The sequence below is a fragment of the Pinus tabuliformis genome, chromosome 8 (genome assembly GCF_031772625.1).
Source record: "Pinus tabuliformis cultivar Carrire ecotype Pingquan chromosome 8, CPIR1, whole genome shotgun sequence".
Lineage (NCBI taxonomy): Eukaryota > Viridiplantae > Streptophyta > Pinopsida > Pinales > Pinaceae > Pinus > Pinus tabuliformis.
Window position 1 is genome coordinate 1,214,431,356 of NC_142294.1, and position 72,089 is coordinate 1,214,503,444.

General features: G+C 34.2%; 2 pseudogenes; one reads left to right on the forward strand and one right to left on the reverse strand.

Moving 5' to 3' along the window:
• Positions 1–15,602: 15,602 nt before the first annotated feature.
• Positions 15,603–46,012, reverse strand: LOC149239752 (putative peroxygenase 3; annotated as a pseudogene).
• A 1,690-nt stretch (positions 46,013–47,702) lies between these two features.
• LOC149239753 (succinate dehydrogenase subunit 5, mitochondrial pseudogene) lies at positions 47,703–48,758 on the forward strand (annotated as a pseudogene).
• Positions 48,759–72,089: the final 23,331 nt, after the last annotated feature.

The following is a 72,089-nucleotide window of genomic DNA, read 5'->3' on the forward strand; positions in this document are numbered from 1 at the left end:
TGAAGGATTGCCATTTGATTCCTGTAGGACACGATTATTGCATTTGATCCTGTAGACTAAGGTGTTACTGCTTGTTAGACTTAATTGTTGTTACAGTTCCCTGTTTGCTGTTCCATTTCAGGTTTGTTGTTCCATTTCTTATTTGTTGTCCTATTTCTTATCTGTCGTTCCATTTCCTGTCATTTGCGTTATTGTGTGGTGTGAAGAGTGATCTAAGGCTGTAGTGAGCATTGACATTTACTGTCTGGCTCCCAGGTCAATGATCTGTTCCCTGATTTCCTTTAGTTCCATCAATTTACAAAGGGATGAGTTACTGCTACTGAACCCTTGAGTAATAAATTGCTTAGTTTTCTGAATGTTTGGTTTAGTCTTTAAAAGTAGTTTGTTGTAAACAAGCATCCGTTTACTCTTGTATTTTTTGAGCACTGTACTACTAGCATTACTCTGGCAAATGATAGCCTCAGACTGAGACACTCTTTGAAATAACAAAACGTTCCTAGATTGACAAACTAATGTGAGCTAATTAGAGGTGAAAGAGACCCTTTTTATAGCTCGACACAAATCATGTTTATTTTAGTATTTACAATATTTATATTAGGGTTTATACACCTTAGGTTTATAATATTAATCCCTTTGGTTTAATAATATTCCCTTGGAGTTTTAGTATTAATTCCTTGGGTTTATAATAATAATCTCTTGGATTTATAATATCAGTCATGGTCAAACACGGTCAATCATAGCCAACGATCATCAATCATGGGAAACCATGTTTATTTTAGTGTTTACAATATTTATCTTAGGGTTTATATACCTTGGGTTTATAATATTAGTCCCTTGAGTTTAATATTATTCACTTGGGTTCATAATCGCTTGGGTTTTTAGTATTAATCCCTTGGCTAATTATTCCCTTTGGTTTATAATATCTATCATGGTCAACCATGGACCATCATAGCCAACCATGGTCAACCATCGCCATCATTAAATGTCGCATTTCAACAAATATTGTCTCAATACGAAAATCAACCATGGTCAACCATGGTCACATTGTGTCAAAGATTTTCGCATGGTCCAACGTCACATTGTGACAACCATTGTCAATGTTGGTCCAACGTCGCATTCTAACACAGATTGTCTCAATAGGAAAATCAACCACCATGAATCATCGTCAATCATGGTCAATCATGGTCAACCACGGTCCAATGTCTCATTGTGAGAAAGATTCTCTTGATTTGAAAATAAATCATGGTAAAGCTTGGTCCAACATCACATTGTGACAAGGATTGTCTCAATATGAAAATAAACCATGGTAAACCATGTTTATTTTAGTGTTTATAATATTTATCTTGGTTTACATACCTTGGATTTATAATATTATTCCCTTTGGCTTAATATTATTCAATGAAGGTCAACCATGTTTTATGAAATCAATTTTGGTCAACCATGCTTAATGAGGGCCAACCATTAGCCAACGCTACATTGTGACAATTATTGTTTCAATATGAAAATCAATAATTGTCTCAACCATGTTCCAGCGTCGCATTATGAAAAAGGTTGTCTCAATATGATAATCATGGTCAACGATGGCCAATCATGGTCAACCTTGCTCAAGCATGGTTAAACATGTTTTATAAATTCAAACATGGTCATCCATTGTCAATCATGTTCAACCATGGTCAAGCATTGCATTGTGAAAAAAATTGTCTTGATATGAAAATCAACCATGGTTAAGCATGGTCAACCATGGTCCAACATCACATTGTCACAAGCATTGTCTCTATATGAAAATCAACCATGGCCAACCATGTTTCTTTTAGTATTTCCAATATTTATCTTAGGGTTTATATACCTTGGGTTTATAATATTATATCCTTGGGTTGATAATCCATTGGGGTTTTAGTATTAATCTGTTGGTTTTATTATTCCCTTTAGTTTATAATAGCAATCCCTTGGGCTTATAACATCAATCATGGTCAACCATGTTTCTTTTAGTGTTTATAATATTTATCTTAGGGTTTATATACCTTGGGTTTATAATGTTAGTCTCTATGGTCGAACATCACATTGTGACAACCATGGTCAACCTTGGTCCAACGTCGAATTCTCACACATATTGTCTCAATATGAAAATAAACCATCGTGAACCATCGTCAATCATGGTCAACCATGGTCCATATTCCAAGGGTTTATTGATATAAGGGTTCATATATGTTTATTATTAATCATGGTCAACTATGGTAAACCATAGTCAACCATGGTTAATCATGGTCAATCATAATCAACCATGGCCAACCATTGTCTACCACGTTTTATAAATTCAATCATGGTAAACCATGGTCCAATGTCTCACTGTGACAAATATTGTCTCAATATGAGTATCAAACATGGTCAACCTTGGTCTAATGTCGCACTATGCCAAAGATTCTTTTGATTTGAAAATAAATCATGGTCAACCATGGTCCAAAGTCACATTGTGAAAAGTATTGTCTCAATATGAAAATCAACCATGGTCAACCATGTTTATTTTAGGGTTTATAATATTTATCCCAGGGTTTATATGCCTTAGCATTATAATATTAGTCCCTTTGGTTTAATATTATTCAACGAAGGTCAACCATGTTTACAAAATTAATTGTGTTCAACTATGGTTAATCAGGGTTAACTGTTGGCCAATGTCGCATTGTGATAATGATCGTTTCAATATCAAAATCAATCATTGTCTCAACCATGTTCCAATGTCACATTATGACAATGATTGTCTCAATATGATATCATGGTCAATGATGATCAATCATGGTCAACCATGTTTTATAAAGTCAAACATGGTCATCCACAATCATGCTCAACCATGATAGAACGTCACATTGTGACAAAAAATGTCTTGATATGAAAATCAACTATGGTTAAGCATGTCAATCATGGTGTAGCATCGTATTGTGACAATGACTGTCTCTAAATGAAAATAAACCATGGTTTTCCTTTTTATTTTAGTGTTTACAATATATATCTTAGGGTCTATATACCTTGGGTTTATAAGATTAGTCTCTTGGGTTTAATGATATTCCCTTGCGTTCATAATCCCTTAGGGTTTTAGTGTTAGTCCCTTTAGTTAATTATTCCCTTGGGTTTGTAATAACAATCCCTTAGGTTTATAATATCAATCATGGTCAATCATAGACATCCATTATCAATCATGGGAAACCACGTTTATTTTAGTGTTTACAATATTTATCTTAGGGTTCATATATATTGGGTTTATAATATTAGTCCCTTGGGTTTAATATTATTCACTTGGGTTCATAATCCCTTGGGTTGATTATTCCCTTTGGTTTATAATATCAATCCCGTGGGTTTATTACTCCCTTTGGTTTATAATATCTATCATGGTCAACCATTGTCAATCATAGCCAACCATGCTCAACCATGGTCAAATGTCACATTTCGACAAAGATTGTCTCAATATGAAAATCAACCATGATCATGCATGGTCAATAACCATGGTCACATTGTGTCAAAGATTGTCTCATTCTCCAATGTCACATTGTGACAAAAATGGTCAACCTTGGTCCAACATCACATTCTGACACATATTGTCTCATTATGAAAATCAACCATCATGAACCATCGTCAATCATGGTCAACTAGGGTCCAATGTTGCATTGTGAGAAATATTCTCTCAATTTTAAAATAAATCGTGGTCAACCATGGTACAACGTCACATTGTGACAAGGATTGTCTCAATATGAAAATCAACCATGGTCAACCATGTTTATTTTAATTTTTGATAATATTTATCTTAGGGTTTATATACCTTGCCTTTATAATATTAGTCCAGTTGGTTTAATATTATTCAATGAAGGTCAACCATGTTTTATACATGTTGGGAAAATATTTAGAAGGGGGGTGAATGAGTATTTTAAAAACTCACAGTAATAATTTCCTTTTCTGAAATATGTGTGTGACTTTACTAAACACAACTCGCGTATGTACGTGACTTTTGTAAAAGAAGCTAGTGGGTGCTTAGTAAACTTGTAAAACAGCTAATTCTTTATATGTTAAAATTAAACTAGAATGTAAGAGATTTATCAAACATTTGATTAGTAAGAACAAAATAAAATATCACACATAAGAAATGCACATGAACACCAGGATTTAAGGTGGAAACCCAATGTGGGAGAAAACCATCGTTGTTGTCATCGCAGTCTTCAAACTTATTAATATCAAAAGCTTCTTTTATTCTTGTATTGGTGCATACTCATGCCAGTATGCAGGGACACACCTATTAAAGGCTACAACCTTCACTCGTTCTCCAACGCCTACTATAAGGGAGCTCCAACCCCCTGATATGATTACCAGATACTACTAACAGGAAGCTTTGACTTCCTCATTGAATGCTCCAACCCTCAGCAACATCCGTGGACCATGTTTCGTAAATTTTCGCAATGGATCCACCTGCTTTAATACATCACAACTTGTAGATCAACTGAAGCAAACGCCAACTTAATTCAAACAGAACAATGAGATCACTGTAAGTAAAACACATAACTAAACTCAGAATATTGCATCAACATACAGAATCAACTGCAACCCTGGTCATTCATATGCCAACATGTATACGCTACTTCACTTAAGGCAACGCACATGTATACACTCTTTTCTATAGAGAAACCTGCGTACATATCTCAATATACTAAAAACTTGTAATTCTGAATCAGACACAGAGTTGACCAGAGTTATTTTGAAATATTCTATTAGCTTACAGAACCCTCATACAGTTAGTAGCATCAATAATCTTTTCAACCAATCAACATGTAACCAAATTCAACTTCATCATTCAATCAATTCTACTTCAGACATTATCACTCAACCCAGATCAACATGAGGACATCATTGACAGACAATAGAGATACAACAGCACTGATCAGGTTGATTAGTCATTTATGAATAAAAAAAATTCCTTTATGTACACTACTTTGAAGAAGCTAACCCATGTGTAAACGTGACTTAACCGAGACCAACCTGCATACACATTTGCAAATTTTGACCTAAACTTGTGCATCTTTTCAGAACTTTGGAAAGATCCAAATCATAATATTCAGAGATAAAAACATGTGTCAATACTTAGATCTAGTCAATCCATGAGCATATCATACAATGGAAAGTCATTTTAGGTCTCACGATCCTTATCCATCATTGTATTCATCGGTGCATAATTATTTTAGATCTATGTTTCATCTATGGTCCTTACAATGCAAATATACTTTAGATTGATGTATTTAGCAAAAACCCTTTCACATGCACACTTAGCACTTTGATCTTCACCTCCTTAGAGCCTTAACCAATACCATGAGTCAAAACTACACTAGTGGCGGTGGTAATATTTGACAGGATCAAATAATCGTTAATGCACTCAATGTTGTGGGCTAATAACATGGTAAGGACCCTTGGTATTATTAAATTAGTGTGCTAGAATGTACATGACTTTGCTTCTTTTTACTTTTGTTTATACGCGACTTGGCCTTGATGAACTCGCGTACAGATCTTCAAATATTCACCTTTATCAAACTTCTGATTCTGATATGTAAACCTTTGTCCCATCATTCTGTTATTCTATTTTGTCACTCTGTCACCTCTGAACAAACCTGTGGATTCATCTAGTTACCATATACTTGTTCTGTTACAAGTGAGTTGCCATCAAGGACAACATATGCATCATAATGCCAACAATACAATCAATTTTGGTCAACCATGGTTAATAAGGGTCAACCATTAGTGAACCTCACATTGTGACAATCATTGTTTCAATATGAAAATCAATCATTGTCTCAACCATGGTCCACCATCTCATTATCACAAAGATTGCCTCAATATGATAATCATGGTCAACGATGGTCAATCATAATCAACATTGGTCAAGCACGGTGAACCATCTTTTATAAAGTCAAAAATGGTCATCCACGGTCAATCATGCTCAACCATGGCTGAACGTTACATTGTGACAAAAATTTTCTTGATATGAAAATTGACCATGGTTAAGCATGGTAAACCATGATCTAACGTCACATTGTGATAAGGATTGTCTCTATGTGAAAATAAACCATGGTCAACCATGTTTATTTTAGTGTTTACAATATTTATCTTAGAGTTTATATACCTTGGGTTTATAATATTAGTCCCTTGGGTTTAATAACATTCCCTTGGGTTCATAATCCCTTGGCATTTTAGTATTAATTCCTTGGTTTTGTTATGAAACCAGCTCATGGAAAGATAGAAAAGATAGATAAACGCCTTCAAAATAAGCCTCTTCGAGGGGAAACCTCCTTTACATTACACAAATGAACAATTATTGGATGATACAAATGACAAGACCTCATTTCTATATATAGGAGTCTAAGGAGTCATAATATAATCAGAGACGACATAACAATAATAATGTAAGGGTACAATAATAACAATAGTGGGCTTCTATGGGGCACAATAATAACAATATGGGGACTACATGGGCATAACAATATAATAAGGGAGTTGTACTAATAACAATAAGGGGTTACACTAGTAGTATAGGGACCTAACATGCCCCTCTCCTTCAAAAAGTGTTGTTCTCAACACTTGAGTAGTTCTTGATGCTTCTGTATAAAATTATTGTCCTCCCATGTGGAATCTTTAGCGGGTAAGTTCTTCCACTTGATGAGATACTCTAAAATTGATCGATTTCGTAGCTGTCGGGCTCTTGTTTCTATGACTGCTCCTGGTTCCAATATGATTTTTCCTTCCTCGTCAAGTTCTGGAAATATTGTTTGAACTAGGACCTTCTGCAACTTTTGAATGAGTGGCCACACTTCATCCTTCTTCCATTCACCCTTGCTTCGTTTATCCAATGTAGTTGGATAATATAAATAACACAAAACAATGCTTCCACATCCTCATCCTTTCTTAAGAGTGCATCTGCAACAACATTTGGCTTCCTTTTTTTGTAGATAATTTCAAATTCATAACCCAACATATTTGTGACGCATTTTTTATGTCCTTCTAAAGATAACCTTTGTTCTAAAAAGTATTTAAGACTATCATGATCCACTTTTACCTTGAAGTGTCTTCCCATTAGGTAAGGTCGCCATTTCTTAAGTGCATGTAGTATTGCCAACATTTCCTTCTCATAAATATCTTTCTTGAGATGTAGCCGTAAAAATAATCTATCGCCTACATCAAAACTTCTTTCACTACGATGTTGATATGTCTGTTGTTTCATTCAATTCTGCACCAAAATGGTGTTATCCCTTAAAAGTTGGAGAACATTTTGTTGATTCTCGATTTGATCTTTCACTCCTTGAATCTTTTTATTCTTGATATGTCCTTCTATCTTGAGAGTTTGAGGAGTGGTAATTTCTTCCAATGCATTACAGATATGGTCGGATTCATTTCTTGATGCTCAATGTGATCTTTCACTTCTTGAACATTTTTCTTCTTGATATGTCCGTCTATCTTTATAGTTTGAGGAGTGGTAATTCCGGCCAATGAATTACAAGATATGGTTGGATTCATTTCTTCTTTCTCGATGTGATCTTTCACTTCTTGGACCTTTTTCTTCTTGATATGTCCTTCTATCTTTAAAGTTTGAGAAGTGGCAATTCTTGCCAATTCTTTACAAGATATGGTCGGATTCATTTCTTCTTTCTTTGGGGATGGTTTTTGGTGTATATCCTCTTTTTTTTATTTTTCTTGATCATTTTCTTCCTCCTCTTCAAAATCTATATAAAATAATTTCTTCTCAACACACTTATGACCTTTAGTGTATTTTCTATCACAATTGTAACAAAGCCCTTTTTCTCTTTTTTCTTCCAATTGTTGTGGTGTAAAACTTGTAGGTTGTGGAAGGCTAGAAGAAAAAACACTTCCATAATTATAGTCATGAGTGGTGGGATTCTTTGTTTCCGTAATTTATCTTTCAATTTTTCTTGCCAACCTGAATGCCTTCTCCAATGATTCAGGTTTCCAAAGACGAACCTCATGTTTAATGTTATCCTTTAAAGTCCCTATGAAGACATCAATCCTTTGCTTCTCTAGAATATCATTTACCCTTATATTCAATTTTTGAAAGTCCTCAATGTGCTCTGCCACTGAACCCTTTTGTTTGAGATTTATCAATTGGCTAAAGAAGGTGTTTCTCTTTGTATCCTCATAATGTGCTATCATTTCCTCCGTGACAATTGACCACGTAACAAATGGTTTACAAGAACAAAGCCCTTTATACCATAAAAATTGATCTGGTTCTAAATATGAAGATGCAATATGTACCTTTTGTAACAGTTGCACCTCATGTAGATCAAAATATTGCTCCATCTGTAGTATCCAATTTAATGGATCCTTGCCATCAAACTTCCTCATATTGCCTTTTCTTGATTTTAGGAGCTCAATCTTGAAACGATTGTAACTTTGTAATTTCAGATCTAGAAAAAACATTATAGCGAAAATTCCACGATGACCTGTTTGGAGCAGAGAAACCCTAGAATTCAAAGCTCTAATACCAAATGTTATGAAACCTGCTCACAAAAAGATAGAAAAGATAGATAAACACCTTCAAAATAAGCCCCTTTGAGGGGGGAACCTCCTTTACATTACACAAATTAACAATTCTTGGATGATACAAATGACAACACCTCATTTCTATATATAGGAGTCTAATGGGTCATAATATAATCAAATCCGATATAAAAATAATAATTCAAGGGCACAATAATAACAATAGTGGGCTTCTATCGGGCACAATAATAACAATATGGGGACTACATGGGCACAACAATATAATAAGCGGGTTGTACTAATAAAAATAAGGGGTTACACTAGTAGTATAGGGACTTAACAATTTTATTATTCCCTTGGATTTAAAATAACAATCCCTTGGGTTTATAGTATGAATCATGGTCAACCATGGTCAATTATAGCCAATCATGGTGAATCATGGTGAACCATGTTTATTTTAGTGTTTACAATATTTATCTTAGGGTTTATATACCTTGGGTTTATAATATTAGTCCCTATGGTCAAACGTCATATTGTAAGAACCATGCTCAACCTTGGTCCAAAGTCGCATTGTGACACGGATTGTCTCAATATGAAAATCAACCATCTTGAACAATTGTCAATCATGGTCAGCAATGATCAACTAGGGTCCAATGTCGTATTGTAACAAAGATTCTCTTGATTTGAAAATCAATCATGGTCAACCATAGTCCAATGTCACATTGTGATAAGTATTATCTCAATATGAAAATCAAACATGGTCAACCATGGTCAGCCATGTTTATTTTAGTGTTTATAATAATTATCTTAAGGTTTATATATCTTAGCTTTATAATATTAGTCCCTTTGGTTTAATATTTTTCAACGAAGGTCAACCATGTTTCATAAAATCAATTGTGGTCAACCATTAGCTAATGTCACATTGTGACAAATATTGTTTCAATATGAAAATCAATTATTGTCTCAACCCTGGTCCAATGTTGCATTATGACAAAGATTGTCTCAATATGATAATCATGGTCAATCATGGTCAACCTTGGTCAAGCACGGTCAACCATGTTTTATAAAGTCAAACATGGTCATCCATGGTCAATCATGATCAACCATGGTTGAACGTCACATTGTGACAAAAATTGTCTTGATATGGAAATCAACCATTGTTAAGCATGGTCAACCATGGTCCAACATCGCATTGTCACAAGGATTGTCTCTATATGAAGATCAAACATGTTTTTTTTAGTGTTTACAATATTTATCTTATGGTTTATATACCTTGGGTTTATAATATTAGTCCTTTGGGTTTAATAATATTCCCTTCGGTTCATAATCCCTTGGGGTTTTAATATTAATTCCTTGGGTTTATTATTCCCTTGGGTTCATAATAACAATCCCTTGGATTTGTAATATCAATCATATTCAACCATGGTAAATCATATTCAACCATGGTGAATCATGGTCAACCATGTTTATTTTAGCGTTTACAATATTTATCTTAGGGTTTATATACCTTGGGTTTATAATATTAGTCCCTTGGGTTTAATCTTATTCAATTAGGTTGATAATCCTGTGGGGTTTTAATATTAATCCCTTTGGTTTATAATATCAATTTCTTGGGTTTATTATTCCCTTTGGTTTATAATATCTACCATGGTCAATCATAGCCAACCATGGTCAACCATGGTCAAACATGGTCAAATTTTGCATTTCGACAGAGATTGTCTCAATATGAAAATCAACCATGGTCACATTGCGTCAAAGATTGTCTCATGGTCCAACATCACATCGTGACAACCATGGTCAAACTTGGTCCAATGTCACATTTTGACACAAATTGTCTCAATATGAAAATCAACCATTGTGAACCATCGCCCATCATGGTCAACCATGGTCAACTAGGGTCAAATCCCTTGGGTTTATAATAACAATCTCTTGGGTTTATAATATCAACCATGGTCAATCATGGTCAACCGTGCTTATTTTAGCATTTAATTTTGAATTATTTATTAATAATTAATGAGTTATTTATTAGTAATTAATGGATTATTTATTTATATTTAATTATTAATAATGAATGAATTAACTATTTAATAATAAAATGAATTATTTATTATTTAAATAAGTAACAATATTATATTAACAAATATAATTAACAATATTAGATATATTAATTTAATATTAATATATTAATTTAGGATATTAAATTTATAATATAGCATATATTAAATTGATGCCTACTATCTATATCAACCACATTTATTAATGTGGTTGTGTTAGTAAAATATGTCTTTATCAAATTCCGATCCCACAAAAGAAACCAGGCCGACTTGTTGATAGTATTGTAAATTACATGAATACTACTATTGCAAGCGTGATTGTAATTCAAGTGAAATAGGTCCCTTTACATTGATCAAACTTCGACAATGAGTACTCCTCCAAAAAAAAACACTTTTTTTTAATAGATAGAGACATTTGATTTTCACAAAAATATCTTTGAAGAAAAACATTTTAATATATTTTTCAAAATTATATGCGGAAAGAATCAATAATGATTTCATTAAAATTAAATCGTGTGTTAAAAGCGCAAAAGAAACCAGAGATCTTTTCTATAATATAATAAATTGTAATATTAATATTATTTTTTATTAAAACAAATTATTATAATTATTATATATATAGATAAATAAAAGTTGTAATATTAATATTGCTTTTTATTAAAACAAATTTTATATATATATATATATTACATATTGTTTTTAATAAATATTTTATTTTTATCTAAAAGAAATATCTCAACTGTATAAACATTAAAATAAAATCACATTAAAATATAAAATATTTCATTCAACACCAATAATAAAAATGTAAATTTACAAATATAATTATAAACAGAAACAAATATACTCATCCATTGTGTTTGTATCCTTTTGGGATCAATTTTTTTCTCACTCTCAGAGTTTTATTTTATAAATTTTTAAGCCACTTTTAGCCTTCTCCAATTTTATAAAACTCAAACTTTTATTCTATTTTATCATAAATAAAATATAAATTTTACGAGGAAAACATTGATCCAATGTGTTTGACATCTAGATGTAGATATGTAAACGAATATGTCAATCAGTGATCAAATTTGAAGGTCTACTCTTAATTTTATTTGAAAGGGCATATATTCATCTAACCCTTCAAGGATGAAAGGTTATAAAAAAAAATCACTTCTACTGAAAAGTATATATTAAATAAGCCCCTCAAAAAAGTTCCATAATGAAATAGTATCATTCTAAAACTTTAAAATATTTAAAATTTAAAGAGTAGCTTCAATAAAACACTATAAAATCTCAGTATAACTAGTAAATAAACAGGAAAATTTCTCAAATTCCATTAAAAAAGGGTAAACATATGTTTCTTCTATTCATTCAATGATCTTCAAAAGTATTTGGACTTAAATAATTGAAAATATAAATATATTTTCCCAATGGAAATGAATTTCTAGTTTTAATTTATTTCCATACATCATAAGTAGCATTCCAATTACCTCATTTAGAGCATTATGTGCACTTAGAGATAGAAACATTCACATATCTAGTGTCTCCAATGAAAGTCTTTATCTATCATCATTTTTTATCCTATTTAATTTTCAGAAGCCTCTTTCACACACTAATGTGGTTTTTGGGATAGCAAGAATAGCTTGCCATAATTGCATCAAATATGGAAAGTATTCAAACCATTCATGTTCTTCTCCACATAGGTCTCATGCCATACATGTGCTTTTTAGGGCATGATTTACAAATAGCACAAATAAATTCATTCATTTCACCCAAACATCTAGCAGTATCCACAATAGATGATTGCCCAACGCTAATTTTTTCACATAAACATTTCAACTATCTTTTTGTTGGGTAGTCTATATCATTCACTTCTTCATAATAATGTTGAGAAGTGAAAAAATTAGTCACATTAAATACATGTAAATCTATGAATCTCCTATCTAAAGATTTAATCACCTTTACAATAAAACATTTTCCCAAAAAAATACAATCATATAGTAGCCCCGAATATTTTCATCTTTGGAAAACTTTCGAACCTCAATGGATGTAAATGTACCATACCTGTGCTATCTGCAAATTCAAGGGTTCCTCTTTATGCTTTAACTAAAAAAGAAGACATATGCACTGCATCTACACCAAAAATGCTTTCCAAAAATCATTTACGAAGCATGCTAATAGAAACATCTAAAGTAGTGACAATATATGTAATATCAACATGATCCTCTTCGAAATTTTGATTCAACTTATTTAATTCAACAAGCATGTCTCGAAATATATGGATGCAAATTTGTACTTGAAATATTGTTTCCAACTCATACATTTTTTTCTCCCCTAACTCCCAATCTTAACAAATAATGCATGAGTTTAACAAGTCTTTCCATGACATTTCCTCTTGAGAGCCGCCTAATTTGATGAATTTGTAAGACCACTAACTTAGTGATTTGAAATGTATATATTAGCTATCTCAATTTTCCATGTCCTTTAGTTGATTTTCCAAGCCATAAATAAAATTTGTTTCAAATTTGTTAATATATTGCAAGTCTAGAAAATGAGATGAAGCCTCATTGATTGTTAATGGTTCCCTATGAGCTATGCATTGGATAACTAATAAATCAAGAGCATACAAATTTTAGGAGATAAACCTTCATGAATACCGCTCATGGAAGATGCACCATCTGAACCAAAACCAACAAACTTCATCAAATATAAATCCATTTATGCTAAAAGAGTTCTCACTAGATCATACATACATTGAGCTATTCCATCATTTATTTGAAGTAAACATATAAACTTTTTTAAACATTGACCTCTTCCTCCATTCATAAAATATGTAATATAAACAATCAATTGGTGTTCCATAATTTGATCAGTGCTTCCATCAACTGAAATTGAGTAAAATGACCTATGTAAAATCTTCTCTTTTAGACTGTTCCAATACACCTCTTTAGCAACTTGAACAAAATATTTTCTTGGTGTAGTATTTGTGTATGCAGAAAATTCATCTGTTAGAAGCATGCGTAGAGTGCATTTATACCGATTCAAGTCACATATTGGCTTATACATTTCTAAAGATAAATAATGCATAGCAACAAAATACATGTTTTCAATCATTGATATAATTTTTCTCCTTCCCAACATTTACCATTAGTTCTACATGTTTAGTGATTGGAATATTGCTTCAATCGATTTTTCCCTCCAAAAGTTGTTAAACAAAAATTGAGCTTTTGATTTTTCATGGCCACTTATACAACTAACTTGAAGAGTGGTAGTTCCCTCTTTTGAAAATGGAGTCTCGCTTTTAAATTTAACACATCAAGAACATTTTATCCTTTCATTACCATTAAATGTTTTAAGACATAAGCCCATGGAAACCTTGTATTCCATTTAGATTTGAATATTATTTTGTGTTTCTTTGATAGGTTTTCTATTTCAACAAGCTCTACACTATTTGATTCATCATATTCATGTAGATGAGCATCAACTTCATTTTAAATATTACATGGTTGATTAAAATGTTGTGTAAGACCAAATGATTCAACAATTGATTGTTGCATTTTATCCTTCTTAGGATGACCAACAGGAGACATTTTTCAAGATTTACACCATTAAATAAATAAATAAAATAGAATAAGTAAATACATAAATTAAAAATCCCTTAGCAATATTGCGAAAGAAAAAATTCAACCTTAGCAAGATGCCATAGAATTTGACTATAGATTTCTTGATAGATTATTCATTGATTTGTTGAACTATGTTTTGTAACATTCAAGGAAACTTGTAGCTTTATGATAGAGAACAAACACTTCATGAAAAATGGTACTTGGACAAGAAATATGTATGGATTTAAGAAACGAAGCAAAATAAGAAAGAGTTTGAATGAGAGTGTTATAGTTGTGGAGTCCAATACCCTCGATATAAGATAGATATTCTTTTCATAGTTGGTAGATTCATATAATTATGACAATAAATATTTGCACCATTAACAATGTAGAAAACAACTTGACCACCCATGCCTGGAATGGAAGGATGGCAAGCAGTTGCATTCAGGGTATCTAGCCACAATGTTGATTTCCTGGGTTGTGGATTCTATGGTTCCTAGGATACATTGTGTGACCACGAAGGCTGTAATTACTTCAAGGAGTGTTGCATTAAAGAATCCATAGAATGAAAAACCAAATGTCAATGAGGATATGAGGAGGATAATGAAAAATACCTTATAGTCTAGCGTCGAACGATAACTTTCCTTTTGTGGATGATGGGTTGCAATTCAAATGAAAATGGAAAAAATGGATGCAGGGAAAGAGCACTAAAGGATAATAACGGAGGAGCGAGAGCACGCGCATAGTTGTTGAATGGTTATTCAATGTGCTCTGCGCCCTGTGCTAGGTGTAATAGTACCATGACTGTTGCATGTCTTATTGTTGCAAGTTGCATCATGTTGGCGTAAGTTGGGGGCCTCAAGGAAACATCCCCAAATCATGACATAACTATTAAATTGTATGAGGTCATTTGGACTTTGACTGATTTCTTCTACGAAACCATCACCAATGAGAGTGATTTGTGCACTAGTAAAGACTCGAAATTATCATAAACTTAAAAAAGTATTGACAGGTTATTAAAAACATTTCTTTTTTTGAAATATAAAAATTTGTAATTCAAGAGTGATTTTGATATTTTAAATTTTTTTCTAACCGTAATTTTTTTTTTTAGCCCTTCCAAGAAGGGCCATGAGCCTAAGGAAAGGCCAAGAAGGATTCAATTTTGAACGTTGATGCCAATCCATCCAAGTAGTTCGATAAGCACACACGTTTATTTCTATAACTTATACCAATATCTAGCAGCCACACTTGCAACATATGTCTGTTTCGTTGTCAACAATTACCAATTTCCAAGAAGTTTGGAACATTGCTATCTTCCGAGCCACACCAGTAATTACTATTTTATTTCTTGTCCTTGTTTTAGTTATCAACTTGGTAGAGGCATTTCGTTGTCCCTTCGTCCTGTGCAAACAACCTGCCTTTATTGTCTTGTTCCTACATTATATTACTTTGCTATTAGACGTTTAGCGCCTTTTGCGACATGAATTTTGTTTTGCCAATGTTTCAAACAGGCTGCCGTCGAACAATCTTCTTATGGTTTCTTTCTCCAAAAGACCATGCTTGTTCTTGGCGATGAAATACAGGGGGAGCCATTCCAGCTCAGCTACCAACCTGGGGCAGCTCAAATGTGATAAATCAGATTATTTTCACCCTTCACGGGTACAGGGGAAAAAAATGAAATGGAAAGGAAAGAAACCGTGATACTGGAGCTTACCATCCAATAGGGTCATTTGAATTCCTATTTCCTTTAAGCATGCACTGGATCTCCCGGAATGTGAGTTTGTCTTGATGTTTTATAGCGTATTTGCTGAAGATGGCATCAAACTTGGCAGGATCGAACCTCCCTTCAGTGTCATAGCTCTGTGTGTCGCTTCCATGCTTTGCTCTGTGGATGTTTTCAACGTATATAGGAAATTTCAGTGATGGTATCCATCCCTGACCACCGAACATCAATACTGGGTCAGAGAAAAACTATATAATGAAATGTCATTAGTCAAATATATAATACATGCGTTGGAACGGCAAGGGTAATGTATAAAATAATATAAATAATTTACAATACAATAACCTTTACCATTCATCATTTGATAATTACATTGTATTTAAATTTTTTGGATTTTGATCACATAAAATTTGATGATTATAAAGGTAATGTATAAAATAATATAACTAATTTACAAATAATAACCTTTACCATTCATCATTTGATGATTACAATGAATAAGCTGAGAGGTATTTAAACTCTTGATTTTGATTACACAAAATTTGATGATTATAATGAATTGGCTAAAAAATATTTAAACCTTTTCGTTGCTTAAAATAATTTAAACTACAACCCCGCACTAAATTCAACTTTATCTATGCAAAAATAATTACCTATCTCTAACAACATGCGAGCCTTTGAGGGTCAACTTACTTTCAGCAATATACTTACAGGAAGAGTATAGTAGCCGAAGGCTACGTTGACAACAACCGCAAAGAAAAGCGAAATGGGTACGTTAAACCCTATGGCACGAAAGCCTGCAAGTTCAAATTCAAGCTCAATTCTGCTACAAAAGCAAGCGATAACTAGACGGACATATAAATTAAAGCCATTCCTCTAATCAGGCATTAAATTTCTAAAGTAAGGCTGTCCAGTTCAGTGGTAAAGGCAGAATAAAGCAAATTAGTACCGCCTGTAAACTTAGAAAGAACCAGCAGGCTGGTATGTGAGGCACAATAACAGAGCTGAACTTTACTGGAAAGTGGGAAAGAGTGGAAGAAATCAGATGTAAAATGATCTACCTTTGTATGTATCACAAGGATAAATAATTCCGTCATTGTCTTTATCGAAAAACGCCACATGTTGTTGAAGAACGCTCATGCCGTTGTTATTATGATCAGTGGACCCATTTATGTGCTCTGGATCCACTGATTCCAGAGCTCTTGCTAAATCTAGATGAGAAACCCATAGCAAAACTAATACAGGTTATTCACATTTAATAGTAACACTAACCATATATCTATCTTAACGATGGATTTATGGAATTAACAACAAATTAAAACTCTCCAAGTGCAAAGCTGAGGTAGGATGTTAATGTTGGAATTCAGAGGCACACTAAATCAATTAAAACACAGAATTAACACAGCAGAACAATCAAGCACATAGGAGACAATTTTTAACGTGGTTCACCCAACCAATCTGGGCTACGTCCACCAAACATAGGCATCAGGAATTTATTAATCAAATTAGGAGATTACATCATGAAATCCTCACACTCTCTTAGCAAACATCCGAATGGTTGCATGCCTAGAGAATCTAACAGCCTCATTAATTCCCTCACATCAAATATAGGATGCATTAACTCCCTCCCAACAACCTGGACTTAATCTAGGACCTGAATTCCTATTGTTGTCACCTTCAGAGATTTTTGCCTATTTCATCCCAAACAGAAAATCTCAACAATCTCCACCTTGACAACAATTCGCCTGATGCCCTGTTATTATTATTTTATCTTTTCTGCAAGCCAAGAGAAGCCAAACACCAGCGTAGCTTCTCCAACAAAACTGGTTTCGTGAACATGTCTGCACAGTTCTCCTTTGTATGCACCTTTTCAAGAGAAACTCCCCTTTCAGTGATAACCTGTCTTACAAAATGATATTTGATTGGAATATGCTTTGACTTACTATGATAGGCCGGATTCTTAGCCAAATGTATTGCACTTTGACTGTCACAAAGTAACCTGATGTTATCCTGTAACCTACCAAACTCACCAAGCAAACCTTTCAACCAAACCGCCTCTTTGCAAGCATGAGAAGCAGCAATGTATTCTGCTTCAGTAGTTGACAAAGCAACAATATTCTGTAGCTTTGACATCCAGCTTATAGCTCCACCTGCAAGAGTAAAGACGTACCCTGAAGTTGATCTTCTCTTATCCAAATCACCTGTAAAATCGGAATCAACATATCGGCAAACAAATTCACTACTCTTATTGTAAGAAATACAATAACTACTTGTGCCTCTCAAATACCGAAGCACCCATTCCACTGACCAGTGTTCTTTACCCGGATTTGCCATGTACCTGCTGACAACCCCAACTGCGTGAGAAATATCTGGTCGCGTACACACCATCGCATACATCAGGCACAATAACAGAGCTGAACTTTACTGGAAAGTGGGAAAGAGTGGAAGAAATCAGATGTAAAATGATCTACCTTTGTATGTATCACAAGGATAAATAATTCCGTCATTGTCTTTATCGAAAAACGCCACATGTTGTTGAAGAACGCTCATGCCGTTGTTATTATGATCAGTGGACCCATTTATGTGCTCTGGATCCACTGATTCCAGAGCTCTTGCTAAATCTAAATGAGAAACCCATAGCAAAACTAATACAGGTTATTCACATTTAATAGTAACACTAAGCATATATCTATCTTAACATGGATTTATGGAATTAAAAACAAATTAAAACTCTCCGAGTGCAAACCTGAGGTAGGATGTTAAGACGAATTAAAACACTTAAACTTAGGATAGGATGTTAAGATGGATCCATTAATAGATTTTGGATTACAATTCAGTATGATGTGTAGGGATGTCCGCCATCAAAATTGAATCTGTCATCAAAATTGAAATTTTGCTTTATCAACTAAAATAAAAATTTTAAAAAAATCTAGAAAAAAAAATTATACAAAACATTTAAATAATCTCTACTCTTGAAAAATTTACACATGAAAACATTAAATTCTACTCATGTTAAATATGTATCTAAAATGAATTTATATTAGTTTTAATAATAATAATTGTTGATGATATACTTTGTTCAAAATTATTTAATAATTACTATATAATAGAAATATGTATAAGTATAAATTAATATAAAATAATAATATAAAAAACATTATAAGGTTTAATGCTTCATTGGATCCAAAATGCTTACACTTCTATTTAAATAACTACAAACTTATTACTTCTTATTTTTTTTAAGCTTATATTTTCCCTAACTTTATTAAGTTTCCATATCCATTTTAAAAATATAGAACATTAAAAAAGAAAGTGGTAACTGAATCTTAACTAGCATAGGCATTCAATCTTCAACAAATGTATGGCAGCGACCAGGGTTGACTTTGGTGGGTTCATTATCAACCGCCAAAATAAAAGTGCTAGTTTTTCGCAGTGGTAACCAAGGGACTTTAAAAATTCATGATTCACTTATAATATCGTCACTCCAATACCTAGTGTAATGTATAATAGGGTATAGTTGTCTAAAACCGATTGACAACAACGTTTATCTTGCCTTGACATTTTGTTGATAATTTATATGGTTACATATAATTAATCTTATTAATTATACGGATCTTATTTAAAATTGACGGGATGTTTATGTGAAAAGTTATTAATTTTAAAATACATTTATTTGTGAAATAAATTTATTTATTAATCATTTATGTTAGTGTTTTAGTTACGCGTAATTAATAATTTTGATTTAAAATTAATAAAAGTTTATATTAAAATTTATTAATTTTTAAATAATATTATTTGTGAATTAAATTTATTTTTGGTAGAGAGGGGTTTATAACTTATTATGGAAGAAATGTTATAATGATATTTTATTTTATATATAATAAAATATTAAATTGAAAAATAATAATTCAAATTCAAAACTATAATAATTCGTATTAATAATCATGATATTTCAAAATTTTATGTTTATTTGATTAATGCACATATAATTAGAAATAAGAATATATGTATGTAACATATATATAAAAAATATAAAATAATCATGATTTATATTTGTAACCATAATATTTCTAAAGTGTACATTAAATTTTAATTTTAAAACATACAAAAAGTTAATACATACAATAATATTTCTCAAAAATGACTAGTGCATATGTATCTAACTAAATGTATGATCTGAATTTTAATAAAATTAAAAATAAAAGAAATATATAAAAATTATATAAATACAAATAGTATTATTAAGATAAACATAGATCTATCTTAATTTAGGATTTATCATATATTTAGAGGAATCAAATCTCTTGAGATACAAACATTTTCTCAAAATTTTTACTCAAAAAATATTTACTTCATAAAAAATTTAATCTTTTATATTTAATAAATCCCAGATTAAAATAAACTTCTATTAACAGTTATTATAATTATATTAATTATTAATTAAATACATACCAATAAAACATAATATACATATAAGTTCCAGAACATAAAGTTGTTTATGAAAGCTTTCTCAATCTTCTATATAAAAAACAAAACAAACGCTGTTTTGTGATGATTATTATTTTCTCTTTTATACAAAAATGCCAATACTGCAATGGGTATAAATGAGAGTGCCTTTCTCGCATTTTGGGAATTCCCAAAATGCATTGGTATTGAAATTTCATTTTATTAGTTTATTAATGAGATAAAATAAATCCATGTTTATGGTACATGATAATGATGTGTTTCCTAGGCCACGTTTTATTCTTTTAACTAGGTCAAATGCAAGTTTTTCCAAAGATAAGCTTTAGCTTAAGTGATCGTTTTGGCCCAAGCTAGTTTTATTAAAAGGTATTTATTTGTCGTTAATCCAATATTTCCTTTCATGATTAACATTGGCCTTGGCATGTGTAGTATTTTAACTAGGTCCCATGCAAGTTTTTCCAAAGATAAGCCTTTAGCTTAAGTGATTGTTTTGGCCCAAGCTAGTTCCAAGCTAGTTTTATTAAAAGGTATTTATTTGTCGTTAATCCAATATTTCCTTTCATGTTTAACATTGGCCTTGGCATGTGTAGTATTTTAACTAGGTCCCATGCAAGTTTTTCCAAAGATAAGCCTTTAGCTTAAGTGATTGTTTTGGCCCAAGCTAGTTTTATTAAAAGGTATTTATGTGTCATTAATCCAAGATTTCCTTTCATGATTAACATTGGCCTTGGCATGTGTAGTATTTTAACTAGGTCCAATGCAAGTTTTTCCAAAGATAAGCCTTTAGCTTAAGTGATCGTTTTGGCCCAAGCTAGTTTTATTAAAAGGTATTTATGTGTCATTAATCCAAGATTTCCTTTCATGATTAACATTGGCCTTGGCATGTGTAGTATTTTTGTGCAACACAATTATATCTATTTTCCGTGCACCTCTTGAGATTGTCTTTTTCTTAACATTCTAAATGTTGGATCATGAAATTTTTTTGAAATAGTATTTGTTGATTCATTCTTTTCATACGAAGATATCTAAATTATTTTGTCATACTTATTGACAAGGCCGTCCTTTCTGTTGTAGTTTCTAGCATACAAATGAACTAAAACCGTAATCTTGATTAGTTTCTTTCGGGAACATTATAGTATTTTAATAAAGAACAAGCATCCTTACATTATTATCACATTTTTTAGTTATATGAAAAAATTATAATAGTAGTTTTTCTTTTCAGAACGAAAAAAGTTGTATTGTATTATATAAGAAATATAATGGCTCCTATAACGGATACATATTTATATGATAGTGATAATATGACCGTATTTGTCAAAAGAGAGAAAGAGGTCATCAAGATAAGGCCATTCTTGTTCTGTATGTAGGTACAAAGAAGCAAAGATTTTACCATCAGTAGTTTTTCTTAACTTGTGTGAATTTATTTTTTTATTATGAATTAGTCTAATTTTGTTAGAAAAATAAAAAGCACTTTATAACATACACAAATTACTTAATATTTGTATTTTTCATAATAGTTGTAAATATATAGGATATACATCACAAAGTTTGACGAATCTAGATCATAATTCCTTCTCATAACATAAGAATCAACAAATTTTAAAATGATGCCTAGAGATTCACAATGTCAACATAACATAAGAATCAACAATTTTTAAAATGATGCCTAGAGATTCACAATGTCAACTATACATGACATGGAAACATTACTTCTAACAAATATTATTTTTGTTTTTATTGAGATTTTATAAACATATGATTATTTTAGAACTGTATTAGTGAGATTTTGTAAATATATGATTATTTTAAAACTTTATTTTCATTTTATAAATATGTAATTATTTTATAAAATAATATTATTATTTATCAATAAATTTATAACTTTTATTTTATAAAAATAATATATACATATATAGATAGATAGATATATATATAAATTAATATGATATTTTTGTCTGTTTCTTGTATTCTATGTATATTAGATCAATATATACATCTTTTATTTCTAGTTTAATTGTTGTATTGTTAAGATTGCCCAATGTGTAAGTTGATTAAATAAAAAAATATTTGTTGAGTTGTATTTTGCTATGGTATATAGAAGAATGGGAAAATGAATAAGTTTTTTATTTCTTTGTTTTCAGGGGAATGGATAAGTAACTTTTTTTTTTTTTTGTATTTAAAGGTCTGGGTGACTGGGCTATCTGTTACCCTCACTCAAAGATTATAAAGTAAATTAGAGACTATTTAAAGGTGGAACTTCAAAATTTACAAAAGCTTATATTATTGACATAGCTAATCAAATTATCATTTTTTAGAAAAATTTATTTAAATTAAATTATGTAGAATATTTTTCAATCCTAAACATCTTAATTTATATGAAATTTTTTTTAATATTAAATATTATTTTTGTATTTCTGTGTGTTAATTTATTATTATCTTTAGTTTCAAATATGTTTCATTATTTCATTTCAAAATAGGTAAATGAAGAATAGAATACAGGTTTTTAGTTTTTCTAAAAGCTTTAAGCATTTCAGTGCATCATATTTAACGCATTTGCAAATATTTGTGAATTAAATGACAAATATTTACTCACAAATTTCCCGGTTTCAGCATTTTGTTTTTTTTGGATTTCAATTAATATATTCTTTCTTCGTAATAATAAGCTGTTATGCTACTTTTATTCTATTTTAATCATATCAACATAAATAACACATAACATGCCCATAAAACTATAATATTATACACGAATTAAAATTGTAATAGTGCACGCAACTTATTGGATGACTCATAATAAAATCATGATCCTCATCTTGTGCTGCATGAATATAACTCCGCTAATAGATTTCACTTTTGTCAGTACACTTATTAGTGGTATCAACCGATTGGCAAACCTAATGTTCACAATAGTTTGGTGATGTGGTGTAACCACCACTGCAACACAATGCAATTCCATGACGTTGAAATTAGAATCAACTTATAACATGGTATGTTTTTGAATTTTTTGTTTAATGTGGAGACGCAAATAAATTCTGACGCATAAAGGGGTACTGTCAATTGTCTCATGTTTTCAGCGTGATGCATTGCAACTTGCTTCAAAAATGTCAATGTGTTCAGACGCTTACCTCTCTGGTGTGGCACTAAGAAATCAAAGTTGATGCGAAACTTATTTTTCTAGCGAGTCACCTAAAGACTCCGTAGTAGATTTCTCGGTCCCATACGATGACTTACGTGTAGTGAAGCCATACGCAATGGACCAGCAATGATATTTGGGACACTAACTAATCGAAGCTAATGCAAGAATTCTTAGTAATAGAAAATGGTAGCGAAAATATAATGATAACCTAAAAATTTAAGGTTGTTATAAAATTGATATTCAAAATCTCATCATTGATGTAAACATGGAGGCTGAAGGGTAAATTTATTGATGTATACGAAAAGGCCATGGAGATGACTAGAATATGCAGAAGTGGAGACTATTAAAATATTCCACATACATTAAAAAGGAGATAACTAAAATATATAAAAGTAAAGTAGACAATACTAACATTTTATTATTATTATTTGATTTTAATTTTTAATTAAAAAAAATTATCAATCACTTTTTAATAGAATATGTCTATCAGTTTAATAGGAGTATATATAAAGGAGATATTAAAAAAAAAGATGACTAGAATATATATCTTTGATTCTTTGATTTTAATTTTTAATTCAAAAAAATTATCAATCACTTTGCCTATCAGTTTAATAGGACTATATATAAAGGAGATATTAAAAAAAAGATGACTAGAATATATATCTTTGATTCTTTGATTTTAATTTTTAATTCAAAAAAATTATCAATCACTTTTTAATAGAATATTTAATAGGAATATATATAAAGAAAGGAGATGACTAGATATATATCTAAAGGATGATAAATATGGTTTTTTAATGCAAAATCAAATAAATATCTGATGGATTAAGTGCATTTAAGATCTTATGTAACTTTAGAAATTTCCTAAACGGAACTAAAGAAAGGCTAATGAATATAGCGTTTTATGCAAAATGAAGTAAATATTCCATGAATTAATTGGATTTAAGATTTCCTCCAGTCTTATATCTCTTTGAGAGCAACGTTGCATTGGGAATAACAAAAGGTTTCAACCCCTACCCCGAAATCATGTATACTTTGAAATTCACGTGTGGGCCACTGTCTTTAAGGAATTATTGAAATTTCTTGAAGAAAGGAAAAGGGGACCGAAGGGGTTTTCCCTCATGGAAATTGTAGGGAGAGAGCGTCTGAAGGGCCGAGAGTGTCTAAAGGTCGGAGAGTGTCTGAAGGTATTCTAAAAAAAAAATATTGTGTGTTAACAAAAAGAGGGAAGAAAATTAATCATGTGACCGAGGCATTAATTGTGGTATCCGAGCGTGCCACTGAGCTCTAAAAGAAGCCTGTACCTATAAATAGAATTTGTGAAGTTGACAAGAATCATGTTGCTAGTATGTTGCCTAGAAGGGGAGGTTGAGAAAGGATTGAAATGGACGATGAATGGAGATTGGAGTTGAGATGTATCTAGGAAAGAATGGAGGGCATGGAAACTACTAGAGAGTTTCGTACAAGGGATATCAGCGAAAGTGAGGACATGAGTTTTCAGGAAGAAATAGATAGAGCTTTAGGAAGAGAGTAACATGAAGAACAATTGATTAAGTTGGTCACCAAGGTTAGGTCTAGACCAAAGATGGAAGTGCCGTTATATGATGGCACCCTAAATGTGGAAGAGTTGTTGGATTGTATCAACATTCTAGATAAGTATTTTGATTATGAGAATGTTGAGGAGGACCAGAAGGTCAATTACATTGTGACTAGGATAAGAGGACATGCAGCACTATTGTTGGATGAGTTGCAAGCAGATTGGTGAAAAAAAAGAAAAGCAAATATTAAAAGATGGGATATGATGGTGGCCATGTTGTAGCAATTTTTGGTTTTGGTAAGTTAGCATTTAAAAAATATATTTTGAGAAAATCTTAAGTTAGGATATGGACAAAAAGAATAAAGAGACAAAAAAATGTTAGGGATAGTTGGATGAATAAGTCCATATCAAATAAAATGTTACAGTAGATGCCGTAAAAAAGGAAGGCACAAAAAATAAAATGTTAGATTAGAAAGAAAAGAAAAAATAATAAATTCTGAAAGTGTTGCAAATCCAAATGCCACTACTCTTAGTCAATTTTATTTTTGCAAATAAAAGTTGTTTACAGATTTTTTAAATGCCACACTAGTTCATACAATCCAATTGTACAGTTTAATCATGATTGGATTAGATTTAAATTGTTTGTTGATAGGTAGAAAATAAAATTGGCTCAACAGTTTAATCTGAGCCAATGGAAGCAATAAGGGATAGAAGTGAATTAATCATTAAAAGGAAAATGTTGATTTTCTAGTCCAAATGCAATCGGGTGACTAAGATTGTAAAAATGTTAGGAAAGTTAAGCGTAGTAGATAAATGAAATGAAATTGGAGCATGATAGGATTTTTATCATAATTTTGAAAATTGGATACATGTGCATATAACAAATGGTTTAAATTAACTATTATTTGCTAAATCTCAATGTTATCTTGTAATATTTACACTTTATCCATTCATTCGCCGAGAAGCCCCACACCTGTCACATTCATTATAACTTTTGACCCCACCATCACTTTCCTCCTCACTTCATTAAACTCCATTCATTTTCTTTCCATCCCGCGCATCTCCCTCGATCCAACGGACCTTATTGCTCCTAACCATCCCTTTTCGTCTGAACGTTATCAACGGGGGGGTTCCAAAGTCAACAATTTTGGAAACTACCGTCCGAAACTGACAACCCCTGCTCCTAGTTATTCGGGACTTAAAATCCCAAACTTCTTACCACCCAAACACGGTTTTCGGTCCACTCCATCACCTCTGCTCCCACATCACTTCCTTTGTCCAATCAGCTTCCACCTATCTGTCTATTATCCATTTAATTCACCACCCCTTCAAATAAATATTCCATAGATCTGTTTCTCGGTCCCGTTGAGAAATTAATACCAATTGAGCCGTTGATTAACAGACCCGCTCCATTTTTATGCCTTATAAACCTGTTATTTCATAATAAATGGTTACATAATGCATTCATGTAACTCGATTGATCATTGGATACTTGTAGCTTGCAGCCAAAGTAACAAATTCACCATTCAATCGAATTTTCCATTATGTTCATAAGCAAGTCAACATCTAGGTCCACTTAATCTATTTTCAGTTATACTATTATTCTATTATCACTATGTTTCAGCCCAATTCTTCCCATTTTTGTCACTTTCAGCTTGCAACTCAATTACCATAATGCCTCCTAAGGGGAAGGAAGTTGCATAAATTTCAAATCCTCTCATTTATCCACAAGTTGACTTCCATCATACTCCCCTGGTTGACAGAGACTATAAAATCCATGGGTCTTTGTCCGAATTTGATTTGTTTGAGATCTATTGCTGGATGGAGGACAAATTAGTTGATCAAACAGATGAAATAGGACTTTGGGACTCCCACCTTCTTCATTACATCTTCCCTCAGATACACAGAGCACCTGAATTGGTCAGAAAATGGCATGCATCTTATCACCCCACTTAAAGAGCTATTATCTCACCTATAGGGGAAATCATGTGCTCCATAAATGGTCAGTCCATTAAACAGATGCTGCAGGCCCCAACTATTGTGCCAACCCATCATTTTTCTCATGAAAGCCTAACAGAAGCCTCTCAAAATCTAGATTTCACTAAAATAGCTCAAACTCTATAACTTTTCCTAGTTGTAGGTAGCCCTCTACTAAAAGAAACCCTCCCTATGATTCATCTATATTCCCAAACATAACCTACCAAATTACCACCATTCTCTCTTATCTTCTTGGTTACTATTCTAATCAACATGTAGATGAGCCATCTTTGGTTTCTTGTATATCTTTTCTGCTGGTTCCAAACCCACTGTTCGTCTTAATCTTAGTCAATTTCTAGCTGAGACCATTCATGAACAATTTATCCAGTTCAATACTAAAGAGGTATTCAAGTATGCTTCAGTACTTGTATATCTTTTTATCTATTTTCAGGGAGACAAGTTTCCATTCACTTTGCAGAAGCTAGATGAAGAAGGCAACCAACAATCAGTGATCTTTTGGACTTCTATGGGAATGAAGGAGAAAGAAGAATTTTCATATAAACAGTTCATAGAATTGTTTGTTCATCCAGCCATTAATCTTATGAGCAGCACTCCAGAACCAAGAGTTAATGATGAAATTGTAAAAGTTTTACAGTTAGTTGATCAAGCCACAACAAGAGATTGGTATCTTTACCAAAATTATACAGAGATTAGAGTCTTTGGTTGTGAACTTCCACCTTATAAGCTGCCTAAGTACCTCCCTATGAGAATTTTTGCATTAGAATACATTAGGCAGAGGCTCAGTGCAGATGAAGTACATTTTGTGGCTGCAAAGAAGAAATCACAATTTAAGCTAAAGGCTTAGGTTGGTCCATTCATCTGTAACACTAGAGCAGCAGGAGAAGAAGCATACAGGTTACTGAAGGAGATGAAGTTTGGCCTCAGCTTCACTTGGTCTTATGACTCAATGGGAGTGATTTCTAGACTCAGAGTTGAAAATAAGTTTACTCCATATCATCACACAGCCAGGCCTGAAATTGAGCAATACAAAAATCAATCAGAATGGAAGGAGAACACCCTTCAAGAAGATGAAGAATGGGTAGTTTCTACTTCAAATTTACAAACTCCACTTACACGGGAAAAGACAACCAAATGAGGAAGGGAAGAACAGTCATCCCCTACAACTGAAGCATCAAGTCAAGGTTTTAGAATTGTACATAGAAAGAAGAGACCTAGGCTCTCTTTGAAGGTCAATGCAACTATTGAGTCACAGAAAACAACATTTGATGGACTTGGAGAGACATCTCTTTTCACACAATTTGGTGGACAGTCTACTTAGTCTCCCACTCATTCCACCACATCTCATGAACAACAGGTGATTTAGATCAGTGAAGGAAATCAAAAGGTTAAAGAAGATGATATTTTTCATGTCTTCAATGAAATTAAGAAGAAGAATGAAGAATTAAAGTTAAACACGTATTCTCAATTCTAGAAACATTCTTCTAGTTCTCAAGCCAGACTTCTTTCAGTCTTTGACTCTAAAAAGGGTAAGATGCAAATGGCTTTCTTACAAGCTCAGATTCCATAGCCCAGAACTATTGCACATTACCATAAGCAAACCTCTTTTGAATTCAATGTTAAAGATGTACATCCAATTGACCAAATTGAGATGCACAAACAGACTGGCCAAATGATTGCTTCAACTTTAACTAACACTGCCATGAGTCTATCAAAGATGCAAGTTACCTTGGCTAATATACAATCACATCTCAAGCTTGAGAAGGTTTCCTCATTGGAAAAAGGCACCAAGATCAAAGCTTTGGAAGATCTGGTGCTGAAGATGGGATATGATCCCTCTGATATAAAGGCTGCAGAAGAAATTTTCTAGAAGAAAAATACTGAGATTTCAACATTAAGGAAGCAGTTCAAATTGCCAGCTTCAGAGGACCCAATGACTAAAGAAATTGAAGAAACTGAGACTCACAAATATGACATGATGAAGCTCATCATGGAACAAAATCTAAAAATAAAACAGATGGAGGAACAAATGGAAAAGCTTGCCAAAGAGAAAGAAGAAGCTGTGAAAAGAGGCCAATATTCCAATGGATGTAGTTCCTCTTACAACAGTCTCTATATCTACAGTAGCAACCACAAGTACAGCAGAAGGAGCTGAACAACTTGCTGAAGCTTTTCAGAACCTGTCTATTCAGACATAAGAAATCAAGAAATTGTAGGATCAGTTGAAGACACTACAACACATGAAAGCAGTTGCAGACAATTCACATGCAGCTGAGTTGTAGAGGGCAAAAGGTCAATTCGAGGTATTGCAGAAAGAATTCAAAGACTCTTACCTCGAAAATACACTGGGTTTGGTAAAGGAAATTATATGGGAAGATATCATTGAATCAATCAAAGATATTTGGCCTTATATCAAAATATTTTTTGATCAAAAATACTTGTTGGAAAAAGCTCAAGAAGCCATTGAAACTATCTCAAATCAACTTGAGGACAAACCAAAAATAGCTACTGATATAATCAAGTTTCTGAATTCTAAAGACAGCTATGAGCTTCAAGAGTTGGGTATTGATGACAGGACATCATCCATACTAGAAGTAAAGAAGGTTATTACAAAGAAAAATCTCATTCTTCAGTTGGAGGAAAAGTGCAGCAGTGTTAATGTCATTGTCCAACGTTTTTCAGCATGCTAGAACCCTTGACCAACAAGGGTTTGCCCTCCTTATTTGTGATAAATGATAAGTTAATGCCTATTGAATATTATGTCCGCAAGCTTACAGAGGTCAAGACCAGTGCAACTTCAGTTTCAAATATAAAGGGTACAGTAACACCAAGGCTTGTGTTGAATGCACTCAGACATATATTTTTCATCCTAAATTAAATCAGACATATATTTTTAGTAAAACCCACTTTTACTAAATATACAGAAATGGATGAGGTTTATAGAAGGGTAACTAAGTTATCATCCCAGATAAGAAACGCTGGGAACAGTTAACTAATTTACTTGACTGAAAGGAGGATCAACAACATTCAGCATTCTCAGCCACAATCATCAATAACTCAACAACATCTAGAATTTTGTGGAACAATCATTAACAGTTCAACACCAAAATAGTGACAGATCTACTATCAGTTCATTTTCCTGATTTTGTATTAAGCTATTTTTGTAAATTTGTCTAAGATATTTTATTAGATCTAAACTTGTATACATAACTCTCTTTCATGGGTTATTAAGGGTTGCACCCTTGAAGAAACATTTGTAAGCACTAAATGTACTCAATTTTTCTGAATTTTTCCAGTTTTCATTCACTGTGTTTTCTTCATATTCTTAAGTTTTACAAAGATAACCAAGTAGCAGTAGTTGTGTCTGAATTGCTCCTATAAGCTTTTTGAAGTGATCATATTTAAAGAGAATGAATTATAAGAAACTGTTTGTTTAATTAATTCCCTCTAAATCATAAAATCATCAGTATCTTTGTAATCTTTGGCATATTTTTTCAAACTTTCTGAACATTGTTCGAAAGTTTTCTTACTTATGGTTATTTAATTTTCTATTTGAAAACTATAATAGTCACATCATCTTTCTATTTCTGCTCATCACCAGACAAGCTAAATCACTGTGTGGATTTTAATAGCAGCCCTTTGTTTAAATATTAGTATTATTCAAAAAGGTTAGGGATCATTGTTTTAAATATGTTTCATACATTGGTCCTCCAAAATTAAAAACAAAACCCCCAAAAACAAATATCTTAGATGCCCTGGCATGATAGCTGACCATTATCATCTCAGAGATACAACATCAATCTGGCATCATTGTTGGGGACTCAAATTTGATTAGTTTTCCTGGGTCAACGATATAAATCTTATTCCTTTAAGGTGACTAAAGGTCTAGATAGGTCAAAATCCTTCACCTGGAGACTCCACTATGCCAAACTGGCACCTTTTAAGCACACTAGATCCCATCCTGAATCTGACACATTTAGTCCTCTGTCAAATCCAAAAAACTTGTGAGAAAGGCCAATTCTAGAAGAAGACATCAACCATCTTCTTCTACTTCAGCCTTGCAGACTGAATATATATTACAATTTGATCCCTATAGTAACATTCCATCTAATCTAGATTTGACTCATTTATCACCTAGGGTTGCTAAACTTTTAGATAGGGGAGTTCATTTCAAATAAGATTTCCTTATTCATTCACTTGAATCTCATCCAAAACCCCCACTTCCACCAAGATCACCTAAATCTGAGTCTGACCTAGGTGTTCATTTACCTTAACACAATCCTACAAACTTTATATCCCCCACTACTTATTCATTCCCTTCCACTTCTGAACAACTTGAATCTCCTACTTCTAAACAACCTGAAGGGACCTTTTCTATATATTCAAATCCACTCTTTGAAACAAAAGAGGATATTCATTCTCAGGTCCAAAAGTTAGTTATTAAGACTCCCTTAAAGTCATTCAGGACCTCTCCTCCTGTATCTCCTCCTTCTTCACCTCCACATAGTTACACACCCTCTCTATCACCTTATTCTTCTTCTTCTTCTTCTTCATCCACACAAACACCTCATACACCACCTTCTACTATGGAATTCCAACCCATTGTACAGGCCAGATATGCAGCTTTAGTCTTACCTCAAAACCTTGATGCATTCCCCCTGGATATTTAAAGCACCTTCCTAGATATAATGGAGAAATCAGTTCCTCAACTGAGGACCATCTACAAGGATTTCTAGACTTTGTAGATAACATGAACATAGAATAAGAAAATGTTTACATGAGGTTGCTTGTTTAGTCTCTTGAGGCAAATGTGAGAACTTGGTTTAGGCAGTTACCTGCTAATTCCATTAGAAATTGGGAAGAGCTAACAAATATATTCAAAAATCAATGAGGAGTGAAGAAAGATGCTCTTTACTTTTTGACTGAGTTTGAAGAGCTTTAAAAGAAACTTTGGTGAACCTATCTCTGATTTTATCAAAAGGTTCAACAAACTTTATCATAAGATGCCCCCTGAATGTAAACTCCCTGTAGCAATAGCCAAATCTAGGTTTTCCAAAGCCTTTGAAGATGATTTTTCTGTAATGTTAAGAGAAAGAACTTCAATAACTCTTGAGTTCATGAAAACTAATGCTATAGAGGTGGAAGCAAATAGGGTTGCCTCAACCACTTTAAAGGCTAAAGAGGAAAAGGCCCAAAGAAAACTTAAATCTAGTCAAGAGGCCTCTACTTCCTCTAAGACTAAAACTGAAGATTCTAAAATATATGTGATCTTAGAAATCTATCTAGTAGAATTTCCAAGATTGATACTCAACCTAGAACAGTAAAACCAGTCACTCGACCTTAAAATCAAAATCAAGGTCAATACAAAATAAATCCACAATTACAAATTCTTCGAAGGCCTAGTAATAATCAGCAAGTTCCAACTCCTTTACTGATAGATGATCAATAGCCTAATGATAATAATATGACTATCATTGAAGACATTAACAATATGAATACTTCTTCTATTCAGACCGCTATTATTCCTCTCTCACAACAAAATCAGGTTTAAGAAGATCAAGAGTCCTCACAGGCTTCCAAATACCATGCCTTCTCTACGTTCCTAATTGGATAGCTGAACAAAAGATATGATCTTAGACCTAGACCCAGCCCTGGAAGACCTCCTAAGGAACCTCCAACAATTGAACCTCGTACCAAAGATGTTGAAACTCATACAACTATTATTCGACCATTAAATCAGTGAACTGATATAGCTCCAATTGAAAAAACTGTCTTAACTACATTTAATGTTGAAAAGGAGTTAGAAAGAGTTAAAATTCCTATACCACTTAACAACTTTTCAAAAACCATGTATATAAAAATAAAGTCTCCAAATGGATACAAAACACCTTGGTTGATGTTGAAAGTGATGTTATTAATAATCCTTGAAGATGAAAAACCAACAGTTGCCTTTGGTCCTCACTCGGATCTGATAGATGAAATAGTGCCCCCTTTCTATGTGACTCTAAAGACAAATGATATCATGCTATACAATTGTATGCTTGATTTTGGAGCATCACATAATCTCATGCCAAAAACTATCATGGATCATTTAAATCTTGACATAACTAGATCCTTTCATGATTTTACCTTTAATTCCAAAAGGGTGCCTTGTCTAGGACTTATTAAGGATTTAGTAGTCACTCTTGCTCAAATCCCAGTAAAAAGCATAGTGTTAGATATAGTTGTCACTGATATCCCTCCCAAATTTGAAATGCTCCTTTCAAGGTCTTGTTGTGCCAAATTAGGGGGAACTTTACAGATGGACGTGTCTTATGCCAGTATTCCAGTTTATGGGAGAGAAAAAATTAGGTTGTATAGAGAGTTAAGATTTATACACACTGTATGCAAAATAGATCAACTAAGGAACCATCCCATTTATGAAATTGATCAAGACTTTGGATGTTTTCAACTCTCTTCAAACCAAATACATGAATCCCAAGTAAAAATTGAAGATGCAATTGAAATCCCTACTCCAAAACAAATTGATGTATGGAAGTTATTATTTTATGGTTCTTGTACAAAGGATGGAGTAGGGGCTACAGTAGTACTAATCTTACCAGAAAAAAAGAAAATATTACACAATCATGCAAAATTGATTTCGAAGTTACAAGTAATGTAGCAAAACATGAGGCTTTCCTTCTAGGACTACAGTTAGACAAGAGTTTAAAGATACAAAACTTGAGTATTTTCACTGACTCAGAGCTTATTGTTAAATAAGTTAGAAATCTTTGCCAAACAAAACATCCTAGGCTTAGATCTTATCGAAATGAGGTTTGGGATTCAGTTGATAATTTCTTTAATGCTTTTAACTTGACTTATATCCCAAGAGATGAGAATATTCATGTAAATTCCCTACCTGTCTCTGCTAGTTCATTTAAAATCCCAAATCAAACTAATGTGCTTTATTAAATACAAATCAAATATTGGCCATCCATCCCAGATAATATAAAACACTAGTAGATATTTGAAGATGACAAACAGCTAAAATATTTTCTGCAGGTTGTAGATGAATTTTCAGTTCTACAAATTGATGAAAATATAACTGAAAAAAATGAAAATGATAGTTCAAATTTCAATTTAAAAAATTCCAATCATGACATCATTAAATTGTCTAACAATTTTATTCCCAAAGGTCTCATTTCTTTAGAGAAATTAATTGATCAAAAGGATGTCCTCAGAAACCCACAGTCAATTTCGCCACAAGATGATATAGAGGAAGTAAATATTGGAACAAATGATGACATTAAGAACATCAAAATTTGTGAGTCCTTAGATCCTGAAATCAAAACTCAATACCTTAAGTTACTCAAAAAATATAAGGATGTTTTTGCCTGGACCTATGTTGAACTAAAGACTTATGATACATCACTGATACAGCATAAGATTCTTTTAAATCCAGAAGCTAAGCCTTATCAATAGAAACTTAGGAGGATTAACCTAGATCTTCTACCAACTGTGGAAAAGGAAATTGAGAAAATGCTAGATGCCTAGATTATTGTGCCTCTTAGATACTCTAATTGGGTTGCCAATCTAGTTCCTATTTAAAAGAAGAATGGGGAAATCAGACTTTGTGTGGACTTTAGGAATTTGAATAAATATTCATAAAAGATAACTATCATTTACCTAAAATGGATCAGTTACTTCAGATGGTTTCAGGAGCAAAAAGACTTTCAATGCTTGATGGCTTTTTAGGTTACAATCAGATAAACGTTGATCCAGTAGACAGAGAGAAGACAACTTTTACAACACCTTGGGGTACATTTATGTATTCTAGAATTCCCTTTGGCTTATCCAATGTTGGAGCAACGCTTTAGAGAGCTACGAATATAGCTTTTGTGGGTCAGGTAAACAAATTTGTAGTCGTTTATCTTGATGAAGGTTTTTGACAGGTGTAGGAAATTTGAAATATCCCTGAATCCTAAAAAGTCTATGTTTGCTATCAAAGAAGGAAAACTGCTAGGCCATATAATCTCAAAGGAAGGAGTGGTGATTGATCCCAAACGTGTATCTTCCATAAAAACATTGTCATTACCTAGAAATAAGAAAGAGATTCAAGATTTTCTAGGCAAGATTAATTTTTTAAGAAGATTCATCCCGAATTATGCTGAAATTGTAAAAGACATAATTGATATGCTCCGAAAGGATCATGAAGTTAAATGGATTGTCTCTTCTAGGCATGCATTTGATCAGATCAAGAAAGCTATCTTTGAAGCTCCAACCTTGGCCAGTCCTGATTATACCAAACCATTCAATATCTTTTCCTTTGCCTCTGAAACAACCCTTGTTGTTGTTTTATTACAAAAGAATGAAGATTCCCATGACCAACCTATAGCCTTTTTTAGTAAGGTTATGAGGGATTCCGAGCTTAAGTATGACATAATTGAGAAACAAGCCTATGCCCTTATACAAGCCCTCAAATCATTCAGGATGTATGTCCTACATTCACCTATTACTGCTTATGTTCCTAACAGTGCTGTAAAAATTGTTTTAACTCAACCAGACACTGATGAGAAGAGAGGTAGATGGATCACTCAAATACTGGAGTTTGATCTAATTATCAAAACTACAAAGCTAGTAAAGGGTCAAGGATTAGCTAAGCTTCTAGCTGAATCCAACTGTAAAGTGTTGGGCATCAACTCTGCTTGGGAAATACAAGGGGAGAATCCACCAAAACCTCCCCAAAGTTCAAATAAGAAGAATCCACAAGAACCTTCTATTTATGCAAAAGGGGAGAATCCACAAAAACCTTCCCTGCATCCTGAAGAAAAGAATCCACAAGAACCTTGACCTTCAGATCAAACCATTTCCCTACACATTAATGAAAAATTTCTTTTGTCAAATTGGTATCAAGATATTGTAAATTTCTTGATCCATTTTGAGTGTCCAGCATCATTCTCCAAAAGTCAATGTAAAACTCTCAAATTGAAAGCAGTCAAGTACTGTATCATAAATGCAAATCTATACTGGAAGGACCCACTAAATATCTTGTTATTATGTTTAACAGAATCAGAGACTGAAGGGATCATTGATCAGTTTCATACAGGATTTTGTGGAGGACATTATGCTTGGAGAGAAACAACATATAAGATATTAAGGGCAGGATTTTATTGGCCAACATTGTTCTTACAAGTAGGAGCAAAAGTTAGAAGTTGTGTTCCTTGTCAGATGTTTGCTGGTAAGCAAAAACTAGCAGCTCTTCCACTGATCCCTACAATAGTCTTAGCACCTTTTCTCCAATGGGGATTAGATTTTATTGGAGAGATTCATCCTACTTCAAGCAATCAACATAGATGGATCCTCACTGCAACAGACTACTTTACTAAATGGGTGGAAGAAATTCCAGTAAGAAATGCTACTGATTCAGTATTAATCAAATTCATTGAACAAAACATATTATCTAGCTTTGGTTGCCCAACCCAGATTGTTACTGACAATGCCATAGCATTTTCCAATGTTAAAATGATTGGGTTTTTCCATAAATATCATACTTTGCTACATCATTCAACTCCATATTATCCTCAAGGTAATGGTCTTACAGAATCATCCAATAAAACTCTGGTAAAGGTTATCAAAAAGACTTTAGCAGGTCATAAAAAGAGTTGGGACACTCATCTAATTTATGCAATCTAGGCAAATAGAATTACTCCAAAGAGATCTATTGGAAAATCTCCTTTTTAGTTAGTTTATGGGAAAGATGCAATTTTCCATACCAACTTAGCCTTCCCTGTTTTAAAGTTTCTACAAGATTCAACTGATGAACCTGATCATTTTTCAAGGAGGATAAATCAAATTATTGAACTAAATGAAAATAGAGATGAAGCTCAATACAAATTGAAAAAGTATCAGAATAAGATGAAGAGCCTGTTTGACAGAAGAGCCATGCAAAGGGACTTCAAGGACAGTGATCTAGTTCTAAGATGGGATTCCAAAAGAGAAGACAAGGGAAAACATGGCAATTTTGACAACCTGTGGTTTGGACCTTTAGCTATTGCTGAAGTAAACGAAAACAACACTTTTGCGCTTCAAAATATAGAGGAATATAGTACACTTATCTGGTTAATGGAAGGTTTCTCAAGAATTACGTTCAGTACTGAGAAGTTGAAGTAGATTTCACTACTACCATTGTAAAAAGTTTGGTTTACTTTACTTTTTCAAACTGTCAATGTGATTTTTTCACAGCTAAGACTCCATAGCCCGAGGAGAAGGCACATGGATCTGCAGGTTCTCTGCATTCTACAGGAGAAAGAAGTCCCTAGTTGGAGCCGATGTTGTATAAATTTTTGGTTTTGGTAAGTTAGCATTTAAAAAATATATTTTGAAATAATGTTAAGTTAGGATATGGACAAAAAGAATAAAGAGACCAAAAATTTTAGGGATATTTTGATGAATAAGTCCATATCAAATAAAATGTTAGAATAGATGCCCTAATAAGGGAAGGCGCAGAAAATAAAATGATAGATTAGAAAGAAAAGAAAAAATAATAAATTATGAAAGTGTTGCAAATCCAAATGCCACTACTCTTAGTCAATTTTATTTTTGCAAATAAAAGTTGAGTGCAGATTATTGCAATGCCACACTAGTTCATACAATCCAATTGTACATTTTAATCATGATTCGATTAGATTTAAATTGTTTGTTGATAGGTAGCAAATAAAATTGGTTCAACAGTTTAATCTGAGCCAATGGAAGCAATAAGGGATAGAAGTGGATTAATAATTAAAAGGAAAATGTTGAGTTGCTAGTCCAAATGCACTCAGGTGAATAAGATTGTAAAAATGTTAGGAAAGTTAACGGTAGGTAGAGAAATGAAATGAAATTGGAGCATGATAGGATTTTTATCCTAAGTTAGAACAGTGGATACATGCGCATATAATGAATGGTTTAAATTAACCATTATTTTCTAAATCTCAATGTTATCTTGTAATATTTACACTTTATCCATTCATTTGTCGAGAATCCCCACAGGTCTATCACATTCATTATAACTTTTTGACCCCACCATCACTTTCTTCCTCACTTCATTAAACTCCATTCATTTTCTTTCCATCCCGTGCATCTCCCTCCGATCCAATGGCCCTTATTGCTCCTCGGCCCTCCCTTGCCGTCTGAACGTTATCAGTGGGGTGGGTCTGAAGTCAGCTGTTTTGGAAACCGCCATCCAAAAATGCCAACCCCCACTCCTAGTTATTCAGGACTTAAAATCCCAAACCACTTACCACCCGAACTTACTCCCTAACGCGGTTTTCGGTCCACTTCGTCACCTGCGCTCCAACGTCACTTTCTTTGTCCAATCAGCTTCCGCCTGTTTGCCCGTTATCCATTTAATTCATCGCCCCTTCAAATAAATATTCCCTAGATTTGTTTCTCAGTTCCATTGAGAAACTAATACCAATTAAGTCGTTGATTAATGGACCTGCTCCATTTTTATGCCTTATAAACCTGTTCTTTCATAATAAATGGTTACACAGTGCATTCTCGTTACTCGATTGATCATTGGATACTTGTAGCCAAAGCGACAAATTCGCCATTCAACCGAATTTTCCATTATGTTCATAAGCAAGCCAGCATCTATGTCCACTTAATCTATTTTTAGTTATACTGTTATTCTGTTATCACTATGTTGAAGCCCAATTCTTCCCATTTCTGTCACTTTCAGCTTGCAATTCAATTAATAAAATGCATCCTAAGGGGAAGAAAGTTGCATAAATTCCAAATCCTCGCATTCATCCACAAGTTGACTTCCATCATACGCCCCTACTTGATACAAACTGTAAAATCCATTAGACTTTGTCTGAATTTGATTTGTTTGAGATCTATTACTGGATGGAGGACCAATTAGTTGATCAAACGGATGAAATAGGACTTTGGGACTCCCACCTTCCTCATTACATCTTCCCTTAGATACACAGAGCACCTAAATTTGTCAGAAAATGTCATGCATCTTATGACCCCACTCAAAGAGCTATTATCTCACCTACAAGAGAAATCTTGTGCTCCATAAATGCTCAGTCCATTCAATAGATGTTGCAGGCCCCAACTATTGTGCCAGCCCATCCCTTTTCTCATGAAAGCCTAACGGAATCCTATCAAAAGCTAGATTTCACTAAAAGAGCTCAAACTCTAGAACTTTTCCTCGTTGTAGATAGCCCTCTGCCTAAAATAATCCCTCCCTATGATTCATCTATATTTCCAGACAAAACCAAGAAAATTACCACCATTCTATCTTATCTTATTAGTTACTATTCTGATCAACATGTAGATGAAGCCATCATTGATTTCTTGTATATCTTTTATGTTGGTTCCTAATCCACTTTTTGTTTTAATTTTAGTTAATTTCTAGCTAAGACCATTCATGAACAATTTGTCCAGTTCAATACTGAAGAGGTATTCAAGTATGCTTCAATACTTGTATATATTTTTATCTATTTTCAGGGAGACAAGTTTCCATTCACTTTGTAGAAGCTAGATGAAGAAGGCAACCAGAAATCAATGATCTTTTGGACTTCTATGGGAATGAAGGAGAAAGAAGAATTTTCGTATAAACAGTTCATAGAATTGTTTGTTCATCCAACCATTAATCTTTTGAGAAGCACTCAAGAACCAAGAGTTAATGATGGAATTGTAAAGTTTTACAGTTAGTTGATCAAGCCACAACAGGAGATTGGTTATCTTTACCAAAATTATATAGAGATCAGAGTCTTTGGCTGTGAACTTCCACCTTATAAGTTGCCTAAGTACCTCCCTATGAATTTTTTTGCATTAGAATACATTAGGCAGAGGCTCACTGCAGATGAAGTACATTTTGTGGCTACAAAGAAGAAATCATAGTTTAAGTTAAAGGCTCGGGTTGGTCAATTCATCTGTAACACTAAAGCAGCAGGAGAAGAAGCAGATAGGTTACTAAAGGAGATGAAGTTTGGCCTCATATTCACTTGGTCTTATGACCCAATGGGAGTGATTTCTAGACTCAGAGTTGAAAATAAGTTTACTCCATATCATCACATGGCTAGGCCTGAAATTGAGCGATACAAAAATCAGTCAGAATGGAAGGAGAACACCCTTCAAGAAGCTGAAGAATAGGCAGTTTCTACTTCAAATTTACAAACTCCACTTGCATAGGAAAAGACAGCCAAACGAGGAAGGGAAGAACAGTCATCCCCTACAACTAAAGCATCAAGTCAAGGTTTTAGAATTGTACTTAGAAATAAGAGAACTAAGCTCTCTTTGAAGGTCAATGCAACTATTGAGTCACAAAAAACAACATTTGATGGACTTGGAGAGACATCTCTTTTTACACAGTCTGGTGGATAGTATACTCATTCCACCACATCTCATGAACAACGGGTGATTTAGATCAGTGAAGGCAGTCAAAAGGCTAAAGAAGATGATATTTTTCATGTCTTCAATGAAACTAAGAAGAAGAATGAAGAATTAATGTTAAACACTTATACTCAATTTTGGAAACATTCTTCTAGTTCTCAAGCCAGACTTCTTTCAGTCTTTGACTCTGAAAAGGTTAAGATGCAGATATCTTTCTTACAAGCTCAGATTCCACAGCCCGGAACTGTTGCACATTACTAGAAGAAAACTCTTTTGAATTCAATATTAAAGATCTACATCCAATTGACCAAATTGAGATGCACAAATAGAATTGCCAAATGATTTCTTCCACTTTAACTAACACTGCCATGAGTCTATCAAAGATGCAGGTTACCTTGGCTAATATACAATCACAACTCAAGCTTGAGAAGGTTCCCTCATTTTCAAAAGACACCAAGATCAAAGCTTTGGAAGATCTGGTGTTGAAGATGGGATATGATCCCTCTCATATAAAGGTTGCAGAAGAAATTGTCAAGAAGAAAAATACTGAGATTTCAACATTAAGGAAGCAGCTCAAATTGCCAGCTTCAGAGGACCCAATGACTAAAGAAATTAAAGAAACCGAGACTCAGAAATCTGACATGATGAAGCTCATCATGGAACAAAATCTGCAAATAAAACAGATGGAGGAACAAATGGAAAAGCTTGTCAAAGAGAAAGAGGAAGTTGTGAAAAATGCCAATATTCCAATGGATGTAGTTCCTCTTACAACAGTCTCTATAACTACAGCAGCAACCACAAGTACAGCAGAAGGATCTAAACAGCTTGCTGAAGCTGTTTAGAACCTATCTATTCAGATAGAACAAATGAAAAAAATTCAGGATCAGCTGAAGAAACTACAACACATGAAAGTAGTTGCAGACAGTTCACATGCAGCTAAGTTGAAGAGGGCAAAAGGTAAAATTGAGGTATTGCAGAAAGAAGTCAAAGACTCTTACCTTGAAAATACATTTGGTTTGGTAAAGGAAATTATATGGGAGGAGATCATTGAATCAATCAAAGATATATGGCCTTATATCAAAATAATTTTTGATCAAAAGGACTTGTTGGAAAAATCTCAAGAAGCCATTGAAACTATCTCAAATCAACTTGAAGACAAACTAGAAATAGCTACTGATATAATCAAGTTTTTGAATTCTAAAGACAGCTATGAGCTTCAAGAGTTGGGTATTGATGATAGGACATCAGCCATACTAGAAGTAAAGAACGTTATTACAAAGAAAAATCGTGTTCTTCAGTTGGAGGAAAAGTGCAACAGTGTTAATGTCATAGTCCAACATTTTTTCAGCGGGCTAGAACCCTTGACCAACAAGGGTTTGCCCTCCTTATTTGTGATAAATGATAAGTTAATGCCTATTGAAGATTATGTCTGCAAGCTTACAGAGGTAAAGACCAGTGAAGCTTCAGTTTCAAATATAAAGGGTACAGTAACACCAAGGCTTGTGCTGAATGCACTCAGAGATACCTTTTTCATCCTAAATGAAATCAGACATATATTTTTAGTAAAGCCCGCTTTTACTAAATATACATAAATGGATGAGGTTTATAGAATGGTAACTAAGTTATTTATCCCAAATAAGAAACGCTGGGAACAATTAACTGATTTACTTGACTGAAAGGAGGATCAGCAACATTCAGCATTCTCAGCAACAGTCATCAACATCTCAGCAACATTCAGAATTTTGTGGAACAGTGATCAACAGTTCAACACCAAAATAGTGGCAGATCGACTATCAGATCATTTTCCTGATTTTGTATTAAGTTATTTTTGTAAATTTGTTTAAGATATTTTATTAGCTCTAAACTTGTATAGATAACTCTCTTTCACGAGTTATTAAGGGTTTCACCCTTGAAGAAACATTTGTAAGCACTAAATGTACTCAGCTTTTTCTGAATCATTAATAGAAAAGAAAAGAATTTTGAATTTTCATTCATACAGTTTTGTATTCCTTGTAATTTTTTCCATTTTTCATTCACTGTGATTTCTTCGTATTCTTAAGTTTTACAAAGATAACCAGGTAGCAGTAGTTGTGTCTCAATTTCTCCTATAAGCTTTTTGAAGTGATCACCTTTAAAGAGAATGAATTATAAGAAACTATTTGTTTAAGTAACTACCTCTAAATCATAAAATCATCTGTATCTTTGTAATTTTGGGTATATTCTGTCAAACTTTTTGAACATTCTTTGAAGGATTTCTTACTTATTGTTATTTAATTTTTTATTTGAAAACTGTAATAGTCATGTCATCTTTCTATTTTTGCTCATCACCAGACAATCTAAATCACTATGTGGATTTTAATAGTAGCACTTTGTTTAAATATTAGTGTTATTAAAAAAGGTTAGGCATTGGTCCTCCAAAATTAAAAACAAAACCCCCCAAAACAAATATCTTAGATTCCCTGGCATGATAGCTGACCACTATCATCTCAGAGATACAACATGCCAAATTCAAGAACAAATTTATGCCCAAGGATTACTAGTTAAATTTGTTTAGGTAGTTGCAGAATTTGAGGAAAAAATTCATGACGATGAAAGAATACATAGAGGAATTTTACAGGTTGAATATAACAGTAGGTCACATCTAGGAGGATGTGGAGAAGGTGGTCAGGTACATAAATGGACCAAGGTTTGAAATTCAAGATGAAATTAGTGTCTTACCCTTGAAGATTGTGGGAGATGCCTCTCCGAAAACTCTGAGGGCAGAAGAAAAGTTAGTTAGGAATCAGAGCCAAAATAGCAAAGGAAGGAGTCTAGCTAGAGGAAGGGGATCTCCCAACACGAGGAGTCCATACTCCAAGAGAAGAAGAAGGGAGTTCAAGAATTGAATCTCCAAGAGGAGGAGAATCAAGAGGAAGGATATTTTTCCTAAGAGGTAGAGGTAGAGACAGAGAATTTAGATGCTACATATGTGGAAAGACAAGCCATCTGTCATGGAACTGTCTTAAAAATAAATCAACGAGTCAAACAAGAGCGCATGTTGTAGAAGCTAAGGAAAAGGAAGCAACAACATAAGTAAAAGAGGAAACCCTTGAGTTGGGTGAGTCTCTAATGCTAAAAAGGATTTTAATTAAAGGAGAAAAAGAAAAGCAAGAGTTAAGACAATGGAGGAATTTGTTTAGAATAGTCTGCATGTCTAAAGGAAAATGTTGCAAAGTGATTATTGATAGTGGCAACACTAAAAACTTGGTTTCCATGGAAATAGTGGAGAAATTATGGCTACAAAGAATGACACACCCCACTCCTTATTGGGTGACATGGCTACAAAAGGGACATCATATTCTAGTAAATGAAAAGAGCAAGGTATTGTTCCAAATTAGCAGCTACGAGGATGAGGTTTTATGTGAAATCATGCCTATGGATGTTTTCCATGTCTTATTAGGAAGGCCATGGAAATATGACAAAAGTGTTATCCATGATAGGAGAAAAAAAATGCTCTTTTGAGAAAGACAACTACACCCACGTGTTGCTACCACTGGAAAAGGAAGGAGTCAAAGAGGACGTAGGCCTAAGAGTATTAAAGATGGCCAAAAAGGAGTTATTACAAAAATTCAAGCAAGAAGAGGGGGTACAGTTCATTGTAATTAGTAAGCCTCGAATAGTCCTTACACACACAAATCTAACTGAGTTTCTTGTTGAAATTCAAACAATGTTAGATGAATTTGTTGATGTTATCATATATGAGTTACCCAATATCATCTATAAGGAGCATTAGTCATCATAGAAATTTAATCCTAGGGGATATTCTACCTAAAAAGGTGGCTTACAAAATGACCCCTAAGGAAAATGAAGAAATAAGGCAACAAGTCCAAGAGTTGTTGGATAAAGGGCTGATAAGAGAGAGCTTGAGCCCTTATGTTGTGTCAATTTTCTTGAGTCTAAAAAAGAAAGAGGTTGCAGAATGTGCACTAACTCCAAAGTTATTAACAAGATAGCCATCAGATATAGATTCCCTTTACCTTGTATGGACTATATCATGGATTTCCTTTGTGGTGCTAAATATTTTTCCAAAATATATTTAAAGAGATGGTATCATCAAATTTGAATGAGATAAGGGGATGAATGGAAGACAATCTTCAAAACAAATCACAACTTGTATGAATGGTTGGTTATGCCTTTTGGCTTGCCCAATGCACCCAACACGTTTATGAGTCTCATGAATGAATTCCTCAAAGAATTCATTGGCAAGTTTGTGATTGTTTATTTGGATGATATCCTTCTGAAAAAAAGGACTAAGATTGAGCATCTTAGATTTTTAAAACGGGTATTAAAGAAATTGCATCAAGAGAAACTTCTAATAAATTTGAAGAAGCGTTCCTTCCTTAAAATGCAATTAGTTTATTTAGGATTTGTAATTTCTTCTGAAGGGATGAAAATAGACCCAAATAAGGTGAAAGTAATTAAACATTGCACTTATCCAACAAGTATGCATGAAATGAGAATCTTCCATGGGTTAGCTAGTTTTTACAGAAAAACTATTCAAAATTTCAGCCACATTTGTGCATTGATAGTGGAAACAACTAAAAGGGAGAAACAACCTTTTAAATGGACAACAACAATAGAAGAATAATTCCAATCGTTGAAGAAGAAAATAACAAAATAACCATTTTTTTTTCTAAAATTATTTTTATGTACATTGTGATGCCATTGGAATAGCTATTAGAGTTGTCCTTAGTCAATATGATAAACCAGTTGTGTATTTCAGTGGGAAATTGAATGAGACCAAAAAAAAAAATTCCACCTATGACAAAGGGTTTTATGCAATAATTCAATCCCTCAAGAATTGGAGGCATTACCTTATGCTGAAAGAGTTCATCTTGTACATAGACAATCAGGATTTGCAATTTATAAGTAAAATAGACAAATTGAACCAAAGACATGCAAAATGGGTTGAGTACATGCATAATTTTTCTTTTGTTTTGAAAAATATTAATGGAAGTTGTAATAAACTTGTTGACGATTGGCTCACGAAATGTTTAATTTTGCGGGAATTCCAAGTTAAATCTATAGGATATGATCATATTCAATAATTGTATAAGGAAGATCCAAAATTCAAGGAAATTTACGAAGCTTGTGAAAACCTTGTGATCTGAGATCGAAGACCATGGCTTGAATATTTGGTTCAAGAAGGATTTTTGTTTAAGGGTAGCAAGTTATGCATTCCCCGAGGAACCATGAGGGATAATTTACTGAAAGAGAAGCACAGTGGAGTATTTTTTGGTCACTTTGGCCACGACAAGACCTATGCATAATTAAGTAATTTGTATCATTGTCTAGGCATCAGGGAAGATGTCAAAAGGTTCTTGGACAGATGCAAAATTTTCTAACATGCTAGAGGGATATAGTAGAATGCAGGCCTATATTAGCCACTTCCCATACCCAACTGTCCTTGGGAAGCCATAAGTATGGATTTTGTTATTGGTTTTCCTAGAACTCAGAGGAAAAATGACTCATTTTTTTAATAGTGGACAAATTTTCTAAAATGGCACACTCCATGCCATGTTCAAAAACAAATGATGCTTCCCACATTGCAAATTTAGTTTTCAAGGAGGTGGTGAGACTATATGGACTACCTTGCAGCATTGTCTCGGACTGGGACACCAAGTTTGTGGGCCATTTCTGGAGAACATTATTGAAGAAATTGGGGAAAAACTTGACATATGAGTTAGCCTACAATCCCCAGACAGATGGACAGACCAAAGTGGTCAATAGAAGTCTAAGAAATTTATTAAGCCATCTAGTTCATGAGCATAATAAACATTCGTATCAAGTCATTCCACAAGCTAAAATTACCTACAACAATTCTCCTAATAGGAGCACAGGAAAAATTCATTTTCAGATTGTGAATGGTATGCATCCAAGAGGTATTTTTGAACTCATGAAATTGGGGGAGAATAGAACCAAAGTGTTGATGCGAAAGAGTTCACTACAGAAACACAAATTATCCATGAGCAGGTCAGAGGGAAACTACAGGAAATTAGTATTAAATATAAGTAAATATTTGATCTCAAGCGAAGGGAGGTGAATTTTGAAGTTGGGGATATGATTTTAGCACATTTGAGGAAGTAAAGGTTCCCAAAGTGTGGATATAATAAGTTGAAACTAAAGAAAATTAGTCCCTGCAAGCTCTTAAGGAATTTCTCAGTAAATCTTTATGAAATCAAATTACCTCTAAATATAGGAATTTCTCCTATATTCAATGTTGTAGACATGTATCCTTATCAGGAACCTGAAGAAGAGACATAAAGTGAATAGAGTTGATTTAGTGGGAGACTCAGCGACCTACATTGATGAAGCTATAGATCGAGAGAATTTAACAAAAAAATCATCATAAGGATGCAGGGTAAGGAAAGCCGAATCCTTCATTGATGCAATATTGTTTCCTTATGCCCGATGGTTTTCAACTTCTGCAACACTTAACAGGCACTCGGGGGCAATTTGGGTGTTTTTCATTGCATTCATTTTTCTCTGGCAGGCTGCAAAATTCTTCAAAGAAGGTTCAGCAATCCTCTCATTAGATTTGAGTTAGGTGAACTTGCCAAATTTCCAACCCATGTGGCTCTAGGTTGGTTTCTGAACCTATTTTGAAAAAATCTTGCTTTGTTTGCCCTTCCAGGCCTGTTGGAGTTTTCTAAGCTCGAAGAGGGTTTTCTTTTGCGTTAATCATTATGGGTTATTTTTCTTTGCATGTTGAGTTTCTTGTACTGTAGCCTTGAGGGCTTTGAAGGAAATGGCCACGACCATCCTCTATCTGAGTCTTTTTTGCTTTTCTCTTCGTGTCATTACAGTCAGACAATGCGTTAAAACTTCGCACCGTCCAGCGACAAATGGGAAGAACAACTACGGGAAAGGGCTTCCTTAATTTCTCGACCTTCTACTATTTATACAGCTTGCTCTTCCTAACGTTTTAGAATTTATGAAATTTCACAGTTACCGATTGTTTTGTTTTTCACCTGGTTGTACATAAACTTGGCTAGAGTTTTTTTTCCTTTTTTCAAATAGGTTCCATCCACGAAGCTTCTATGGCTCGGGGTTATATTGTCTACTTTTAATTCTCATGTAATAAGACATGGGGAAGAATGAGCCCCTTTTTTTGGTTGTTACCTAAATTATAATGGAAGGACTAACCCCTCTCGAGGGTTTTTGGTCAGTTATTCGACTTAATGTTTTCGACTAGATGGAATTTAGCTAACTGTAATTTCTAACTGCTCACATGGGTCAACTTTAGAAATAATTGCGAATGAACTAATAAAATTATGCAACCACAAAATGTAGGCTTCCATTTGCGGTCAAAACATTGATACGATCATTTAGTTCAAACATAAGTGCGTTACCCCAAGTGACAGACGTTGATGTTAAGAATGCACTCAAGGGTGCGTTGGCTGTAGATTGGGAGAAGCTTCCTGACCCTGTATAGGATAATGTTATGAATGCATTGTCAAAGAAAATCGATGATAACACTGGACAAGAAGCTTTAGCAAATGCATGGCATGCAACTGAAGCAGTGGAGCAGTTCTTTGGAGTTTTGGAATCCTTGAGAACGGAGCTATATGAAATGACTGGGCAGACAGACGAGGTTGGTTTCTATTGTTTCAAAATTTTCCTGAGATACCTGTTAAGTGTATCTCTTGTGATTATGGACGTTTATTTTATTTTTTTAGCTGGATATGAAGGCTTTAATGCTTAAAATATAAACCAAGAAAATGGTGTAAATTTGTAAAACAAAATTATATTAGAATATATGCAGGCCTTAGCAAAAGAAAGACAGATTTTAGGATAGACATAATAATTGAAGGTTCAGTACATACAATTAGCTTGAAGGGATGTTAAATAATTTTAATTTAACTTTCATTCTAAATAAGTTTCAAATATTGTAATGGTCGGCATCCTTATATGGATACAGGTGAGATCCTCTTATGATATTATGTATTTTTATGATGTCTCATTGTGGATGGACTTCTTATGTAGAATGTGAGACCTTTGCTAGAGGAATTTCAAGATGCCCTACGGGCTTCATATAAACATTACAACAATTACGTGGACGCATTTTCCCAGATGAAACCTATTTGAGAAAGAAAGTTGAAGAGATCTTCTTTTCAAAGTACTTGATGTATATATTAGTGGACACTAATGACAATGGTGATCCCATCGCTATTTCTTCATTCTGTTCATATATGATTCCTTGAAAGCTGAATTATGTAGATTTCAAATATCCCCTGTACAAGCTGATGTTATGAATGCATTGTCAAAGAAAACCGATGATAATGCTAGACATGAAGCTTTAGCAAATGCATGGCATGTGGCTAAGGTGGACAAGCTTGCTGATTAGGAAGCCTAATCAGTCAATAGAATAGTAATTGTCAATGAGAAGTTGTAGGATTGATCCTAAGACAATGGATGATGCCTTCAGCTTCGCAGCTACTGGTACAGAGCTTTCTTTGTCATTGGCTTCAACTGGAGATGTTGGTGGAGAAGTTGTTAATGATTCTACAAGTGTTGCTGAAGATGTAGCTTATTCTAATTATGATATTGTTTCATTGGATCATATTTTTGGAGGAAATGGTCCTAGGATAGAAAGGATGAGATGCTTGTGAAAATCTTCTATTGCATTAGAGAACTGGAAACAATGTTACAAGAAAGGATTGAATGGGCCCAGCAAAAGGTAATGTAAGCAACTCACAGACTGAGTAAATACAAAGCTGAATTAAAAGCCCTGAGGTAAGAGAAGGAAGAAGTTGTCCACCTTAAAAAGGAAAAACGGTCTCTTGAGGAAAGTACCATGAGGAAACTTTATGAAATGGAGAATGCATTACATAAAGCTAGTGGACACTTAGAACTTGCCAATGATGTGGTCTGCAAGCTAGAAGAAGAAAATATTGGTAAGGCATGAGATGGAGGCTACAAAACTAAGCTCTTTATAATCTGCAGTAGCTTGTCAAGAAGCTCTTAATAGAGAGAAGGGAATGCAAAAGAAGTTTGAGGCCTGGGTAAGCCAGAAAGCTATATTGCAAAAACTTGTCAGTGAGAAGCTTAAGCTTGTACATTTGCAGCAGCTGCTAGTAAAAGATAAAGAACAGAAACTACAAAATGAGGTCAGAAACTTGAATGGGTTCATATTGATATCCTTGTCACTAGTCTGTTGATGTTGTGGTTGTAGTTTAGGCTATAAAATGGGTCCTCACATAAGCCTTCTCCAACATCTGGTTTTTTATGCTACGCATCAATAATCAGCAGTGAAGAATTTTTAGGAAGCAAAGCATAAAAATTTCAAAATAAAAAAGAAATGATAAGGAAAAGAAGTTCAAAACCTTTAAAGGTTGTAATTTCTAATTTGGCAAGATCATTTTTAAACATAATTGAATAGTGGAAGTTTGTACAGAGTGTCATTTCTGTTTAGAACAGGGGAATTCTTAATATCTCTCTAACATGTGTTAGGATAATTATGATACATGAGATTATGAATTCCATGTCTAATTCATATATGTTTAGAGCTTAGATTTCATCTAGTACAATATATCTCAACACAAATCATGATTCTGGGAAATTCAGTGAAACATTGTTTCTCGAGCTTTTCTACACACATCGAGTTCTGTAAACCATTTATCTTTATTGAGAGGAATTTAAACCTTGAAAGAGGACTTGCACTCTTATTCATTGTGAGCTTATCATTTTCAATGCACTTCCTTCATCAAAATGATTTTTTAATTAGCATCAACATATACAATTCATCTTCCAAGATTTTAACAATGCAAGATGTTGATGCTTTGTAACAATATCCTGCTTCTAAATCACAATGTTTCAAAAAGGAAACACAAAACCTTGAAATTTTAATATATATGTCACAACAACTCGGTTCTGTAAACCATTTATATTTATTGAGAGGAATTTAAACCTTGAAAGAGGACTTTTCCTCTTATTCATTGTGAGCTTATCATATTCAATGCACTTCCTTCATCAAGATGAGTTTTTAATTAACATCAACATATACAATGCATCTTCCAAGATTTTAACAATGCAAGATGTCAATGCTTTGTAACAATATCTTGCTTCTGAATCACAATGTTTCAAAAAGGAAACACAAAACCTTGAAATTTTAATATATATGTCACTTCGTATTTTCAAATATTCTTTCAAGGTTCGTTCCTTATATTGGTGACATTTTTGAGCAGTTACCCAAGCTTTATTCAAGTCTTATCAAGCTGCAGTTCCAGACTTATATTCCCAATGCAAGTCCCAGGACATGTCATTGTAGTATATGATATTACAAAATTTGCATCTTCTAGTCATTACTTTTTGCACTCACACAGGTTTCCCATATCATACTTGAATACACCAAGATGGTTTTTTATGCTACACGTCAATAATTATCCTTAAATGATTCTTTAAGGATCTCTTTATAAATGCATACGATTTGTAAGTAAATGTTTCTAGAACATTAACACAAACCTCTAATGTATTTCATTCTTCAAGAAATTCTAGACATCAATAACTCCAAAGAAATTTATGATACAAGTCTTTGACACGGGATTTTTCAATCAAACCTTTACTTGGTCTTTACTAACAGAGTTCCTTTAAAATGACAAGAGATTATTGAGATCCAGGAATACTTCAAAAATCATAGACATCAACAACTCCAAATAAATTTATGATACAAGTCTTTGACACAGGATTGTTCAATCAAACCTTTACTTGGTCTTTACTGACAGAGTTCCTTTAAAATGACAAGAGATTATTGAGATCCAGGAATACTTCAGAAATCATTGTAGGTGATGACACATACCTATTAAGTATTAAATTCACTAATCTTCATGTAGGTCTGTGATCTTCAACACTTTAATTGTAGCATCAATTCTTCCTTTTAAACAAAGTTAGTTCCAAGAGCCATAACAAATCCTCAAGAGGTACTGGTCATGAGGTTCATGAAAACACATCAAGCTAAGATATCAATCTAAACTGAGACATTAGCTCAAACCGTTCTCTTATGTATAATGCCTTCCAGAACTCAAAAAAGATGAAAAATATGCTTTGAACATCTTTTTGGATGCTTTTTTCAAAGTGACACCATCTCGGTTCCTTATGAAATTAAGGAAATATGTTCTAGACCTTAAAGTATCATTGTAGTATATAGATTTTATTGTGTACTATTTTAAAACCAGAAGTACAATCATAAGTTTGTGCACAGGGTAAGTTCCATTGATTTCTTCTCACAAAACTGGTATATATCAAAATGTAAGCTTGCTTTTGTATTGACTATGATTTTCTAAGGTAATTTGAGAAGTCCTCCGACCTTCTATTGTTAGACCTGAGGCATTTCTGCCTTATGCAATCATGTTGAGGTATCATTTTCAACCTTCATGTAATAATACTGAGGCATAAGATTTTGGACTCTTTTAAGTCATTACTAAAGGAAAAGTTTTAGCATCTCTCTCTCTCTCTCTATATATATATATGTGTGTGTGTGTGTGTGTGTGTGTGTGTGTGTGTGTGCTACTTCCAAATGGTGAGGCCAAATGTAGAAAAGTGGCAGGGCATCATTGATCTTCAACATAGGCATATTGTAAAGACGAGTGCCATTTCTATTTAGAATAGGGGAATTCTTAGTATCTCTCTAACATGTGTTAGGATAATTATGATACATGAGATTATGAATGACACATCTAATTCATACATATTTAGAGCTCGGCTTTCATCTAGTACAATATATCTCAACACAAATCATGAGTATGACCTAGCCTTTTCCGAAAGACAAAAATCTCATATATGGAGTGTTGTAGCGGCTACAAACACTCTCCAAAATTTTTCCTTAGCTTCGTATTGGAGCCTCCCTACCAACCATCCTCAACAGCATGTCTTTCCTTGTCAAGTGCACAAGCTTCAGTGATTTTCTACCAGATTGTCAGCTTGTGCATGATAGCTTGTTGCACCCCCCTCACAAGTTATTTCTCCAGACTTGGTCCAGCTATAGGTGAAGCAGCTCCCTCAAGAAATTGCGAAATTCTGGAGGGGAACTAGCCTTCCCTCCAGAAATTACGCAACCCTTACTGGCAGCCTGCTAGGCTCCATAATTGTGTAAACAGGAAAACTACACAATCTGTCCCAGCAGGACTGCTCAGCCAAGAAATTGCATAATTTTGGGTAGCAGCTAGCTACTCAAGCCAGAAATTGCACAATCCTTCTAGGAAGGCAGCCCAACAACTAACCAAAATCACGCAAATCCATCTAGGCAGCCTCCTAGGCTCAGAAATTGCGAGATACAATCAGACAGTCTTCCTTGATAAAGTTGCGAGGTCTGACCCAGGACAGTTCCTCAGCCCAGGAATTGCGCAATCTTGGGAGATAGTCACATGTTTCTCCCAGAAATTGTGCAATCACTTTGGGACGGCCATCTCTACTCAACCCAAGAACTGTGCATATTTTCATCCCAAGCTTGCAGACCGATGCATGTGCCTTCAGGTTAACCAGTTCCCTCCAGGACTGAGCAAAATTGATTTGCATGCATGGACTGATTCTCCCAGGCAACATGCAAAAGCATCCCTTGATTCATGGATCTATTTTTAGCAGCTGGATATTACATGCAAGGATCATTTCAGAAACCTCCCACCAAGTGTCGATTTTCCTAGATTTGTGGCATGCGCATCACAACCTCAATTTTATAAAAACACATCAATTAGACACTGGAGAGCTCATTCCTCACATCGACCTTGCATCTCTGACATCCCACATTGCTTCTATGAGTCCTCAGCACATTCAGCTAAGATGTTTCGGGGTAAGCTCGCTTTTCATGTCTCGCACTGCGTTTCTGTTGCTTTTTGTGTCTCACTTTGTGTGAGCGTTTTCTACTTAACTTTAGTGAGCACTTGTTGTTGTTTTGATGTATGTTAGCTTGTAGAAGCATTGTTTCAATTATTCTTCGCATCTCACTGTTGTCGCATGCATGGCACTGCTTTTGCACGTACAATCGTCGTTGCGGCGACCCGCTTCACACATATGCATGCTTTCCCATTTCATAAATCAAGCACTTGTTGTTTGCATGTATGATCATTCACTCTTGTTTTCACTCATCTCACCATGCATTCAGACTTCTCATGTTTTCATTCATCCGTTGGCCAGACTAGGCTGCCTTGCCCGGCTAGCACTACGCATTTCTAGAAGCGAAGGCTCTACCTTCCCTTCATAAATTGTGCAATTTTGGCCCAACACTGACCTCCAGGCTTGCATTGCAAAATTTTCGGAGGCAGTGTCCCGTTGGCCCCAGAAACTGCACAATGCAGTTTGCTGGATGCATGTCACTGCTGACTAAAATTGCGCAATGCATAGTTTCATTCCTCAGCAGGCTAGGCTGGACTGTGCATTGCACAGTCCCAACATTCATTCAGCCGCTTGATAGCCTAGACTGTACCTTGCGCAGTTTTGGTAGTCAGTCTCTCAACCTCCCAACAGAAATTGTGCAACTTTCATGTTCAATCACACGAGTATGTTGCAAGTCAGTCCTCAAGTTTGTTTTGGTTTTTGACTGACAGATTGCATGCCATGAGTGTTTCTATGTCTCCAAGCATCACATGTGTTCATCTGTCTCTTAGCAGCACAAGTACAATGGCTTCCAGGAGAGCAGAGTCAAAGACATTGTTAAGAGCACAACTGGGGATGCATTCGATCAAGTGTCTATGAACTTGCCTATCCATGAAGACATCAAGTTTTTCACGGAAAAGGATATCAAGGTCAATGGAAATGGAATCACAGAGAGCAACACCATCAGTAGCAACAGAAGGCAAGAGGAAGGTTGTTGACAACATAGAGGCAAAGCAAAGCTACAAATTCAAAGCAGATCCACTCATGACGAGAGAAGCTTTGGAGATTGAGGCTATGAGGTGATGGCGTGACATGAAGGTCGCGTGAAGGTAGAGAGCGAAATAGAGAAGGAGTTGCATGTGTTGAAGCAGCAACTCAAGGAAGAATAAGAGCTACATAGATGAGAGAATGAGTTGCAACAGGAACAGGTACAACAGGGGGCGCAACATGCACAGACGGATGAAACTGTGCCCGTACAAGTTATAGATCCATCCCAGTAGCTGGCACAAAGCAGATAAGGTGAGAAGTTTTGTTGATCGCATGCAAGGGAATTCAGCAACATGCATGTCATTATGTGCACGCATGCGATCCCACCCATTTGGAAAACTCACCGAGGTGAAGACAAGAAGCAAGTCCAACTCGAGCTGAACATGTATTTTGACAAATTGATGTGCACGGCCACCACCACATGCTTGGAGATCAACACAGGCATTATGCATTAACATGTTTCTGATCCAGTCACACCTAGGATGACCATGTGCATGCTATCAAACAAGTGGGATGGAGGAGCCATACTAGTGTACCTAGATGCAATGAAGACAAGAGTTCGCTTCAACAAGATGTCACCATTGAGCGCACGAACACCATCATGGACGACCAAGCTTGGCATCAGTTTGCCACCATCGACCATCACAAGGATGTCAAAGAGTTGGTCTCACCACAATGGTCCGAGTGTTAGTGATGCCTTGCATGACTTTCTCAAGCCGTTTTGTCTCACATGGGTACATGTGCATTGTAATGTAACTTCTTGTCAAGTGTAAGTTCAAGTGTCGATAGTTGGATGTAACAGTCATAGAGTAGATGAAGAGTCATGAGGGTAGATGAACTGTCACAAAGGGGAATGTCAAGGGCCACCCCACCCTTTGCTATAAATAGTCCCTCATAACTCATTGTAGAGCCTTTTGGCCAGCCAGGCTTCGATAGGAAAATCTTAGAGAAACCTTGGACAGTATTGTAACAAGCCTTGGCTTCTCCATTTCACAAAGCTAGTATATCTCTTTGAAGGAGTAGGCGAGTGTGGATGTAACGTTCCACTATCGGAACTAGTGGTTGGACATGGATGTATTGTATGACTAGAACTTATAATTCTTAATATAACAGAGCCAGCATGTTTCATGCATATGTTGTATTGTATTCCAGCTATCTTGTTTACTTTAAATGATATATGTATTTGTTTTCTTACGCATACATGTATGGACTATTCTGTAGAAGTATGTATGAATCTCTCTGAAATGTGTTGTTGGTTTAACCATCACTTTGGATTGCTTTCTAACTTTCCTTCCATGTTTTGATGCATCTTCGCTCGTGTGTTCCCTTCCAAGCCGCGTACTATTATAGGTTTCCAAGGGGTGCACTCACCTCACCCTCAGTGTGTTAGAACCTCTCATGCTCCTTCCTTGACTTACTACAACTGTCACACCCTTGGTACTGACATGGACATCTTACTTGCCTCTCTATGAAACTGCGATCAAGGCATTACCATATGTCCCACTACTCGGACTCTACCAAACGGTCTGAGGTCTAATTGGGACTTCTTACAGGGGAGATCCCCTGACATGTTGGCAGGTCCAACACCATCAACATTTCGGGCGCTAGAAGGAGGGCCATATCACAAGTTGTGTCCTCTCATCCTTTTTTGAACCTTCGCATATCTATCATGGAGTCTTTCACTCTCCTCCCTCCATGATTTTTTTCGCATGTCAAATCTGTCACCATCATGAGGGAGTAATTTGATCTCTTGTCTATATTCATGTATGATGGTGAAGGTGAAGTTGCATGGCATGAGTTCCTACATGACTTCCTTGCCTTTCTTCACAAGGATGATGGATGTTCTGACGAACAGGCATTTTTGTTGCTTGCATACACACTTCGTGAATATCCACATCGGTTGTTGTGCAGCCTACCGATTGACAACGTGCACTCACTTGAGCACTTTTGTGATCTCATTGAAGACACTTTCTATCATTTTGATCCAGAACATCTTGACCACAAATTGTTACAACAACGGAAGGCTTCGCATGAATTTCCTATGGATTTTTGGCAGCACTTCCGTGATTTGCAGTTTCAAGCTTCGAAGAGCGAGATGAAATTTTTATATCTTTGGGATAGACTCGAGTATTGTTTTAAGAAATCTATTAAACACACACATGGCAAGGACAAATAGGAAAGATAAAACATGAGAGTACATTTTTTATTAACAAATGATATACATTTATAGTACATGGTGTGACCGTTGGGTTCCACATCCCAAGGTCTCTTGGAATTCCTTAGTCTATTCCTCTTCCACACTAACCCATAGAGGATTAGGTGTCCAACATTCCCCCCCTTAATCCGAAGGTTTATGTATGAGTCTAAGAAGACAGATGTAATACAAAAAGTGCAAGAATGCATGGCAGCACTAGGCTGAATGTGCTCTCTAAAATGTTGGTATAAAGGGTGGTGGTTTAAGGATGACCACCAACACTGGAATGCTTAGTGTAGTTCCTAGAACTCTTCCAAGTCTGGCATGAAGCTCAAGTCTTCTGTTAGAGGAAGTGCTTCTGATGTTTTGAAGAGGGAAACTTTCAACCATGAAAAGGAGGTCTCACCCCACATAAATGGGAAAACTTCAATCTAAAAAGGGAAGTCTCAACCTATGATGGTTTAAGGATGACCAAAAACTCTGGAATGCTTAATGCAATTCCTAGAACTCTTCCAAAACTGGCATGAAGATGAAGTCTTCTGCTAGAGGAAGTGTCCCAATTCTATTCTTGGAACTCTTCCGAAACTGGCAAGAAGCTGAATTCTTCTGCTAGAGGAAGTGTCCCAAATTCTTTGAAGAGGAATTACCAACTGAAGGAATGCTCAAGGGCATATTTGTCTTTGGCCACAACTCTGAAACTCGTGTGGCAGGTTGTGGCTTGGGCTCGCTTGATGTGACTTTGAAGCTTGTAGATGACCATCATTTCCCCCCCTTTCAGATTCAAGGTGAGATGATGGAGAAAACTCAACTGCAAGACTGTTCAATACTCTGGAACAAGTTCTGACATGTGACTGAAATATCTTCTTGGCTATTGATGCCCATTGCCAAGAAGTGATCCATCCAAGATGAATCTTTGTTCTTGCAGAAGGTTTGTTTCAGAAGCATCTGTTTGATAAATGAATGGTTTTATGACAGTGCTTACATGGATGAAGATCAAAATAGTGATCTTTCAGATGGCCAACTCGGTCACAGTGTTGGAATTTCACAATCTGTTGTTGTTGCAGTGGAAGAGGGGCAGAATCTGGAACAGCTGAGGGTGAACTGTCATGAAGAGCAGGTGAAGATGAACCATCTTGAAGAAATCCAGCACTTTGAAATTGGATTGGTTTGGAGTAGTCGGGAATATGGAAGGACACGTCCTTGTCATATCCAAGACCAGTTTTGTGCTTGTTGTGGACAAGCTCTTCCTAAGGTCTGATTATGGGCTTGGGAAGTGCAAACTGAACTTCTACATCTACGTGTAACTCTGCTGCTTTATTGGGCACTGGATCTGAATCAACTATAAAATTATTTTCTTGCTGCTTATGGGAGTCTATTTCAATCTTCTGAACAAAAACAGGTTTAGAATGACAACTGAGTTATTTTAATTCATCTTGCTGGAACTGAGATTCTAGCTGCAAAAAATCAATCTGTTCATGTGCATATTGTAGTCATATTTGAATATCTATGAGAGTGATTTTGTCAATTTCAATTGTATCATGAACATTGGAGTAGATTAAAGTATTTAGAAACTCTAATAACTCAGTAATTCTCGCTAGTTTCTTAACCGCTCAAGCTTATGAAATGAGGTTTTTTTTCAACTTCTCAATGGTGCGTATATTAAACACCAATTCATTAATAGATTGGCTTTGATATAAGTCTCTAGACTGTAAAAATATGTAGCGATGAGGTGATGTCCTTATAAAAATACCAAACCGTCAAATCACACTGTTAAAAATAACATCGATGCAAACACAAACAATTCAATCACTGTCTTAGTTTCTCAAAATTGTCGCTCTTTAAATTCGTATTAAAAGAACAGAAAAATAGAATTATATGTCCCGCTGAAAAGATGCCTTCAAGCCCGTATTTGCAAATAAATTATCAAAGAGGCCCTCTCCAACCCACCATGGCAAGAAAGTCAAAACCACTTTGCAGTGATGATCACAACAATGATATCTCCGTTGTGCGGGGTTTCGATGGCACTTTCTAGCTTTGGGATCTTAACCTTGGAACTATGACTCATTGTCTCACATCCTCAATAAAACCCAAAATCATGTGCATCACGCGGTTGTATTCAGACTATTCAACACAGTGATCAATCCAACCGTTTTTTTTGAAATGTTGTCACCTGTCCAACATTACCGTGGGGCTCGAACCCACCTGTTCTTCATTTGCGTGGTTTGTATGACCACCTCCAAGAAAAACAAGAGATTTTTTTTTTCGATTCCAATCACCTTGTATCATCTAACATTTTACAATAGCCATAGAATGCAAAATTATGTAGCTCATCGACCAGGTAGTTGTTGAAGCACAGGAATAACAGTCACAACACAGAGTGAAACCGTTAAGAAGAGGGCGATGTCAGCTAAACAGTGGTATGACGAATAGTGGTGTAGAGGAGTGGTGATTTGGATGCTGTAAGGGAGACTGGTGTATGGTATAGCAGTATTCAATGTTGTGGGTCAGAAGTTGTATGGCGGTATTGCATACCATTCAACCAAGGAATCAAGGAGTCGAGGCACATGGAGGAGTATAGTTATATATGGAGCGATCGTGAATGGTGGTAAGATAACAAAGCAGCATTATGGTGCTCAGTGACAGATATTTATTTCCTCAATCAATTTCTTTGATGCCTTTTACAATAGGATGTTACTACGATATATGAGAGTTGAAGGGTCACAAGATTAGAAAACTGATAGAGAGACAATCACCATGTAATGCAACTTTATAAACATCCTAGCAGAGTTCTTCAATGGTAGATGATCAACGGGTTTATCTGTCCACTGCCTCCTCATATGACAATGCAAGTGTCGTCACTCGGGAAAAGGCCCTGCACTCTTATATCTTCCAGCTTCCAAAGGACCAAGTATACAGAAGCGTCATCTCATCACATCATCACTACGCTCCTTCTTGGCCTCCTCGTCATCGTCAGAATCCTCGTTGCTACTGCTGTAGCCGAGTCGTAGTCATTTGGAGGGTCGATAGCAGTTGCTATGGGATTAAGGTTTCAATCCACGCAATTGATTATGTATCGAAGAGAATCTAGAAATTGCAACCGCAACTTGTGGAATTAATACAAGGGTGGATGCAAATGTGGCAAGTCATGTTAGATTGTCATCAGACTCAGTATCGGTTAAGAAGCTCTATTTCAGGTGGGTTTCCTAGTGTTTCAAATCGACAGGCCACTATTGAGCTAGAACACGAGCTTCATGGTTGGCATACAAGCTTCAGTAATTGGATCAATTCCAAGAAGTCTTATGTTGAAGCCCTTAATGGATGGCTTTCAAAATGCATTATTCCAGAGACTGGACACTCCTTGAAGGGAAGGATACCATTCTCCCCATGTAGAGTAGGCTCTCCTCTTGTCTTCAGCACTTGCTGTGATTGGTGTCGTGTAATTGAGCAAATACCCGACAAGGGAGTTGTTGCTACAATCAAGAATTTCGTACTAGATTTCTATGCGCTTTGGGACAACAGGATGAGGAGCAGCGCCAAAAGAGAAGAGTTGAATACGTCGCCAAAGATCTTGATAGAAGGGTTGTCACTCTACAGAGAGTAGAGAGTAGAAGGCAAGAGAGATATGGAATGGGACCAACTAATACTGGAATTGCAGAGTGGAAAATGTCAATAGACTCATTTATAAAGCAAGTAGAGGAGGAGAAGGCAAGGCATTAGAAGGTTTTGAAGGAAACTCAAAATGTTATCTTAAACGTTTTGCAAACCGGATTGATGCTTACATTTGAGGCCTCAATAGCATTTTCTACTGCCTTTTTGAAAATATATAAAGAGCTTCATGAGAGCAGTCAAAAGGCTAAGAAATGACATACTTAGGAGACTTTAAGGGTTAGCCTATGGAGGTGCGTAGGAACTACACAGCACCACATGTATATGGAGGACTCTGCATCCAACATCGTTCTCGACAAAGCAGAGTGTATGGAAGTCAAAGAGATGGATACATATGGGAGTTGATGTGTTTTGTATGCAGGTATCGTGCAGCGACAGGAGCAAAAACATTCAACTCAAAACATTCTATGTGCTGCCAGGCTTAGCCAGAATCAATGAATAAACTATCAGACCAATGGAAGCTTCAGCGTTAGAGCTTCCAGGGTTAGCCAGAATCAGCATAACAATGGTGAATCGTAGGGGATATGAGAGAGATGACAGTCTGCAAAGGATTCAGAACATAGGTGGAATAGGCAGAATAGGAGTTACAAATTAAAGAGGGAGGCAAAAAAAGGCACTAGAGAAATGACAAAGGGTGCAGCTAGAATTTAGTTGAGAAAATATTCATGAAATGCAGAAGTGATGGCAAAATGACCTGCACATAAAGGCCATAAAACAAATGGCTCAAAGTAATTATGGAGGGCAGGAATATGCCTACTCTGATACCATGTTAAACACACACATGGCAAGGACAAATAGGAAAGATAAAACATGAGAGTACATTTTTTATTAACAAATGATATACATTTATAATACATGGTGTGACTGTTGGGTTCCACATCCCAAGCTCTCTTGGACTTCCTTAGTCTATTCCACTTCCACACTAACCCATAGATGATTAGGTGTCCAACAAAATCTGCCCATCCTAAGAAGAATTTTGAACTCAAGCCTCGCTCATCATTCTTTAGTGATGGAACTGCACAATCATAGACGGATACGGTCACTATCACAAGTGATTGTCCATCGTCCCCTCATCATACAACTCCACCACTGTAGAGTGATGCGAGAGCTCATGCTCACACATCAGTTCACCTATCACATCCTCTCAACATCACTTCACTTAATTTTCCTATAGAGTTGATTGTCAGCCCATCGAGTTGACATATGCATTTTGTACCACAACCTATGTCTTCGTACTCGGATGATACTCTGATGATGTTGCCTTGTGTTCTTCCATTCCAAACTCTACACTTCTTGTGAACGAGGATCAATCCATTGATGGCGTTTGTGTTACACAACCAACATGCGTTGTCATTCATGAAGAGTATGACTGGGAGCTTGAGCATCAACACTCGGTGAAGGATGACTCCCTTATGTCCGAGCCCCCTCCATTCAATCCTGACATTTTTTGTGAACCTGCCACCCATTATTTCACATGTGTATCTTCATCTACGGATGCACCCATTGTTGATCACTTGCAGGACACACCAGATGTCAGTCCGTCATCAAACAACAGAGAGGATAAACTATTCATTGAAAATCCACTTGACCTTTCACATGCCTTTTCCAGAAACACATATGATGAATTTGTTCCCTTCCCATTTACCCCTCTGTTTGATTTATTAAATCATGAGGATGCCGCTGAAATCATTGATTTTTTTTATCATGGTTGTCGTGATCCATTTACTCCCATATTCGATCATGATCATGATTCTATCACAGTTGATCTTTCGAAGACACTGTTTATGATGATCTATCTGACGACAAAGTCGAAACACCCCAGGCTGTCGAGGCACTTCAACCTGAGCTGATGGTTATGTCAGGCCCCCGTTATCCTAAGGTTGGTTTCACTTATGATTAGGATATTGTTCGATCACCCAAGGCTCCTCATCGCTCATCTATATGCATTGAAGATCAATCTCACACATAGATCATGCCTCCTGCACTTGAACTGCACGATCCCATCGCTCATGCATTGGAGGAATCTTACATTGCAAGCACGCGTGCACGACGCAAGTTGTCTTTGTTTCTTTCGTTTGCTTGCATGCCACATTCAAGAGTGTGCGTATGCTTCACAGCTGCACGCAAACGCATTTGACAATTGTAAATCTCACCTACGATTCACAAATGATTGGGAAATGGATTCTCAGTCAATATAGTAGAATCGAGAAGTCACCACACAAAGTCCAAGATGAATGGCATTTTTTCAAGGAAATTGGACAGGTGAACAAGAAATTGCACACAAATATAAATTAGTCAGACTCCTTATCAATCAGCCAAGTGATGCAATAATTTTAAATTAAGGTGAATGTCTAGACTTGTAACAATGTGAAGAAGCAAGACAATAGTGGCAATAGTTTATGAATTTTGAAGTTGCAAATAAACTATCATCAACAACCAGAACTCACACTTACTCCAAAATCTGCTTCACTGCCATGCCTTGCATCACAATACCCTTTCATTTGTGACAATCTAATGCCTTGCATGTTTGATACACACACAAACTTGTGAAACCTAAATACATTTAAAATGACAGTCACCTTCTTAAACTTACCATAGCATACATGATATGTGACACTTCTACTTCAGTAGGCTATTAGCAGAAATTGAAGTTGGGTGGGAGAAAGAACAATATTCTAGCTCTCAATCATTAGAAATAGATGTTAAATTAGCACAATCATATTTAGAAATAGAAGTTAAACTAGCATAATCACATTTACTAATATGATTGATATAGACATATAGATAGATGAACATATATGAAACACATATATAACCCTAATAATAAATATGATTGATATAGTAATAAATTATATAAACAACATCAATAATTATTAAATATATAGTATAAATGTTACTATTAAAAATTAACTATTTATAATTATTAACAATTATATAAATAATAACAACCACATATATCACACACAATTAACATATAATATAATATAATAATAGCATATTTATTATTTATCTCTCTTCATTATCTTACATTACATAAATTATATATATATAATATTAACAATATATTAAACTCAAATATAATATAATTATATACTATGATTATTATAATTATACACTGAAATATATATTAATATTAATATGATAATATAAATATATGTAATAGTATATTTATTAATATAATTATAAACTGAAATATATATTAATATTAATATGATAATATAAATATATGTAATAGAATATATTATTAATAAATGAATAATAAGTATATATGATTAATTAATTAATTAATTATTATTATACATTTAATATTATAAATTTTATTATTATGAATTCTATTTTAAAGCAAAATAATATGAGGCAAAATAGCATTTTCAATGTATATTGACTAGGTATTTTACTTGTTTATAGCTATTTAGAATTCATGGTTGCAAATAGGGTTTGATAGGGTTTGATATTATGTTAATGTAAATTAACAATAATGTTAATGTTATATTAATGTTCATTAATAACATTGATATAATTAATATTGATATTAATAATAACATTAACTATTGATTTTACATCAATGTTAATCATAATATTAATATTAATATTAACACTATTATTTAGTATTAACATTAGGGTTAATGTTAATATTAATTAGGTTTCGGATTAATATTAATGGTAATTAACATTAATTAATGATAACCTTTAACCTTATATATTAAACTTTAATATTCTAAACCTTATACGTTAAACACCTTATATTATAAAGTCAATATTAAAAATCCTAATATTATAAACACTAATATTAAACACCCTATATTATAAAGATGATATTATAAACCCTAATATTGAACTAAAATATTTAACCCTTTATAAATCTAATATTGAACTCAATAGCTTGCCTGATACATAACTACTAGTAAACTTGGGGGTTTATCTTGCTTGACACGTAACTACTAGTGAACTTGGGGGTCTATCGCCTATCCTCCTCTTCATAAACTCGGTCACAACCTAGGGGATTCGAACATTAGATCTCTCAATTTTCTTAGGACTCACATTACTTCGACCACCAATTGAGTTGCCCCTCTAAGAATCGTTAATGTAAATTAATAATCAATATTAACATTAATAACAACACTAATGTTAATTAACATTAATTAATGATATTAACATTAATGTCAATGTCATTAGGATTAATGTTAATTATTGACCATAATGGTTTACCATTAATGTCATTAGGGTAACATTATATAATGTTAATTAGCATTAATGTTAGTGTAATTAGGATTAATGTTATTTTTAATTAAGTATTAGGATTAAGCAAGGGAACCCAACGATGTACCCTGGTAGCAAGCCTTTGCAATCTTCAATATGGGTCTAGCGCCTAGACATCCTAATCTCCATCAAATGGAAGTAACTTCGGGAGGGTATAGTGTCTTTAGTTCAAGTATATAGGTGCTTGGATGGCTTAAACTTGATAACTTGTTGGGGCCCTATCAGGCTTGCTCATCGTTGAGTGTTGGTCTTACCTTTTGTGACCTGCGGAACAAAATCGTGCATGAATATCCATTGAAATGAAACGATTGATGTCACTTATAGTTATGTTAGCTATGGAAGGAGTTTTTCCATAGCATAGACTAAGAATTTAGTGAGCTCCGATTTTAATTTATTGGAAGATAAAAACTTGCATGTTGTGAGCTATATAGATCCGTATGCATTAGAAGTCAAAAGCAATTTCTATGTCGTGAAGTGCACTACAAAGATACTACTAATATTGCTTCTCACTATTCTCATCGAAATCTCTCCACTAGATGGCAAGTTCGCTTCCTGTCCTAATAACATTGTTCTTGGCTACAAGGATGCATGGAAAATCATGGAGCTTGTAGAAAAGAAAGATTTGAGAGCCACTTTGGTGAATAAAGAAGCCGACAAACTCTTCCATAGTCTTAAAGAAAAATTGCAATTGCTGGGCTAAAAAGATCTTAAAGTGGTCCCTCATTATTTATTTTCACTTGTGCAGAAGTGTGGAGCTCCCTACAATGAGCTAACTCATTGTGCGGAGCTACGCACTCCTACAAAAGCGTAAGAAGCAGCAACATCTAAGATGGAAGAAGCAAGCCTTTATTTTGGATTGGTTGTGTCTATGTTGTTATTTAATCATATGACTGTTGGAGAATCTAATCCCAACCACTTGTTAGGTGTCAAAACCGTCCCTCCAAGTGTCGTAGTTTATTTTTAGTTAGTCTGGTTTAGTCGAGTTTCACTCCAATCATTTGTTACTCGTGTTTCCAATGTAATATTATTTAGCTGATTCGTAATACTAAGAAGAGAAACCCTCTGCTCCACTTTTTGTTCTCTTCAATTTTTGTCATGGTATCAAAGTTAGTTCACATAAGACTCCCTGAGAGAGCAACAACCTGAGGAAGTGAGAGCAGTGGAGAGAAGAGGTGATCATGCATAAGAATCTTTGATAGAGTAGCAGAAGTTTGAAGAAACCTCCTACGAAGAATCAGCAAAGAGAAAGCCAATTCTAAAGAGAAGGCCGAGATATTTTTCAAAAAAAAATCCAGCCAAAACAACACACACCCGTAGTTCAGGAGTTGCGTTACTAACACACTCAGCAATACAGGAGATGCGTTAAGCATTACTAATGCATTAAAGAAGCTCAAGAACTTGTGTTAGCGTCAATTCCTACAGCGATTCCACTCCAATGCGGCCTCTGTTCACCACACAGATCGTTACCCGTCATATTATAAAAAAGGCACCAGACACAAAGAAATCACAGAAATTGAAGTGTTTCTTGTTTTAAATGTACCAAAATTTTTGCACAAAGAGTTAAAAAATCACATGGAAGCACATTGATGGGAAGAACCAAGTCAACATAGTGGAGAATGCATGCAAAGAAGTCAGATCGATCAAATATGCAGCGACCATCAAAAGGTGTTTTTTTCTCGAGTTTATTTTTTTCACCAAAAAGGGGCACGAGGAAAGGTTTTTTCGTTGAACTTTCATTCTTCATCATAATTTAAAAATATCTCATAAGACCATATGAGAAGAACGTGTTTGTTTTAAATCAAGATGATATTATAAAAAGGTTCTTTTTTATATTATATGTTTTTTGAAACAAGGCTTTATTAAAAAGGGGAGTTGTTTATGAAAGTGGGGGAAAAGGTTTTTTAAATATCCTTGACTATATATATATATATATATATAGATATAGATATACAAACATTGACTGATGACTATTAACTCTTCTTGAATTCATTTAAGAGAAGTATTTGAGTGATAAAAGTGAATCTATTTGGGATTCTTGAGCCACCATTGCTACATGCTCCCATTGTAAGAAATAGCCACAATAATAATCAAGGTGATAGGCAGCATGACAAACAAAATGTCAAACGTTATAGATGTGGAAGAGTAGGGCATACTTATATTAATTGTAGAATTCCTTGGGAGAAAGTCAGTGGAAAGGAGAGAACAATCGTATTATAAGAAAGATCAACCACCACCAAATAAGGGAAAATCATCAAAGTCTACACATTACATTATTTCCCATTGCAATTTTAATATTAATGATGTTTTCAGTACAACATTTTCTTCTTGGAAAGATAGTTGGATTTTGGATTCAAGAGCTCCATGTCATATGACTTTTAGGAGATATTTTTTTGAAACATTCAGTGACCAAGTTGATGGAGTAGTATACTTTGTTGATAAATATCAAATTAATCCTTCAGGGATTGGATCCATTCATTTGAAGATACCAAATCTTGCATATTATTTTCTATAGGATGTCATTTATATTCCACAATTTCAAAGAAATCTAATGTATTTTATACATATTCGACAACAAGGGCATTCCATACATATATTTGATAGCATCATTGAGATAAGTAGAGCATCTGATCATGCATTTATTATGTCTGGTGTTGAAGAAGTTACGCTTTTAAAACTGAATGGTACATCATCTACTATAAATTCTCATGATAGTTCTACTCTTTTAGCACAACAAAGTGATACTCTATCTTCCAATTTATTATGGCATGCTCGTTTTGGTTGCATTAACTATGAAAATATCATAATTATGAGACAACAAGATATAAAATGATTCTACAATTCCAAGAATATTACACCATGTGATGCTTGTACTTTGGGGAAACATTCTAAGCAACATTTTCATAGTTCTTCTTCTAGAGCTTCAAGAAAATTAGTTCTCATACATTTATATTTATGTGGTCTTATGTCTGTTGTAACTACCAATGATAATAAATATATCCCATCATTTATTGATGATTATTCGAGAATGTGTTGGGTGTATATGTTGAAAGATAAGTGACAAGTATTTGAAACTTTTAAAATATTTCATTCGATGATCAGAAATGAAACTCAACTAAACATTGGAATTCTCATAACTAATAATGGTGGTGAATATACTTATAATGTTTTTGAACAATATTTGAAGGACGGTGGCATCAAACATTAGGTTATAATACATTACAATCTGCAACAGAATGGTGTTACAGAACGTACAAATAAGACATTTCTTAATATGGTTAAATCCATGGTGTTTTTTAAGAATGTTAAGTTGATGTTTTGGGGAGAAGCAGTGCTTTGTGCAACTTATATTCACAATCGTTGTCCTTATTATGTCATCAATAATAAGTCTCCTTATGAAATGTGTTATAATCGTCTTCTTGTTGTTCAACATTTTAAAGTCTTTTTTTTCTCTATGTAATACATTGATTCATAAACATCAATACAACAAGTTGGGTGCCAGGAGTCACAAATGTATTTTCTTGGTATATATGCTACTTCCAAAGATTACAGGTTGTATGATGAGGAGAACAAGAAATATACTCTTTCGAGAGATGTTATTTTTCTTGTGTTGATAGACAAATGACTCATTTGGAGAAATTTGCATCCAAATTTTTTTATTTTGAATCTGATAATGATGTTCCACATACTAAAGGGGGGGTTCCCATTCTAGATCAGTCTGCGGTTTTTCCATCTTTGACTCATGAGAATGATAAGAATGTTATTTTTGAAGAAAATTTGGAAGATAGTGTTGTTTCTGCAAGATCGGAAATTGCTCTTGAAGAACCTATTCTTGAGCTTGTTTTTCAAGATGAGTAACCATCACATCCACTTCAACAACTTTTTCATAGATCCACACATGTTCGGAGATTTCCAAGCAAGTATGATGACTTTGAAACAGGAAGTTCCTCTAAAGGTGATGTTACTTCAAGTTCAGGTAACATTTCTCATGACTATGAGTATAATTATTCTACAATTAGTGAACCAAGTTCTTTTGAAGAAGCTGCTAATTGTGATGAATGGAAGGATCAAATGAAAAAGGAGTATGATGCACTTATTAATAATGGAACTTGGAGGTTAGTGGATCCTCCTTCTACCATCAAACATATTGGTTGCAAACGGGTGTACAAGATCAAGTATAAGGCATATGGTTCACTTGATAAATACAAAGCAAGGATTGTAGCACAGGCTATGCTCAGAAGGAAAGTGTTGACTACACAGAGACATTTTCTCCTACAGAGAAATGAGGCATAATTAGAACTATGTTTTCTATTGTAGCTCAAAACGGGTGGAAAATACATCATATGGATGTAGAAACAAAATTTTTGAATGGTGATTTGAAGGAGGGTGTTTATATGTTTCAGCTAGAAGGTTTTGTTGTCAAAGGAAAACAACAAAAGGTATGTAAGTTGGTAAAGGATTGTATGGACTGAAACAAGCATCCTATGCATGGTATGAAAAATTAACTGAACAACTTCTTAAGTTGAATTATAAATTAGTTGGTCTCGGTGATGCAACTCTTTTTGTTAAGAAAGTTGGAAAGTCAGTTGTATATATGGTTTTGTATGTAGATGATTTGATAATCATAGGAAATAATGATGATTATATGGTGTCCGTTAAAAGAGAATTATTGAAATTTTTGACATGACATATTTGGGTTTATGCATTATTATTTAGGGATTGAAGTTGATCAGAAACCTAAATATATTTTTATTTCTGAGAAGAAGTATATTGGTCAACCATTGGATAGATTTGGGATGTAGGATTGTAACCATGTTGCTACTCCTATGGAGAAAAAATTGAAGTTTACTTCCACTGAAGGAAGTATGTTTGAAGATCCAACAAAGTACAAACAACTTGTTGGGAGTTTGAATTTTCTAACTACTACTTGACCTAACATATCTTTTGTTGTAAGGATACTTTCTAGGTTCATGCATCAACCATGTGAAGGTTATTGGAATGCAATAACGAGAGTGTTTAATTATTTTAAAGACACTCAGACATATGACATAAAATATTCTGAAGTTGCATATTTCCAGCTCATCGGCTATTCAGATTCTGATTTTGATGGAGATAAAGAGAATTTGGTTTCTACTTCTGGTTATTTGATGAATCTTGGATCAGCAGCTATTAGTTGGAGATCACGCAAGAAATATTTTCATGTTGATTCTACCACCAAAGCCGAATATGTTGCAACACCTCAAGCCACAAAAGTAATCATTTGGATTCGCAAAATATTTGAAGACTTGCAAGAGAAACAAAAGGCTTCAACTCCACTACTTATTGATACCTATTTTGCAATTCAGTTCGCCAAGAATCCCAAGTTTCATGATCGAAGCAAGCATATTAATACCAAATATCATTTGATTTGACATTGTGTAGAGCCCAAAGTTATTCATCTGACACATTGTCCTACCTTAGAATAGGTCGCAGACATATTTACAAAGGCATTGGGACAGGAAAAGTTTGAAAAGTTCAAAATGTTAGTCGGCATGTTAGAGGTCCCTTCGGATTAAGGGGGGAATGTTAACTAATCTTTCAAGATTAAGTTTGTAAAATAGTAATTAGTTGTTAGTTTTTACTTTTCGTTAATAAATTATTGAGACAAATTTATTTCGAACCTACCTTACTTCTGTGTAAATGAAGTTCGCATCATGAATGTAATTAGTTTTCCATTGTGGAGTTTATTCATAGATTTGTATACACAAAATATAAAATTGATTAGCTTTGGTCACTGGTCTGGTGGACAGTGGTTAGACAAAAATACACATGATGCACGTTGTATAACAAAGAAAAATAACATCATACTAACAATCATAACTTCATACTAAGAATCATGGGAGGGATAATGGTTAGTGTGGATCCCAACGAGGAGGAATCATAAGGTCACAAAACTTTAAGACTTCATGGATATTTTGAGCACATTTTCACAATCTATTAATCTGAATTCGAGAGGCTGTTGGAAAATTGTAGCGTATGGTCTGGAAGTTCAGGAACTCGACATGGATAGCATGCTTAAAAGATGCAATGAATGTATAAAATCTTAAAAGGAAGCATGCTTGCTCTTACAGTAAAAATGGAGAGGTGGGCCAATTTTTTGAAAAAACTAACCAACAGAACAAAATTGTTTGAAAAACTAAGAGACATAACTCAAAAAGATCTTTGATGGGTTAGTGGAAACACTCTTTCCTTTATAACAAATTATTTCATGTGTTAGCAAACCCATCATTGAATTAAGCTTCCAGACATAGCAAGTTAATAATGATGTTAACGTGGAAGAAATTGGCTTTCAGTTAAATTAATGAAGTAACAACCTCCGATACAATTTGGTTCAAAACTTGGGAAGATTGTAACTACCAAGTTAATAATATATGCTCACATATGTATGAACTTCTATTAATTTGTTTAATGAGGTTACAAGATCCTCGTGAAAAATAGTGATCCCCATAAAAACTGGCGAGTTCTTAGTGCATAGGAGACATGTCAGAAACCTTAAAAATAAGACACACAAATTTTTAAGCCAATGAAATACTAACAAATTACTTTTTAAAATTAAATAAAAAAGTAATTTAGTTATCTATAAAGTTAAACATTATAACTTATCAATACAAAATTGATAATGGTCAAAAACAAATTGATGGCTAGAATCTTGCCTTTTTTTCCACAGGAAAAAAGCGATAACCTTTTATTTAAAAAATGAAAAGTTACACAAAGCATATGCATTGAAGCATTTCCAGAAGTTGCCCATTGGGCTCGAGTGCTTTTGCACACAATGCGACGTAGCGAGGCTACCGTGCATTTAGAGAGAATGAAAGAAAAGAAAAAGGAAGGGAGGAAAGGACAGAAAAACTGGTTCCCGGGAGTGAGTAGAGGACTCACACCTCATGTTTTTCTCCCCTTCTTCTTTTCGACCTTGCGCCACTCTCCTTGGGTGGGCTCGATCGTTGCTAGGACTAACTGTGTTTCTACTTTCTGTGGAGCTGTATCCTTGTCTGAGTCTGAAGTATCTGAGGGGTGATGCCGTTTGATCCCTCCCATACTCAGATCCTCGCTTGTCTTCTCTGGCTAGAATCTTGCCTTACCAGAGACTAATAAGAAAAATATAATATAATTTGGAAAAATAATAAAACCTATCCAATATAATGTCAATCTCATTTATAATTTTAAATTTTATATAAATTAAATAATAAAATTACATATAAAAAACCATATTATATTTATAATCATCTCGACTAAATCTAAAATAAAAAATTAACAAAATAAATTAATATTTCTCTGCAAAAAAAATCTCAGGGCATTCCATAAACAAAAACGAAGTAAACTAATTAAACAGGGCTTTAATAGATTTTTTCAAAATAATTTCTTTCAAATATATTTCAAACGAATTTAATAAATTATTTATTTTTTTAAATTATTTTTAAAATTAAAAAAATATATTATAATATAAGTTTTAAAAAAAATAAGATATAAAGTTGTGCACTGTCTAGTAACGTGAATGAAATAAGTGTGAATTTGTTGACCTTCACGCATAAAGGAGATGTCTACTTAATATTAATATTAATATTAATATTAATATAAATTTTAGGAATTAAATTACAAATATATTTGTAAGTATATAAAATAAAAAAATTACTTAAAACATAAATTTTGAATATATTTATAATTACT